This window comes from Zosterops lateralis (assembly GCF_965231275.1).
Source record: "Zosterops lateralis genome assembly, chromosome: 2".
In the NCBI taxonomy this organism is placed as follows: domain Eukaryota; kingdom Metazoa; phylum Chordata; class Aves; order Passeriformes; family Zosteropidae; genus Zosterops; species Zosterops lateralis.
The window spans coordinates 69,373,395-69,445,483 of record NC_139763.1 but is presented as its reverse complement, the minus strand read 5'-3'; the positions used below and the strand labels follow the sequence as shown (position 1 = coordinate 69,445,483).

Below are 72,089 nucleotides of genomic sequence, written 5' to 3'. Positions count from 1 at the left end.
TCTGTGAGCTCATTATTGCACGGGGACAACTTCTACCCCAAGCCACTCAGTGCTAACAAAATCTTAGTAATACCTTTTTCATTAACACACACACAAACTTGTACTCTAAATCTATTTAGCTTAGTACTTTCTTAACTAGAGGCCATTTGGCTTTCTATTCAGTTCTTACTCACCTTTACTTCTTTTCCACGAGTTTTAGAGGACTGTAAGTCTCTTGCATTACTTTAAATCTCATTTCTTCATAATTTACCATATTTCCATGAACCTTCATTTTGCTGAAACAAATGAAGACCCTTGTGGAATATTCCCCAAATTTCCCAGAGGGAATGCTGCCACAATGGAAAGACACATCTTATCAAAGTCAAAACTCAAGTCAGTTTGGACAGAAAGTCATTGTGGTGACCTCAAAGTTTTGTCAGAGACAACATTAGACAAACTTGCATTAAACTAATGCGCAGCACCGAGAATTTAAACAGTCTGAAGTTGAATTTAATGAAAATCTGATGGTTTCGAGGAGGGATAAGTGTGGGGCTGGGAGTGCAGATTCAATTCAGATGCTTATATGCATGATATGCATGAAAATCATTGGGTAAGCTGAGATGTTTTGACCAGACAGGCATCTGATTAGTCTCCTTCATGTAAATTTAACTTTTCCTAAAGTATGGATGCAAATCAAAATAAATAGCCACCCCTTTGAAAAGAAATACCGAAGCAGTAAAACTTTCAAGAGCCTCTACGAACCTTGGAATTTTGATTGTTCAAACTTTTATGAGACTTAATAGTGACAACTTTTATAACAAAAGGAGTTTTTAATACTATGTTATTTCTTCTATTTCTGTGATAACAGATCACATAACTGTTCTCAAGTTTCCAAATATAAGCAAGTGGCTACTTATAGGATTAAATGGATGTAAGGGATACGTATATTCACATCCACTTACAGTCTCTATTTCCAGTGACCCACAACAGTGTGTTAATAACAAGCATTTTTCATTCAATCCTACAAAATTTCTGCAAGTATGTATTACTATGCTAAACACAGCAGTTAAGTTTTGATGTATTGTTGTTGATTTACAATTAAAATTATTTTTATTTTCACTTCTAGCTCCTTTAAAACCTTAACATAAATACTTTTGGCATGCCTCCTGCACACCCGCTCTTGCTGATTTGTGGATCACTTTAAAACGTTTTAATATTTTTAAAATCATCCATCCTTTTCTGTCCTCTAATAACTACACTCAGATGTGTAGACATAGGCATATTAGGTAAGGGTTTTTTTATCTGACTTTGCAATAACATTAATTTCTAACCATACTAACACAAGAGAAACTAGAGAAATAATTTTATGTCTGTGTATGTGACTTGTAACACAGTTTTATGGACAGAAAAGAGCCACAAAAATCATCCAGGAATGTGAAAAAAATAACGAGAACCCTAAAAAGCTCAATCTGTTTAGCTTTTTCTTAAAACAAACAAACAAAAACAAAAAATGTAACATTGAGAAGTAACTTGATTACAGGGTAAAAGCACCTTCCTGGGGAGAAAATAGTGAGTCCTAAAAAGCTCTTTAATCCATCAGACGAGGCATAACAAGAATCAATGACTGGAAACTGAAGGCAAACAAATGCAAATTAAATAAGGTAGAAATTTTTTAACAGCAGGCATGATTATTACTTGTATTATCCTAGTACCTGGAAGCCAAATCATGGAACAAGGCTCCGTTAGGTGCTGGTAAAAAAAAAACCCAACCCCAAACCAAAAGAAGACACCCAAAACACAGAACAAAACATTGATCCCTGCCAAAAAGTTACAAAAAGCACATAAGATGAAGTAACATAATAAATCAGTGATAATGTTATCTGATATGACAGGCAGCAGTTTCAGGCCGTGGTTTCACAATACAAATTGTTGAGTTGAGATACAGACTTAAGGTGATTCTGTTTATCAAGACTATTTTGTCCCATTCCCACCATTTCTCTACAGCTATGAAATGTTGAAGACTGATCCATATTTTAAAACAAAATCAGTACTAAAATCAGGGTTTTCATATTTATTTTGCAACAAAATGCCAGTGAATACTTTTGCAATTTCAGTGAATGGGTTGACCAAATTTTCCCTAACAGTATCGCCACCAGTTCTTTTTACAGGAACTTGCTGCACTACTTGTGAGAAAAGACTGCATATCCCAGAGAAAAACATGCAAAAGCAAAGCTTGAGATTGTTTTGTTTTTCTCATAGAAAATCACTGGGCTTGGTGACCTAATCTCAAGCACTGTCCATAAAGTAGACATTAACCAAAACTGAAACTCAGATTGGCCATGGTCTGGCAAGATTTCTCTGAAAAAATCTAAATATGCTACCAAATTCTATCATAAAAGATAACAAGATGAGCTTGTGTTCCCAACACAATTGCTCTGGCATTGGAGCCTACACACCCATCCTTGGTAGCTTACAAACACATTAGGCCACTACAACTTGACCAGGAAGCAGATTAAAGGTGTAAACCACAAGCAGCATTTTCTATTATTAAAGTTTTTGCCAACTATTTGTGAGATCAAGGATCAGAAGGATAGCCCCTGAAATTCATTGTGGAGAGAACAGGGAGCATCTCCTCTTACTTTTCAACAGGAAAACGGAGGAGAAAACCCCACCTTTGATTTCTGTTTCTTTATTTAAATTAGTAGCAGACTACAGCAACACCCTCAATGTCTATTGCACTGAGAAGCTCTGAAGAGCTAATTTTTGGGGGTGGTAATGCTGAAGAGAAAACAAAAGCTAAAGAGCTGGGGTCAACACTTCACAAATAGTCCCCAAGACTTGGAAGCAAATTGGATATACCCACAGTGTTACGCAGCCATCCTTCTTCTTTCCCTTCCTCCCCGGAGGTGGCCAGCCTCCCCCCATCGGCTGATGTTCTGTGTATCCCAAGCTGGATATTCACATTCATGTGCTAGAAGGGAATCAGTTACAACCAGTTCTGAAAGCTTTCATTTTTCTTTTGTTCCTTGTTAAAAATACTTTGAGCTGTAGCTATAATAAGTGACATTAAAAGAACTCTGCTTCTTCTTTAAACACTTAAGAGCCTTACTCTGTTGTGCACTGTGCTGAATTTTTCCACAGGACTGCAGCCACTCCATGTGTGCAGGACACAGCTCAGGAAGTGAATCAGGGCTGTGCATCAAATTAGATTATTTATTGGTTGGTATACATGTTGTCTTTAGGAGTTAAGCCAAGAACAAGACAGAGAACTACAGGAAGACAGCAGTGGGCATGTGGTTAAGGCAGTTGAATGCCACACAGAACACTCAGTTCTGCCTCTACCTTCACCAGCAGCCCCTGTGAGCAAGGAGCGAGTCAGACCTCACAACCTGGCAGATGGCCAACCAACCTTGTCTTCCTCATTTTCTGGGAGTCCAAACAAGAACACCTTGGGCCTTTCATGTAGAATTGCAAAGCAATGACAACAATGGAAGGTTTTGGTCTTGAGGGAAAAATGGATCTGGAGGCACAAGGTTAAAAGGCAGGAGAATCCATTTAATATCATTGACTTTACTACTGACTAAACAAGTGGCGCAGTTTTCTCCCTGGTCTAACAGGACAATGGTGCTTTTCTATTCTGGGAATATGCAAAAATTCATCCAATACCATGAAGCTCCTGAATATCACTGTAATAGGCCTACAAAAACAAAACAAGTTTTCCTGATTCCCTATATAGAAAGGAAGTTTTGGATCTTTTAATATCTTAATTATTGTATACTGCTACATACTTGTTTTCAAAATATATACAATACTAACATATATAGAGATAGAACACATCTATATTTCCTCTCGCTCTATTTGTGATTTTTCAAAGTCCTTTCCGTAGCTTCTATGAGGGCTATAACTTTAGAATCCAGTGAAACTGCAACATGGAATAGGATGGGAAACAGCATTCACTGTCAACAAAAGGTATTCACTGGACTAAAAAAAAAATAAAAATCTTCGCTCTCAGTTGCAAATTGTGTAACCACAGCCATAGGAATAGAAAAGCAACAGCAGAGCTAGTTAAAGGTAATGTCTTTTCCTACTTATTTTATTACCTCAGAGTATCATTACATTGAAAGCTGGCAGTAATACTGGGCTACCAAGTTTGCAAAATATTTTACTTTGCGTTCAGCAAGAAATAAACAAATCTACCTACATCTTTAAAAATAACCTCAATCATTTCAACAGTTACTCTGACTTAAAAATCTGAGTTAGAGAAATACCACAACGATTGAAAACACAGGTGATTATCTCCTCTATTTTAGGTAGAAAGCCACTAAATGTAAAAATCTAACACAGTAATCTGAGCAATCATTAGGTTTAGGCACACAACAGAACAGAAATATTTTAACAATGTCTGACAACATCCCAAGCACACAGTGTCAGGATACTACTAAAGTGGATGTGCATGAGACTCAAAGACAACAACACTTTAAAGATAATTTTCATCATTTAAGAAGCAAATAGAAGGAGAATGAAATAGAAATTTAGGTTCAGGCCTACAATCAGATCTTCAGAGTGAGAACTTGCAGAGTCCCATGAATTTCATCAGGCCCTCAGGCTATAGAGGTCCATTTGAACGAATCCAGTGGCAGGACTAGGACCTAAATATGTAAAGAGAAGAAGAATAAAATTAGGTAACACAGCACACAGATCTAATTAAAGAGACACCAAACTAATCACAGAAAAATAATCTGAGTGCCTAGACCATGACAAGATCTCTATTTTTACCCTAAAATGCTGCAGCTACAGCAAAGACAACAGCGATATCTTACACTAAGAGATTTATAGAGCATTAATTGATCACAGCACATTCCCCTTCAGGCAAACACAAGTACCTGCAGTGTTTGCTCACCTCCTGTGTGCTGATGCTTTTTTGTTGTTATATATAATTTGTTTTATTATTTTTAATAAAAGAGAGTGGTCTAAAATCAATAAAGGTGATGTATTTATCTTCATCAGCTCTTCATGAAGATTTTCAGCCTCTTAGTAACACAATGGCCAAAACTAAAATGAGATAATCTCCCCATATTTTTAAACACTGTAAAACTGACAGAAAGTAAATAATATTTTTATAAGAAGTGTCATTGTTCTACCTATCTGAAGGTTGTGAGAAGTTCTACCTTGGCAGTGTGTCTTCCTAAGGTTTCAGTGAAACCCCATGGTAGCAGGCACCTAGTATCATACAACTTCTAATGAGAAAAGAGACTGTAACAAAAAAATGCCTATCTCATAATGAAGTTTGCCCACTGAAATATAGATTTGAACACAATAGGAGTGTGTGACAGAAGCAGTGAAGACACTCCAGGAATATCAGATTTGTGGTGGCACAAGCATGTGGAATCACAGATACACTGTGGAGAGCTGTGCCATCCAAACTTTCACACCAGCATTTACCATCCACCCCAGGAAGGGGCCCATGCTTCCTCTCTACATAAGGTTCTCTCTCAGCTTGGGAGGTCATAATGGCCAATTCACTATGCCTGTAAATGTCAGCACTGCACCTTGTACCTTCACTAGCATGAGCTCTTTGAGACACTCAGACCAAAGACAGAATAAATTGTCTGCATTATACCATTCTTCCTATTACTAGAGCAGAGTTATACCTTCAGAGATCAGCATGTAACCAGACAAATCAATATAAATTTACCTTCTACAAAAAAAAAAAAAAAATGTTCAAGACAGTTATCAATCTCTGATTACTTTTGTATCTCCTACAGGATGGCTTAAGATGTACCAAGATCCTTTACATAAAAAAATTAGTATGTTTATAAAGTAACTCAAGATACATGAGGACATGAACATCTTAGATTTACTGAGACATTAATTTGCCTATAGCACTCATGGAGAGATGAGAAGTCAAACAGCTATTATTTCTAGATAGGAAAAAAGAATATTATAAACAAAGTTTTCCATGCACATGGACATTAAGAAGCCTTTTTTTCCAGGATGACACACTGACTTAGACCACTCATACATAAGGAAACTCATAGATATGCAAGGGAGATGAGATTTCCAAAATCTGTGAAGAAAGGAAATGTGTTTGTCTTTTTAGAACTGGTATTAGCTCAGGACAGATACCAAAATCTTTACTCCCATTTTAATATTGAATACCCAGTTATATCCCACGTGTATGTCTGAAACCGGCATGTGGCAAAGAATCTACAACACTAGACTTCAAATATAGTGTCAGATTTTGGTTATTTTATCTCCAGAGAGTTACAGCCTCAAACCTGGGGTCACTCTGTAGGCACATGGGGACTTGGGGGGAAGATGCCCTATGCAGGCAGAGGTCCCAGTGTGCCTGTGGGGTATGTTTGCCCAATGAATTTATGATTTCACAAATTTTTAGCAAGCAGAGAGTAATTTACTGCCTCATCTGGCTATCACTGCTATTTCTCTGAACAACCTGAAACTACTGAGAGGCCATTAATATCAAATTCCTTGCCAGAGTGACATTTCCAAAGAAAGGCGAGTTTTAATTTCTTTTCCTGAAGCTTTATCTTTTTAATCTGGACATCTAACTACTCCACACCTAAGACAACCTTCCTCCTTGCTCTTGCAAACATACATTGACAGTTTAGATTTCCACATGTGGCAGTACTTTATTGAAAAACAACAACAACAGCAGCAAAGCTGTTTGTATTTTTTCTTCAGGTTATGCCTCCTTGATACTAAAGCTGCCTCATCTCTAGTTTAAGTCAGAAAAGTACAGAAACAATTCTAATTCACACCTCTTTGCTACCATGTCCATACAACTACACACAACTGGAAAGTTAGCCAGGTGCAGATGTATTTCCTCTGTCCTTTCTCAACCTGTGAGTTCTGGTACATGCTGAAGGAGAAGGAAAAGATGACTGTGGCTGGTATGAGACCTGGCTATAAAATTCTCAAGCAAACTGAAAGCTTCCTCCTCCTGGGGGAAATTCTTATATCACCAGGAAGAACCAGAATAAGGACCAGAATCAATTAATTATTACTGAAATACTAGGGAGTATTGTTATTAGAAGACTTGACTTCATAATTTAATTGTAAGGAAATTACTGTATCTGTGTTCACCAAATGAAAAGATCAGTGCCTTCCCAGCAAATGCAAAATACATCTTTTCATGCTAGGCACCCCACTGTGACATTACAAATCAAACTCAACAATTAATGTCCAGTCCTTTGTGGCAGGTGGAGAAATATTCTAAGCAATATTATGTGGGAAGCAGTTGTAGGAGTGAAGAATGTCAAATAATAAATAATACAATTATATTTGAGGACACATCTTTACAGTTTTTCCTATGAATGACTTAACTGTTGGTGACACACACAAAGCTGCACAGCTACATCATCATCTTGCCTGCCTATTTCTCAGACATGTAACTCTAGAATCACCTTACATCCCCAAGATGCTCCCAATTCCAAGATTGATATTCATAATTTGCAGATACTTTCAAAGCAACATTTCCAAGATGGTGTTTTTCTTAATCCTCCCAATCAGCTAAAGTATTCAATCAGGTTAATCATCATCATCATCATGATGTTTTGATTCAGCAAGATTTTGCTCTATGCTTTTTGATTTAGCAACATTTTTTCTCTCTGCTTTTGACAAACACAGCCTAATATCACACACATTCACTCAGAACTGCTGCAAAGACCCTTTTTCTAGTCAATCACTTGGAGAACACATCGATATCTCCACAGCTCTCCCTGGCTACTTCTGCAACATCTACTACTTGTCTTCACTTTCAAAGTCCATCCTTGCTTATCACCACCACATCTATTGCTCCTTAATCCTTGTCAGGAAGACAGCTGTAGTTTGCTCATGTTTGAAACCAGGCCAATTTTCATAAAACATAAAGCTGAAAAGACCATTAGATCATACTGTCTAATTTGATTATTATGTTGTGTTTGGCTAAAACATTTTTAAAAACCTCCAATTTTTACTAATAGAAAAATAAAATTCAGGGATGCTTCTTGTATCTCTTCCCTTGCTATTTCCCACCTGCCATTCAGTGTCAGGAGTCCAGTTTCCAGCTCCTCTCACACCCACATGGTGTATTTTCAAACAAATCTCTTGTGCCTTTTTCTGTCTTACACCTTACACTTTATGGAAACTCCCTTAAATATCTGAAAACACACTGCATTACTGTTATTCAAAGCTTTCTCTGAAATTCAGCTTACTAACATGCCCCTACAGCCCCTATGAGCAAAATATGTGATAAGTAGTTATATACACATCACCTGTTTTCAAATGTCTAAAGTAAGCAAGAGTGGGATGTAGGAGACAGATCCTATCCTACAGTAAATAGAGAGAGGCTCCCTGAGAGAGATTTGGTTGAAGGAACTCTTGCAACACTGCAAAATGTCCTGTGAAGGAGTGTGCATATGCTGTGGAAATGGCCTAAGGAAATCAGTCTTTTGATTTAGTTACATGAATTGGATCCCTAAAGTACGAATGTTCCCATTGACTACTAGCATTTCCCTTCTCCTCTGTGTATATTTTCTACTTTCAACTGTATTATATTTACACTGCTAAGATTTAAAATTGCAGATATTCTCTCCAGCACGTCTGCGTGATGCAAAGCATCATAGGAATGAGTTATTTTACAATTATACAAAAAACAATCTTACAATGCTATACAGTATTTTATTAAACAGATCCTGCAATTATCATAGCATTACACACATACGCCTGGTGATGCACAGTTCTGTGCACTAACTTCAACTCTGGTACTTACTAAATTCCTCAATCCTATAATAAAGACCTGGAATGTGTTCATGGCTGGCATCAGCTTTTTCCTCCCCGCTGTGAATAATGGGTAAATCCTCAAGACAAATCAACATAGCTAAAAAAGCAGAGAAGGGAGAATAGGAATATTAGGAAGAGTTAGGATAACAAGAAGAATTTATTTACATAAAGGGTGATTAGACATTAGAATGGGTGGCATAGACAATAATCAAAAGTCATACCAGGCACTATGTAAAAAAGAAAATAGAACAGAACAACTACTACTGGAGATAATCTAGTTCTTGCTCCAGATAACAGAAAGTAAGTTTTCAAAGCCCAAAGTAAGAGAAAAATGCCTCCTGAAGCAAACAAACAAACAAAAAAAAAAAGAGAACACTGTCAGTCACAAATCCAAATCTGATCAAAATCTGACTAGGGAAAATAGTGAATTAAATTATTTGATTTCATTACAATATAAGTCATTAATAGCAAAGAGTTAACCACAAAATGCTGAAAAGGATGTATTTGGCCCCGTATTATGCTACAGTTGTTAATAATTCAGAAACTGGGGCAAGTATCATGGCATAAAATCTGCAGTTATTTCAATTACTCAGAAACAAGGAAAATTATTAATCTAACCAAAATTAGTAAGTGAACCCCAGAAACACTAAATCAAGTTTAAATTATGATAGATAGATAACAGACACATATTAAAATAAACCCATAAAAAAAAGTCTGTGCTTTATGAGGTTTCAAATTAAAGACCACTGTAAGGAACTTGGTGAAATAAAACTTAATGTATTAGGCACAGAGAGGGTAACAGTTACCTACAAAATCTCCAGATAAATTGATGTTACTAACATTTAGTCTCTTATAGATATAATTTACTCACAGTCTTATGTTCACTTACTCACAAGCACTGACACTTATGTGTTTAAAGGTCTGGCCAAGATAATTTACATGAAAAACAAAAGACAAGGACCATCAGCTATGAAGTCCTTGCCCCATTTCCGGAGTTGTTTTAATTATCAATATCAATTAGACAAGTCATAGAATCATAAAATGGTTTGGTTTAGAGGGGACCTTAAAGATCAACCAGTTCCAACCCCCCTTCTCCCCCCCGGCCATGGTTAAGAACACCTTTCACTGGACCAGATGCTCAAAGATCCATCCAACCTGGCCTTGGCCACCTCAGGACAGGGAATCCACAACTTCTCTGGGAAGCTTCTTCCAATTCCTCACCACACTCCCAGTAAAGAATCCTAACATCTAATCTAACTCTATCTCCTTTCAGTTTGAAGCCATTAACCCTTGTCCCATCACTACATGCCAACATCAAGTGCAAGGGGGTGGTAGGATTGCATCTGTTTAATGGAAGTCAATCATTAGATCAGTTATCCCATAATGGGAAAAACACACCAGTTGCTTTGGCCTCAGGAAGGAACTAGGGGCCACTTCAGCAGTTTAGTGAAAAATCTCTGCTCAACACACCACTACATTAAAAAAACAAAACAAAACAAAACAAATAAAAATAAAAATAAAAATAAAAATAAAATTAAAAAAAAAAAAAAAAAACACCAAAACAACAACAACAAAAACCAGACAGCTTAAACAATGCAAGACAATTAGAAGAAAACTAGCGTAACAGGATTATAAAAATAAGTGCTGTGGCCTTACCAGAAAAAAAACCAAAAACATATGAGGTACAGATCACTCTTTCTCCAAAAGGATACTGAAGATATGGACAGGGTTCAAGTGTGAATAGTAAAAAACACAGAAAATATCCTATGAAGAGGAATTAGAAAGTTTCAAATCAAGAATATTATGCATGGACATGTAAAGTAATTGCTCTAGAGAGGTCAGATCAGACATCTCCATGCTTGCTATCTTACAACACAAGAAAAAATACAAAGAAACACTAAGCGTGGAAAATTTAAAACTGAGCAGAAGAAATGTTTTTTTCATAACATATATAATCCATTCATCCTGATTATCATGGAAGTTCAGTTATTGGTCTAAATACAATGTCCCTATCAATGACAGTATAAATTAAACCAGTTACTACATAGAGAAGTCAGGAAGCAACTTACTTGTAGTTAACACCAACTGAAGCATTAGGAGGTATTTACTAATGAAATGGGAAAGTGTATTATGGTTTAAGCAAATCCGATAATCCCTATGTAAAAATATAAATTTAAAAAAGAAATAGCAACTTGATTTCATTATCAAAATTTTATCACAATCTCACAGTAACTCTTCCTACAGTTTGCATTAAATACTATTAATAGCTCATTGACAACAGTTGTCTTTAGAAGGCCTTGAAACAACTAAAGTTTGGACATGTTAAGCTTTTATGTGAGCAATAAAGGCAAGTACCTGAAAAATTAAAACCAGCATGATTATGAACTTGTTTACTCCATCACTGCAGATTCTATCTAAAACATATTTTCCCTCATTTCCAATCACAGACAGTTTCTTAGAAGCTTGTCTGTTTTTTAAAGACTTGATACTGAGCAGTGTCCCCTTCATCACTTGTAAAAAGAAGTATTTTAACATGGATTCTTATCACAAATCTTGCTAACAAGCACCCAAGAACTGACTAATTACCATTCACCCACATACAAGGGAGCTAGAATTAGCTTAAGCACTGAATCCTTAGCATGCCACAACTCTACTGCTTGGTTATCATCCTGCATTAATTGAAATGCACATTGTCACTGCACATACTAAGACCCACACTGCCCTGTTGTATTAGCAATTACAAAGACCATATATATAACATTACAACCTATATAAAACATCTATAACAAATTTCCATCAAAGAGCAGAGTCTTAATTTTATTAGGATAGGCATGGTAAAAACGAAAGGGAGCATAAGGATGTGGCTTCATATATTTCAGTTGATTTTTTTACATCATATCTGGGAAGGTAAAGAGAATAGTATATTGTCTGGAGGTGGGGGAGAAGGAGAGGCTGCCAGCACTGTCAATGCAAAGTTGGGCTTAGTCCGGGGCTGGGTCAGGTAAACAGGGCAGAAGTTAAAGGATGAAGCATCACACAGTACAACAGACAGTAAAAGTGAAGACTCATACATCAATAATATAGACAGCACAAAGAACCTGCATAGGCAGAAAGATTGCCGGGGAACTCTTTCTTGGATAGAGAAAATACAGCTTGTACTAGGACACAAGAAACTGAAAGATTTAAAGAGCTATGTGAACTTTATGTGATGATACTTGAGTGTAGGCTCTGGTAGAGAAGGGAATTCCAGTCCACGGGCAGCTGCGGGTCTGAGAAGACCTTACTGCCAGCAATGACAAGAAAGCTGTCTGGAATAAAAGCATTGCAACAAGTTGTGAAAAGGCTGTATAAAATTTCTGAACCCAAAAGGCAACATCATCTGTGTTCTGAAAGCGGCAGACCATTCACCACCCGGATACTATGAACATAAAAATTATTCTCTTTGGGTAACTTACTCTGTTTTGCTGTTTTCATGAGCTGTGTATTTGAGTGCAAGAACTGTCACTTGGCAGATGCACCTTTCAGTTGTAACAGTTTCTACCTGTGATCATTTTAATAACACATCCCATTAACAAATACTGCCACTTTCTAAAATAAAAGGGACATTTTGCTTTTCCAAAGCTATTATATGCTTGATAGTATGTTCTGAATGTACATAACTTGAAATATACCTCATCGCACATTTACCTGCAAAGTTGTCTCATGCTTTTTTTCCTTTTAAGTAGAAGGTGGGCAAGACCAATAAACTAAACTCATGGGAGAAAAGGTGTAAACTTACTTCATTTAGATGTAAAGGAATTTCTTGTTAAGGACACTTCTTTGCTCATTCCAACAGTACCAAAGCTACTTATTTGGTAATAGGAGTTTCTGGACTGAAGCAGACATTTCTGAACTTGTTGATGATTAATGCACAGTTTAAGAGAGCCATTACTCTGTGACAGGCACTACAGAAGCCAAATGTCAGATAATACATCAACTTCTGCTCCACTCTAATTTAATGGTTAGATCTCTTATTCTTACGGTCTTGTTTCAAATATTATACTACAAAGAGTTCAGCAGGATACACAGGTAAGTCTTGTAGTGCGAATATCATGCAGGCATTAAATTCGACGTATTTTAGCATTAGCCAAAGCACGTTTTTGAATGCGAACACGTGCCACAATCCCCTGCACAACCACTGAAGGAAGAGCTGAGTTTCTGCTATAAATGAGCAGAAGAAACCTGACCTGAAGGCAGCGTGCAGCGGCTGGGCCGGCGGGCAAAGGTCCCTCCAGCCGCTGCCGCTCCCAGCAGAGCGGGGCGAGGGGAAGGCACGACCCGCCGGGTCCCAACGCCGCCGAGCCCGGGAAGAAGCCTCTCGCCTCCCGCCCCCCGCCCCCGAGGGCTGAAGGCACCGAGGCGACGCCCGGACCATCCCAATGGCGAAACTCCTGGCCGCGCTGACTCGGTCCGTGCGCCGGTAACCGGCAGAGCTGAGCACTGCCACGGGGGAAACCACCTCCCCTCCCCGAGAGAAAAGCGGAGAAGGATTCCACGGGAAAAGAAAGAGGACGGTGCTAGATTTGTAACAAACCCTGATTTGCTCGTCAAAACTCAGCCCCTGAGCTTTACCTGGGAGCGGCTCATCTTCATCACACAGTACAGGAGCAGAAAAACGCTCTGGAACAGGTGGGAAAGCGAGAGAGAAAGCAGGACTAAAACTGTACATGCTGCAGCAGACACGAGCACGATTCCAGGATGTCTCCAGGCAAACAAAGAAAGGTTCTTGACATGACAAAAACTAGGAAGAGAGGAGACTGCAAGAAGTCCAGCGAGGCAGCTTTTACACCTGTAGGTGTGGAATACACCAGAATGTATGTCCAGTTTCTGGCTTGCTGTTGTTACTATGGTGTATTTTAAAAGCAAATGCAGCTGTACAAGATTACCTCCTCTGCACCTTCACACCATTCTTTTAAACACATCAGCCCAACCAGAGCAGTAATTTCTGATGTATTTTCACTTTGCTACCTCCTTCTTGCCTATACATCAACACCACTTGAAGATTAAACAGCAGAATTGTTATAACTTTATATGTTTTAACACCATTTTAATGACATATCCTTAAGTGACCTGAGATGACTTGGTCTGGGAGTGCTAGAACGGCAAACAGGATTGAGACAGTTGCTTTTATTACCTTCCAGTGTTTCCTGTAGAATTCCGATCAATTTTGTTAGCAGTTGCACATAGTTTTCATTAATGTGCCTGGTCTTGCTGCCAAAGCTGACAAGGGACAGGACAGACAAGCTCACCATCAGTCAAAGTAGAGTTAGGTGAGCAGTGACAACCTCCTCATGAAAACAAGCAGGAACACAAACAGAAAAAGTTGCACCGAATGTACAGCCATGAGTAATGCTGAGTGAAAAATTCATATTAAAGAGTGGTCTTCCCATAAATGTATCTGTTCGCTTTGGCATAAACTCCTCCACTACATACTATGCATGACAGAACATGACCATTATTTAAAAGCCAAAATACCTGACTTGTGATATGTTTTATCTATCCTGTCACAGCAATCTTTCTTACTCCTATCAAAACCACAAAACAAAACCACAGAACAAAAATTCTGGAGTCATACACTCACTTTCACTATATAAATCAATGCAGGCTTAGAGTTAACACCACTATAGAGCACATGAAAAAAGCCCAAACGTCCTAAAGACTCAAAACAATATCAAAAAAGTTTTACTTCATATACTTTTCAAAGCCTTTCTTCTCACTGCTGTGAGTGCACATCTCTCCCCATTACAGATACTAAACGCGCTCCTAGCAACATTCTGATGTGAAGCTTCTGTAATGTAAGTGATAATTTGTGTGACTTCATCAATTGGTAAATCTGTTTTATGCATCTTTCGCATTCTGATTAAACAATGAAAAATCAAATGGGTAAGAAAGCCAAAATTCAAGGAGAGCTAAGGTAATCAGGTCCATCTGGGTCAATCTAACGCTAATTAGCGTTTTCACAATGTGGAGAGCATTAGATCTGTGCTATCAACTTCCCATATAAAACAATTTCTGAATCTGTCGAAATACTTTAAAAAATGCACAGGTGGCAATGCAAATTAGACACTTCTGTAGTCTCTCATCAAATAGTCCAGAAATGAATACAATGAAACTGTACCACCTTGTTAAAAGAAAAAAAAAGACAACTAAAAATTACTATTTCTCAGTTCCAACTTGGGCTCACAAGACAGATGTAGCTTACAAACTCAGCAAATCAACAGTGTGAAAAAGAGCAATCAGATATGGTAAAACACAGCTTTTTGAAAGAACACACATTGAGTAATTGCTAGCACACGCGTCCGAAGTGCACGGAACTTCCCAAGGATTAAAACGGATATGAGCATCTTCCACATTTTTATGTGCAATGGCATCAAGTTTCACTGTGGGCTGCAGTAGCGAGGGCATGCCTTGAGGCTGGCACATTCATTTAACATATGAGTCATTCAGTGTGGAAACAACATAACAGAAATATCCACAAACCAATGAATTGTGAAAGAACTGTAACATTTTCCCCCTCAGGCCTGCACCTACTAAAGTGTCACAAATAAAGTTAATATCACAGAAATGATTCAGCAAAAGAGGAATTAAGCAGCTAATGACAGTCAACTCTTTTACAAGTCAATAACTTGACTGTTTTGATTTGAAACCATACCAGTAAGTACAGTCATCTTAGAAAAGATCAACAAAAAAGACACTCCAGACTTGACTCTTACAATTACTGCAACTACAGATAAGATACCTCTAAGACATGGAAATTGCAAACTAGATTTTTCTTCACTGATATTCTTCAGAATCTGAGGGAATTTAAAACTAAGAACTTAATCATCACTCCCTTAGACTCCTCTCCCCGATCCCTTCCCCAAAAAAAGTTGGTTTAAAATATAAATGAGATAAAATAATTAACCAAACACTTGACATGCAATGAACCTGAGTGAAAGATTAGCCTGGCAAGAAAAAAATTGTAAGCAGCCTAGCTTCCTCTCCATTAGCTTCTTACTACATTAGCCCAGAGAATCACAGCAGTCAAAAAAATGTGTAAGCACAAAGCAGGCAGCTAAGTTTACATTCATATATCGAACATGCATATTTGTTCAAGTGCAGTTAAGGGAACCTTGTATGCTCCTAAATTGAAGTTCCTGATTTGTGTTTCATATTTTGGCACTGAAATGAGTGCATAGTGCTTTGAGGGCCAGATTTTTTCTCCCTCCCACCTCGAAAGTAAAAACGAAAAACTGAGTGTTACTGAAAGGGATATTAAATAGTCACTCTTAGTCACCTTCCTTGCCAATCTAATTTCAAATAAAGAGACTGCTTACATTTCTCTTTTTAGGTCTAACTCATGCACTTATATCAGACATTTGGAGTGTGGCCATGGACCTCTCAGGAGCTCACCCACCAGGCATTCTCTGTCCTTCCTCCCCTACTACCCTAGTGAGGCTGCTCTGTTTCAATTAATGCTGCCCTAGGTACCTGTTATGTGTACATCTATGCCGCGCAATGGAGTCCAGAGCAGCTGGGTTCTGTCAGCTTGGCTGGTGCTCAGCCTCATGAGAATACAGCCCTGTTTTCCTGCTCTCACTGTGTGTCCATGGGAAGTATCTGTTTTAGCACAAGGATGTGTCTGAGCTCCTTATCCTTGCCTCTCAGCAGGGCTCAGGCCTGTGACAGGCCCGCTGTTTCCACTCAGACATGAACCACCACCCCTCTGACCAACACAGTCTATCCGATTAGCGCCTAATCTGCCTGTGAATCAGCTCCTGAGCCGCCGCTGCTTCCTGCAGACCATGACAAAATTACAAGTTCCTGAGGTGTGTCTAAACCCCAATTTCACTGGAAGTAGCACACTCTGGAACAGCTATCTCAGCTATGAAACTGGTTCATCAAAAGAATGCACAGTGTCTGTGCTGCTCTTTACTACAGAGCACACGCACATCCAGCACTTCAAAATTGCCTTACCAAGAAGCTCTAAGAACTGTCAGCTGCCACCAGAACAGTTCCACTTCAATATAAACCACCAGTGGGATTCAAAGAGGATGAAGAAAAAGAGGAATAAATTCTTTGTTAATTTCAAGAAGTCAGTATATACACAGATAAGAATATACTTGGCTTTGATGAAAACAAGAATTTTTGTGTAGGGAACTGTTGGCCTAAGTAATTTCAAATACTAAACTTAAAGGAATCACTTCTACTACACTGCAGTTACAGTAAAGCTTTCTCTGGTGTTTTTACTTGCACTTTCTAATTGGGTACATTATTTAAATGGTGTGAAACTTGCAACAAAGTAGTACCAGTACAGTAACTTAGCATGCTGCCATATTTTTTAAACCAATACGAGGATTAAATGTTTCCAGCTCTGATTAGTTTGTCAATAATTACCTGTTTTGTATCTCCTGCAATGCTAGATGCAATGCCTGTTAGAACATTCTCATGTGTAGTGGTGAAATATGGCATGAGAGATTATACTCTGAGTGAAAAAAAAAGTCTTTTTTTTTTTAAATGACAGTTCAAAAATATTCAGTTCTAAATATTCAGAGAAACAGGCTCACAAACAGTGAGCCATAAATGGCCACTAACTCCCTCTCTAAAATAACTTACTTTTCTAAAAAGATGCTTTCCCTATTTTTATATGCAAGAAGTCAATGCTAAGTAAAGTTATTGTACAATGCTTCAGAATTTAAAATACTTCATGATATAGAGCAATCCTCCTACTTTTCACATTTTAGAAGGAAATTTCATCAGACAAATCCTCAGAGAGACACAAACACATTTTATTGAGAACTATCACGTAGCGTTTAATAAATTACATGCAAATCCTTACCAGAATGCCACTGCTTTTGAAGATGCCATATCCATTGTTATCCTCAAGATATCCATTCTTATTCATCATTAGTATCCTGCTTCCTTTGCACTCAAGCTTCAGAACGGATTTCTGACAAGCAACCCACACCTACCAAAATGGTTTCTAGAAAGCAAATTATATAGCTGTAAGACATGGAAAACAAACCAGCAATTTGCAAACCACTGCAAGTGCAATGCAAACACAGCAAATAGAAAATTCATTCTGAAACGTTCATCCCATTATGCTGGACACTAATATAACCACAGCTGTAATATTATATTTTTAAATCACTGGTTCACCTATAGAAAAACTGCAAGAGCAAAATTCCTTTTTATCCCATGGGATCTCATATATTTCATCTCATTAAGGGTGGTCATTTGCTCATGAACAATTTTTATAGAAGAACAGGATAAAGGAACATTATTCTAAACTATACTTAAGATCCTCTAAGGACTTATAAAAATTTAAGTTCCATTTATGCTGGATAGAGCAAATACACAGAACAGTAAAAAGTCCCCAACCACATTAAAAAAACAAGTCTAAACAGGTAAGACAGCACAGGGGAAAAGTCCACACACAGCACAAACAGCAGGACTGCAGTAAATGTAACCGTAGTTCTAGTTTGCAGGTGGCTTTTGCTTGCAAACAACATAGAAGGAGGTACAGGGTAAGGAGGGCACACTGGGTGGGAGGAAGCATATGTAGTATGCAGGAACGAAGCAGAAGTGAAGAGGCAAAATGGACAGAAAGAGGTGGAAGAAACAGACAGCAAGCACAGAACAGAGATCAGCTAATTAAAGGTAGTGAATGTTCTCTGAATGGTCAAAGGTCCCTGGGCTTTTGGCTCTTTCTGTTCCTGCAAGTTAGTCTCTGGCAAGGTCCTTTCTTTACTGCTCAGGCTTCGAGCAGTATACTTAGACTTATTTTATACTTATTTTCAGTTCTTTTCATCATCACAATCCCCTCCCCACATTTTAAGATGGGATCAAAGATCTCTCCCTCACTTGCAGCTTTTAACCAGAGATGATCTGAATCTACTCAACAATATCTGTATACAACAAGCACGTGCAGATTAGCCATATTTGCAAGTGATCCAAGTTCTGATATTCTGAGTTCAGCCTTCCTAATTCTTTCTTAGGTAACACATACTGGATAGCAGAAAAGTGAGGCAAGACACTGATCTGTAAAACAGTAGTTGAAAGTTGATAAGAGTACATAAAACATTGTAGTCCATGCTGAGTAACAGAGTTGTTAGGATTTGGGATAGAGACAGCTGCTCTATAGGCTCTGGTGCACACAGCCAGAAGGAAATATTCTAACCTTCATAGTAAACTGTACTTGTTCTAGTGTTAACTGAATAGATTAGGCCTGTATCAGAATAGGAGATGTATTTTCATCGTCAAAACACTCACTGTTTATATCCTTTAGCATAAATGGAGATAAGTCAGTGTAAAGAGCAACTCTGCCTACAAAGGCAAATCAAACCTGTGAAACTGAAGGGCTGTAATTTTTATGGGGCTGTACCGATAAGGGCAAATAAACTAGATTGAAGTCACTTTCATCTGGTGCAAGATCTCCAACACAAAAGTTTATACAGGCATAGCAACTGCTATATAATTAAAAACAATTTCTGGAATTGGGCCAGGGCTCCTAGGTTGTTTCGTTCTATGCAAAATAAGCTACCAATAGATAGAGTTTTATATTGATATAGCTCTATTCACACTGGGGAAAGGTGGCTGATACTTTAATTATGCCAGTACAGATAAAGTAGAGAAACGTCTGATAGAAAAATGAGTGTCACAGATATAGTCCTTTTACCTACTGCAAGATAGCAGCAATGTTCCTAGTGCAGGAAACACTTTAGAGTACTAATTCTTAGTTTAAAAAATAATCCCTCCTGTGTCATTCCCAGAACATCATCAACCTTTGAAATGCAAATGGAATTACTAGAGACAAACCAGACTTTGAATTTCTGTCAGATTCTGTCAGGAGTTCATCTGACAAAAGTTCTCTGTGCCACTCAGGTGTCACTATTCTCTTCATATCTCCTTTTCTGTTGAAATGAACTTTTTTTTTTTTTTTAGCAACAGTGTTGTGGTAATTTTCAATCTTTGTAAAAACACTGGCAAAAGTAAAGTGCTTGTATTGGCTTGAAAAATACACATAAAAGCAATTATTACTCCTCTGCCAGACTACAGCTTTGGAAATTACCTGCAACTTGCCAATGACAATAACAGGCAAGCAGTTATCCAGCAAAATTCCTTGAGTTCAGCTGCACAATAGTACTTCCACACTACCTGTACTTTACTTGGTTGCTTGAAACAGCATCTGCCAATTCCAGCTGTGCTGTAACAAAAAAAAACAACCAAAAAACCAAAAAAACAAAAACAAAAACAAAACCACAACAAAACGTTTTTGCTTCTAAAGGAACAAGGTTTAATTATTTATCCAAGTATTATTTAAAGGACAAAACATATGAGGAAAAAACAAAGTTTTAACCACTGTGTTGCCCCTGGGACATTATGAATGGTAACTCCCAGACAACTAAGTTGAGACATCAGAATCACCTGATAAAACAAGAATGCATTTTCTTCTTTACTTGTGACTTCTTTATAACAGCTTCTGAACAGACTCAAGAGAAATGCATTGGTTTTGTCTCCCTATCTCTGCCTCCCCCTAAAATAAGACCTCTGCTCTCAGAAATTTTTGGATAAAGTGAAATATCTACAATTGTAACTTACTTATCAAAGGCACTACATGTGCCTTACTAAGAATAAGAACTGCAGCCACCATAACCTAGCACATGTACTGATAGGTACATTAGTTATTGAAAAAATAGTAAAATATTTACTTTTAATAGGATCAATATTCTCATCTCAGGGATTAAGCTGTGTTGAAAAGTGAGGTGCTTAAAAATAGGGAGTTTTTGTTTTCTAGTTGATAAACCTCAGTAAGAATAAAAAACCTGAAAATAAAACTTAACACTACAATTCTTGTATACCATGCTATCATAAATAAAGGGGAAGGGCATACTTATATAGAAAATCTTGTTAAACAAACATGATATCTCTATTTAGAAAAATTATCTCATTGCAAATAGTTAACAGAGCACTTTAAAGACCTGCCAGCAAATGCAGTCCATTAAATACAGAAATTATAATTTCTCAATACTCTGAAATTCTGTAAGAATTAATCAAAAATATTTTTAACTTACAGAAATCATCTTGAAGGATGCAAAACTTAAATCTACTCCTTATAAATCAACTTCACTGCTCTTTCTGATGGTATTCCATAACATATACAATTACCATTCCACAGCACGATAATGAAGTTAATCTTCAAAGCACTACATAGGATTCATCACCTCTTTTTGGTGAGCATGTCAGGAATGAGATATCCTCTCTTGGAAGACCCTGAAACTCCCATAGCTGTATTGCAGATAAGGCAACAGACTCTCCTCCTTCAAAAATATAACCAACTAGTTCAATATGACAATAATAACAGACTGAGCCCCAAGAGGAGAGCATTTAAGCTGGATGTTCATGACCAGGATAACAAATTCCTGGGCCTGCACTCAAAAAAATGTCATGATGTTGGGACCCAAAATCAGTGTAGTATGTTGGGTGGTACCCAGTCCTGACATTGTTGGTATGCCCTAAGGTAAGCTACACATCAGCCCCCACAAGAGCCCTCTCCTAGACATTCTTGGAATACAAGTCTCAAGAACAAGTTAAGATACATCTTTCTGAGCAGGCAGGAAGCTGTGTTCCTAAGAACAGTGGAACAAAGATATTCCATAAAACAAATACATCAATGGGTTACCCACAGAGAGAGAGATACATACACAGCTTATTGCTCAGATATTGTGTATTGCTCAGATAACTTCTGTTTTAAAGTGCTAATGGCACAAACTTACCTGCAGTGGTATGAACTGGCTATTAAAATACGTCACTACTCTAAGATTGAATGTGCTGTGGGCTACATGATTGTTTTTTAATTATAAAGAACCTTTAGTAACTGTTGCTCAGATCTTGTATAACTTCAGGAATTCAAGAGGTACAGGAATTTGCCCCCAGTTGTTTAGTATATTCTGTGGTAAGAATTACAGAGATTACTCATTTCTATAAGGGAAAAAAAAAACCCCAAACATTTTATTCTTCACCGCTTAGGAACATGCAACTTATTACAAGCATGTGATACTCCTTCTACTTAAATGAATCAGGAAGCTACTATAAAACCACTTGTATTTTAATAGGTTTTTTTACCAATTGCTTGGCAGGAATAGTTGCTCATTTTCTTAAGCAGATGATCTATTTCAGATACAGCTGTTTCTCCCACATTCTATATTGCCTACAGAACTGAACACAGAAAATCCTAAATAGATCTCATTGATGTTAACAGTCCATTGAAGTTAAAAATCTTAAAAGGTAATAGGCATATTTCTTTGATTTGTTGTAATCTTTTATCTTAAAATGCTCTCAATTTTTATTCTTGATTTTGATCTCAAAATACTGATCCTTTTATATTATCTTTCTCGTTTTGAAGGTGGCAAGGAAGTAAGTCTATAGCTGAAATTGGGTAAGTCTTAAAAACAAATACCCAAATCTGTAACATTTTCTCTTTGAAACACTACAACAAAAGAAAAATCTTTTGTTAACAAGGAAAACTTACTGCTTTCTTCTAACAATTAAGGAACTATTTTCCACTTTTTCCTCCCCATGCCCCCATAGAAAGCAGGGCAAAAGAGGACCCTGGATGATGAACTAGGACAAGCTACTGGAGATGGCCATAACAGCTCCTGCTGTCATTGCACACCATTGCTCTCCAAGTTTCCTGCCTCCAGTACTGAGGCAGCAGCACCTGCTACACCACTGTACTTTCCAAGAGCAGAAATAAAGTACAGTAGTACCAGTTCTGGGTGACTTTAAGACTCTCTATTACAAACTATATTGGTCTGTCACAACACAAACTAAGCTACCCTGTCCTTGGAGAAAGTGGGGACTAGCTGAAGCAGGAAACAAACCAAGTTAGTCCCACGACCTGAACAGAGCCCGTATCACTTACTCTAATAGGGAAGCTGTTAGTTCTAAATTATACATTCAATACCAAAAGACATCTCTGTCTTTGTGAAATGGAAACCACATTAACCGGACCAACTACACACAAGTTCATGTTGGAAAATCGGATTAGAACTATACATTCATGTTCTGTATCAGCATAGAAGTCCTCTTTAGAAAGAGTACTGCTTAAATGTTAGATAATTATATAAGGCTCAAACTGCAACTAACAAATCCTCTCACAAATATAGACATGTCTATTTTAAATTAAATGTTAAGTGGGAAATATTTATAGTTTAAGTTGCACACTTTGCTACTTAATTATCATAATTTTAAAAAGAAGACACCTTTAATTTCCTCCTCCTAAGAAGTTATTTACCTTATCTGTAGCTTGGGAGTCCCCAGTAGTCAGTTCTGAGATTCTCATCCCACTGAATGTCAAGGACCTAGCATTTGAAGGATGAGATTTCAACATCAGTTATTGACAACTTAACTTTGCCTCACCAAAGATAAACCAACCTTCATTCCCACTCAGGTCAGTTCATTGATTTCACAGAAAACACATTTAGAAAGAAGAGCTGAATGCTTTCAGAAATTCCACCCATGAGATAAAAAGGGGGAAAAAAAACCCAACCAGCAAAAAAGAGCTAATATAAAATGTTTGAGACTCCTTGATGCATGATGAATCAAGTATTTTTATATATTTGTGTGTAAAGTAAGAAGTGACTGAAATTACTGTTAACTGCTTGCTGAAATTATATAATCTCAAATATTTTACCTTCTTACTCTTCAGATACAGGACTCTGTTCCTTGATAAAAACCCAACTTTATCCTTGTACCAGAGGTTGTATTAGGAAAATAACAGTTCTGCTGTAAGAGTCTGGAAAAAAAAAATATCCACTTGCTGCTCTCAATACCCATATTATTGACAACATAAGCATTATTATGAATAATACTGAACTCAGTTTCTGTTTTACTCTTGTCCTACTTTGGGTTCAATGGAACTGTGTTCCATTAAAGTTTGACTTCATGTGCAGCTGAAATAGATTCTCACCAACAGGTCTTATTAAGTTTAAGAATAAATATTGTTCTTCAACTACATTAAAATAATTTTGAAAACACCAAAGTCCTCAGGTTTTATAATTTTGTATCATTAAAAACAACAACAAAAAAGTAAAATTTTATCTGGTAAACACTATTCATAGCATTTATTCTGGAAAACAGAATGGACCAGAAAATATAAGCACTACCTCCAGAATTAATTCTGATTTGTGATGATTTTATTGACATGCATTTCAAATTTTAGAAGTACACTAAAGCAACAGCCTCCTTTTCACTACTGCTGTTCCTAGTTGGAGCACACTAACAGTTCAAAAGGTTTTTTTAACTGGTTTCTGACTTTTAATTATCCATTACGTCTATAAAGCATTTAAATAAAACAATATATTCATGTTTCTGACAATTATGAGGTGACTAAACTAAAGGCTTGCACTTGAAAAAAAAGTGACGCTCTTTCTATGTCACCAAAGTTCTCAGCATCAGCACTCTACCAGGAAGGCACAGTTAGGAAGTTAAATGCACATGAAAACACAGAGAACAAGAGCCTCTGTTTCCAGACCCAAAAGATACTACAGTAATATAGTTGAAAATTTTGAAATCCATTTAATTCTGCAAGATTTTAAGCAAGACAAATGATATTGTTAAGGCTTCTCAGATCATATATGCATCTAGAAAGATGCAAGTGATCCAGTAATTTCACCAATAATTTGGCTAACAAAGTAGACAGATATTATTAAAAGTGTCTTGATTTGTGTACCAGTGAAAAGGCTGAAAACTGCACACTACCTGATAAGAAGCATTTGGCTGTTGTTTTTTTTTTTTCCCCAAATTATCATTTATTTAGCTGCTGGTTGGAACACCAAACCCATTGCCAGTTAGAGAACCTCAAAATTTGCACCAAGAACACAAGAAATGCAAGTGCCTTTTTAAATATTCACAATTATTTTCTTAATTTACTGATAATAGTTCTTATTGAATGTACATTGCATACAGCTTCCATACAGAATGTGACTAGAAACCAACTTGTGCTGTGAAGTCATTATTAAGTTCTAAAAATAATTAGATGTCCCGAAAAAAACCAAACACTACATACGGAAACCATTAGTCTAAAATTAAATCCTAGTCTGGTGTTACAATGCCAAGATTTAAGGACATATTTTAGAAAAAAAAATTAAAATAAACTTTTTAAAATTTATCCAAAGCAGATTTTTTTTTAAAGTAAAAAATTTTCGAAGTTGTGACAACCTAACTGTGACTTCCTTTTTACTGCCTCTGAATGACTTGAGACTTAATAACAAACATTTTGATACAAAACAACAACTCGGGCTTGGCAAAATATTGACTATATATAATAAACACATACAAAAATTCTGAAAAAGCAGCAAAAGGGAATTGTGTCATTAAGATCCTAACCCCATTGACACCTACTCCAGAGATAATAGATGGTGATAGAATTATTTTCCAGACTATTTCCCTCCATTCATCTCATAAGTATGTGTGCTCCTACATGTGCCTTTTAATTTCAACATACTTTATGTGTCAAATGACCAACACAAAGGCTCTGATAGGACACAACATATGTGCCAATGTAAATGAAATGCCAGCATACCAAACCCAAGTAAGTTTTCTTAAATTAAACTTACCTGAACTTGAAAAACCACCTTTGAGCTGCATCAGTGCTAATTCCCAAATGAAGACTCTTCCTTGCAAATAAGTGAGCTTTCTTCAGATCATTATTCTGTGGCACAGGCTCCTCCAAATGGCAGAATGAATGTATTGCCATTATTGAAAATTTACAGATCATCTGAAGAAATTGAACTGAAAGCAAGAAATACAGCAACTTTATTTTGTGTAAAGTGACTGAAAATACTTTACTTAGTTTTCAAGAACTTGTTACTTAACAATAGCATTTAAAGCACATAAAGGATATGTATATGCAGTGATTGATAAAGTATAAATTAATTCATTCAACCAGATGGACAGTTCATCTAAGCAGAGATGCCCAGATAAGGAACTTCCATTTAATGCTACTGCAGACCACCATTTCAATACATTCTAGGGATGTTTCTTATACATTATATATTTCTTCTCTTCAAAGAAGCTTTCACCTGGCTATCTATAACAATACATGTATTTTTACAGAACATTTGCTTGTAATATAGAATTATCTTGAAGTAGTTCAAGTTACTCCTCCCAGCATGAATTATTTTGTAGCTAGAAACACCAAATGTCATTTACCACCATCATGCTAATACAGGCAGCTTTAGAAGAACTGCCTTCAAGTTTCTCAAAACTTTCTCTGATTTTACAAAATGTATGCAGAATTTTACTTGGGATGCTTACTTGAGGGCAAGATGAGTCACAGATTCTCGAGGCATAATCTGATAAGCATCTATTCTGGTAAAATGCCAGTTCAAAGAGAGAGGACCCTGCTGCTGCTTGTTCTGATCCATTGGGTCATGATCCCATCTCCTGATGGAGTCACCCACTAGACCAGAGTGAGGAACTAGCTTGGGTTAGAAATTGCTGCTTGCTACAGACCCCTCTCGAAGTCAGGATCGATTTTCTGATTCAAGCCACTGCATGATGGCACAAATCACTGTGCTAATACAACAGGAGGGAAAGTGAGGGAACAAGACCACACAGCTAATTGCACCTACAAATATCAGCCCTTAAGAAACTGCTGTTGTCACCTGAGTGTAAATTCCAAGGTAAAGTACAGCTCTGCCGCTGAAAGCAGCACAGCATACTACTGGATTGCTTTAACTTTCAGTTCCACTTCTGTATCACTGATCATCCTCCCCACAATGGCATAAAAAATGAAGACTTGTAGAACCTCACCAAAATTGCCTGGGGTACAATTTCCTGCCAAAGACTGCAAGTTTAAGGTGGGATGAACTAAACAGGACGGTCAGCAAATTCCAGCTCTGCTCTGTGTGTTCAGTTTAAAAGTAAAGTATGTACAGCACTTGACAGCTTCCGGTCTTCTGGCACAGCATCTCATCCTAACGAGATGCATTCTTCTTAGCAGATCAGCGACTTCATCCTTTAGAACCACTAAATGAATGAATAGCATCAAGTCCTTGTGACTTAGGAGTCTTTAGCACTTCATTCTAGCATTCAGTCTTTTGCTTCTCTAATCCCATAATCAGATAACATCCAATCAACATTATTTGAAAAGAATAAAATGCCCACAACATCCTTGTGGTGAAGAGCAGCATAAAGAAATAACTCCACTCCTTCCTAGCACCTCTTATTCCTTTTAATTGCTTTCTATACTCCTTAAAAGCCCAAGAGACTTGCCAGGTCCTTAACACATTACTTGCGATGTTACCATACTCCTTGTACTTTTAAATAAAAGCATACAACCACATGTTTTCCTGAAATACACTGCTACCGATAAAACATGACAACTATAGTCTGTTACTGAGATTAATTCAAACATTGGGAGGCTTAAAATGTTATATAAAAACATTTCTAATTGCATGCAAGTGAAAGTGATTGGCCTTTTACAGGCAGCAGTTTCCTCTCTTATCACCAACTTCTTGCTTAAAAGTAAGCAATTAACAATACTAAATGAGAACAGTTATAGAAGTATCAATGGGTTCAAATTTTATCCAGACACAGGAAGAAAATCCATATGATTCCCTGCACATGAGGAGGATTATTGTTTATTAAACTCAACCAGCTGTGTCTCAATATCTACATATTCAGATTACACATAGTATATTCTAATAGTGGGAGGGTTTGTTGGGGTGGTAGCGGGTTTGGTATTTTCTTTCAAATATAAGAATGTTCTCTCACATTCTGACTCCTTGCTTTGAAAGTTTTTAGGGTCTCAGGCATTTCTTAGGCTGCTAACCTGCACTGATGCCTTTGTTATAAGCTTAAATCCATTCACACATCTCAATTGCACATAAAGCATCAAATTTTCATGGACTGTACTCTGGACTAATTCTAGAACAAGCCAACTGTATGCTAGGAAAGAATTTGTATACAAGGAATTCAATCTGACATAAAACTGTACACAAAGAAGTTGAAGCAACACACAAAAAAGGCACAATTGTATTCCTCTCACTGTTTAAAATCTTAAATTTGGGTCAAATTTGCAACTCCATGCTACAACATGATGCAATTAGGTAAAATAACAGTAGTGGAGTTCAGCTTATTCAACTAATGGATTATCTTATAAAGGAAGTATCTATTTGCATAATACAAGTGTGATAATCAAAAATCATTCTAGTTAGAACAGGCCTCAGGTCATCTAGTTCAATCTCTGCTCAAAGCAGCATTAATATGTGAATTCTCATTAATGATACAAGTTGTACTCTTAACCTTGCAGACCACTAATCATATGTAATCCCTAATCAAATGCACTCAACTGCCTTTGATAGGATTACTTATCTGCAGAAGGGTTTGTGGGACCAGTCACTTGCCACACATTATTCCTAAGCATGGAACATTACAGCACTTCCAGCTGTAGTCAGAACCAGCACCACCCTTGCATTTCACTTTGAATGTCTTCTAATCAGGTACTGTTATGAGAGCAGTTTTCCAAGAGAATCTGCTGTACAGGGGCAGATTTTGATAGATGACAAAAGGATGGAGTGATAAGGGGGTGATGAACCCCTAAGCAAGGTAGAAGCACAGGGCTGTGTCCTGGTTTCAGGCAGTTCACAGGATGATGAATGTAGGAGAGAGGTCCTGCTCTGAGAGATACTTGTAACACCTATAAACCTAAAAAATTCCTATAAAGAGAAATTAACACCACTGGCACCAACAGCCCTTTAGCTATCATTTGAACATTTAACATCTGCTATTGTAAGTAACTTCAAATATTAATACTGTGGACAGTACTGTAAACAATATAGGCACTATTTAAGTGGTAACAACAGCAACAAGAAATAAATAGCAGAATATGTAGAAAAAAAGGAATTTACTTTAGCAGCTTTGTTAACCTTGGTCTTAGGACCATTCAAAAGGCATTTTAAAACACTGGGTTCTGGGGTATTTTTAAATACACTGAAAACCTTTTAAATTCTACAGTTCCAGACATTATTTACATGCCTTCCTCAAGCAGTCATTAGTAGCCGCTGCTGTTTGCTGGGTTGCATAGAAGGCCTGTCCCTATCTGACCTCTCTCATTTAGACTACAGGATTATCTAAGAATTTTCTCTTACATATCCACAAAAAGAGTTAAATTTCCCACCAGTGTTTAAGTGGCAGAAGTTAGGTCCCAGGATGGTGCACCCACATCAACCACAAAGTCATGAAAGAAAGGGACATGGTTCAAAGATGCAGGTACAATGCAGCAAGGGACAACAATCAAGCCAGCAATTCTAAGGCCAAAAACGAGAGGTCAGTCAGTCTCAAACTGACAGAGCATCTTCACCACCAAAGTTCCACCTTAGATATCTTTATTTTATACTTGCATTAAGAAACTTCAATATTTTTTCTGATTTATACAGGTGATTGACTCTACTAAATATTTAAGTTCCCTTTTAACAACAAACTATATTGGTTTTGTGTTTTAGAAAGAATAAAAATACTTCAGAATAGTTGTTTGCAACAAAACTAACTGCATTCCCACATTTGCAACCTTTTATAAGAGTGTTGTGTTTGGCATTCTCGTTGAGAAAGGAAGGTCAATTCCTGACTACCAACCAACAAGTTCCTGTCTGGGCACCCTGTCTAGGGGAAGATAGAACAAACTGCAAGGAGATGCTCTGTGGTATGTTGCCAACACAGGTATGCCCACACCTCACTAGGTGCTGCTGCCTTGTAAAAAGTAGATGATTGGTTTTGAATTCTGGCCAAGGTGCAAAATTACTTTACTGAAAACTTTAAGTGGGAAAAAATAAAAAATAAAAAATATATATATATATATATATAAAGGAAGAGTGAGTTGTGCCAATTATACCGTGTTGTGTGCAGAGAATGATATCAGCACACCTCAAAACTTCTGCACTAGCACACCACAGGTTATATAAAAATTACTAAAAATTGTGGCTAGTTAATAACATTTCTGATATAAGGAAAAAGCACTATCAGACTGAAAAGGACAATTACAGCCATTCTCTCCTGTTCTAAAGGCAAAGGTAGGAATGGTGCTTTTTACAGAACTACCATGGCTTTATATAACACTACCATGGCTTTGGAATATATCTCTAATTTTCAAGTACAAAGAAAGGTTGAGAGACTGACAGGGAAGAGGACATACAATTAGATGCATTTAACAGGTCAATGGTTTGCAACACTTGAGAATGAGAGGGGTGCTAAATTTACATCAGCAAATCAGAACTCAGCAATATTTCGTTTCAGCTAGAAGTTGAACTACTGATATTTTAGGCTAGAGGGGAAAAGGTAATTGTTTTGTAATTGTTTTTGGCCACCACCATGATCCACTCATCCACTCCCCACAATCCCTGCCAACAAAGGGTCCAAGAATTACAGAAAAAAAAAAAAAAAAAAAACCCTCTAAAACAGTTTGGAGATTTAAACCAATAATCTATTTAGAAAAGGATAGTGGTCTCCAGGCCCAAAATGTCTCTTTTTGAGGGTAAAGAGCTACATGCATTCTTATAGCAACTAGCATGATAACAAAATCATGATGTGGTGATTTAGCACCACCAGCAAATAAAAACTGTCATATGAAAACATCTATGTCCTACACCTTAATAAAGACTTTATCATTATTATTATTATTATTATTATTAGCCCTACCTAAGGAATGACTTCATATACAAATACATTTTTCAGACATTAAAAAAACCAAACAGAAATGTCACAGGATAATTCAGAGACAGGAAAGATTTTGCAAGGGATTTAAGCTCACACAGAATCAGTCCTACCAACTTCAACAAACTCTTTAGGCTCATGCAACTCCGAAAAATCAGGGAAGTATGCAATATACTGGCAATTGCAGAGAGAGGAGACAGGACAGGCATTTTCATCTCTTTAGAATATGCATCAGTCTTTCTTTGCATTTACACAGCACTTACTTGAAAGAGATGCCAGAAGCTGGAGCCTCTGTTCACACATAGTGTAAAGTGGCTGTAACAATACCAGCATCCTTGTTTAACCAAATGGGACTGCAGAAAGCAAAATGCTCCAAGATTAAATAAGAAAAGACTCACAAGATAATGGTGATAAAATGTAGCTCAAGTGCTTCAGGTACCAGAGGGGAACATCTCTAATGGACAAGTATACTGCTATGTCAGTATAAGATTAAATAGGCAAGGAAGAATGGCTAATCGGTCACTTTTAAACTTCACAAAATGGATCACTGCTCTTTTTTCCTTTGTCAATACCAATTGATATCTTACAAACTTAGAATAAGTCTACTTGAAAAGACTCCTTCCTTCTGTACCGGAAGACATGAAAAATATCTTGAAGAACATTATGGAGTGTAAAAAGAACTGCCAATTTCTTGGACAGTGAGTGTGTTACTTAATATTCTTCACTCTGCTAACATAAGAACTGGATTCTGCGGGCAAGATATTTAGAATTTTTTCTTCCAAGATTCACAAGGGTTCAACTTTAACGAATATCTTTGATTATCAGTTCTGTTTTCAAGAAAACAAAACAGCTTTAAAGTTACTTTGAAGACAGAATGAAACAACTAAGATTCTTTTTAGAAGTGTCATTATATCAATTATTGTTTACCTGCATAGACATAATTTGGTATTCATTTCTGTTTTATAAACACACACAAAAGAGTGACAGCACCTTTTACACCATCCCAGTTTTCCTAAATTCCTGTATGACACTGTGTTTAGCGGCTATTGATGAAAAACACTATTCTCAAAATGAACAAAACCTTACTGAAAATACTTCTTGGAATTCTGCTATAAGTCAATCAGTTAAACCTAAAACCACTTTAGAAATTGCAGACTTTCATATATACTGTCTGGTCCAGTGTAAAGATCAAACAAAAAGGAGACATATATATATCTCAGATATATATATGTCAAATATAACCTGCCTAAAAAGAGCAATTAATGTATGAACCAAAAACCAGCATATCCCATCTGGGCAAGTATTAACTATTTGTTCATTTAATTTCAAAACACTTGGCCTGCTGTAATCCTCCTTACTTTGTAAGTCTCTTAACCAATGCAACTCCAAACTTTCACATGAGTTTTTCAAGTCCTTAACATTAAGCTAGCCAATATTTTTGCCACTACAGAAACATGAATTTTGTTTGACTGTTGTTATATTACCTCATGCTGAGTCCCACTCAAACTCCCTTCCATCAACATTAAGCTGTATTTTCTATTTTTGCTAACTTTCACAAGAGTAGCAATGTAACGCCACAATGCCACAGAAACCTAACTACTGGAAAAGAGTCCAAAGGACAAAAATGCACAACATAAACACCATGATCAGATCAGATACCATCCAGCTTTCCACATGTTTCAGAAACATTTCATCATTGACATTTTCCCACTAGAAATATTTCTGAAAATACAAGACATACTAAGTTAACTCTTGGCTATTGTTCCCTACTAGAATGGGGTCAGAAGCCTATGGGCTGTAGGAAATGGAGGTAAAATAACTTTAAGAATAGTATGAAAATTAAGAAAGTATTTTTGAAGGCCAGCAGCGATTCCCAAATGGAAAATTTTGCAGTGGTTCCTGAGAGCATTGCATCAGGTGTCAAGTGTTCAGCTTCTCTCTACACAGCAAAAAATGCACTCCTGTTAAGGATGACAAAATAAGAGGCACTCTTATAAGATCCAAGAAGAAAAAAGAAGTGTACCTTTACCTCAGAGCAATATATAGATTTCTCCTGTTCTGTCAAGGCTACAGGCACTGTAGTAGGGAAAAAAAAATGCAGCATTTCTTTTTTTCCTGTACTTTTGAAAATGAGTCATAAAATATGAGGTCTTTACTCCAGAAAAATAAAGGGTTTAAAGAGGCAGCAGTTGACAAAAAGCCCTTATTTTAGGGGCTAAAATCTAGTGATTTTAGAATCTCTGTCTTAAAAAATATCTCCCTCCCTTTGGTTAACATATGGCAATGCAATAGCCAAAGGATACTACATATACACATCAAAATCAGTAATGTTACTAATTTGTGGACTTAAAAATAGTTGAGGAATGCAAGAAAGTTTACAATCACAGTCGCCTTGACTTCATATACAAAGCAAAATTATCTAAGTGAGACAATGGCTTTCTTGTGGTCTGTACTTGAAATATATATATATATTTATGCACTAAACAGAGAAAAGGGGTACATATATAACTAGTTACTTTATTATTCTTACATTAAAATTTAAACTTGCAAAGTGCCATTTTGGAAATGTTATGTTAGGTTTTGGAAAAAGGAGGAAAGTCAAGCAAAAGTAAAATCCAAGAAACAAAACCTTCAGAGCAAAACTTTTCAGCTGGTACTTCCCACTCCATTCTCAGTTTCCCAGGGACCATCATGCAGCAACAACATGGTTAGAACCGAGCAGCCAGCGGGTGTGTAATTTGCATGTGAAAATATTTTTAGAAGACACACATGAATAGCATATGCTCTCAGCCTGAGTACAATTTTCTAAATATATGCCCTTAATATTGTTTCCCCGACATTCTTAACTATGTTCTAGATAATGGTTCCTTGCACAGATTTGTCACTCTTTGAAAGCACCATCTATCTATCCATCTATATGATGCCTTAAACAACACTCATTTCAAGAGTTCACCTTGGGGTCTGGGAAGAGACTCTGAGTCTTCACTGTGTCCGTGTAACCACAAAGTTGGCTAATTACGCTTGAACAGAGCGCAACAAGAGGATGATTCCCTGATTCAGGAACTTAAATCAAACACGAATGTTCATTCATTTGCCTGAACCAAAGGAGCTTCAAAAATTGTATCTTAAAACCCTCCTATGTTATGAAAAAAGTTTCAAAAGGTAGATAAAAATTGATAAAACAAGCAATAAGCCATGTGCTCATGCACAGTTAGTTAAATCAAAACCAAATCTAGTCTAATCAACACAAGATGCAAGACAAAACTCCATTTGAGCAAACAGCATCTAACTAGACCCCAAAGTCATTACCAGTCCACATCTGGAACACTCAAATCAATTCCTGGTTACTGTGGAGTTGGCATCATGTAGTTATTACTATAGGACTGTTTTGTACAGGACAAAAGAAGTTCTGCGGTAAAATGCGATGAAAAATGTCAGCTTCTTTTCTTTGCCAACACACAAATTCTATTCCTCAAGCATATGGAAAAACTCAGGTCCTGGATTCTGTCTTTGGCATAAGCTTTCTTTTAATCTACTTGAATGTCAGGGAGGAAAAAAGAAAGGACACCAGTAAATCCTACTGTGGTACTTGGGAGTATATAAAAAAATACCTGAAATCACAGAATAATTTGGGTTGGAAGGGACCTTTGAAGCTCATCTAGTCCAACCTGATCCAATGAGCATGGATATCTACAAGACCAGGTTGCTCAGAGCCCTGACCAAAATGACCTTGAATGTTTTCATGGATGAGGCATCTACCACCTCTCTGGCAACCTGATTGTTTTTCACCACCCTCATAGTAAAGTATTTCTTCCTAGACCCTGCTAAAATGCCTGTCCTCAAATATAGGTTAATACACCAAAAAAGTTGGTGGGGGAGAGGGAGGGAGGCATTAGGTAGCTTAAAAAATCTTAATATTGAGTCATGGATTCTAGCTTACCAGAGAACTAGGATCTAGTACTAGAGCTTTTTCAAAATCAGCCCACACTAACAAGCAAGAAAAACACCTTTTTAATCTTTTTGATGCCTTGAGGAGCTACCTGGAACAGAGGCTAGACAGTGGTAAAGGAATAAAGTAGGTATTTATTAAAAAGGCCTTCAAAGGATACACCTTGGGCAGTACAAGAGCCTGGCCAAGGCTACACCCAAGATGGACAACAGGTCACACACATTTTCACACTTTATAAGTTTTGATCTGTTTACATTTTGGGGTTAATGATTCAATCACAGCTTCAGGTTATGAAGTCCCATCCTCCCAGTTGCCCCTCCTCAACTCACTGTTGTTTACACTTTTTGGGCCTGAAGCTGCAATGGTGTCCTTGGTTCTCAGGCTGGAAAAGGATTGTTTTGTCTAACTACCCTGTGTAAGTTATTAATGCTTTATATGAAGTTCAGAATCTGGAGAATATGGAAGTTAAAACTTAAGGCATCACTTTCAGAGCACAAACAGGTAAACACCTTTTACCACATTGTCTCTTAGGCTGTACACACTTGAAACAAAAGTTTGTGGAAGGACAAAACAAAACGGCAGACTCTAGTCACCCCTGGGAAAAGGTAAAACTTACACTGCAATGAGAATCTAAAAATTTGTAATTGAAATTAAAGAACAGAACTTACATTTATTTTCGTACATCCACAGTATTTTAAGCATAAGTAGGTATTACTAGGGTTAAAACCACAATACTCTGAGAGCCCCAAAATGCCAGGAAAAAAATCACTGCATATGTACAACTACCTAAGGAAACTACTACATGATATTATTAGGTAGACTGCATTATTTGATCAGTTTTAGCAGTTAAACAGAGCCACTGGAAAAGAGATTAAATACTTATCAAATGCACTGCGTGTATGTAGGAACACCCATCTCAATGGCCGTAGAGCAACTGAGTTTCTTCTCCTACTCAACATACCCAAAAGTGCTTTACACGCCTTATGAATGTACACAGAATAAAAAACATTCTCCACAATCAGTGCACTAATGAAGCAAACCTCAACATGAATCTAAAAATAAGTACTTGTGACATAATTCTTCGCGAATTTGATTGCAATATTTCTCCAGTCAGGCATAAAGCTTCTGCCAACAGAACAAAATACTCTCAAACATAAATTCAACCTTCACCACATTGCTACACAAATTAAAGGAGCAACTACAGCAGAAAATTAGGTTATGGATGTTACGACGGACCCGTTAGAGTAACACATCATTTCACAATGCAAATCATGCAGTGCTAAGCGCTGTTTAAAAACGCAACCAGGAGCAGCGAGCCAGGAAAGCAGAGGCAGGCACAGGAGAGAAGGTGTTTTCTGCGCTATCGCTGGAACAATCTCCTGACTCACTCCCTCCCTCCCGCAGCCCCGGGGAGCAGGAGCCTGGGGCCGCACTGACAGCTCTCCTGACGCAAGAGAAGCGGAGCACTGACCTAAATGCCGCGGCTGCTGAGCTCCTTGCGGCTCAGCCCCAGGAAAAGGGGCCGGCGTGGATTCAAGCGCCAGCCACAACCACCCGGGCTGCTGCAGCCCGAGCCTGCTGGTGCAGAGACGCTCGCCGAGACCCCCACATCACCTCCACCTCTTGAGCCTCCAAAAACGACTACGAGGCGAGCTCTAGGCTGGGATTTAGAGCAGAGATTTTCACCAGGGAGCTGCGCATCCCCGCAGCGCTTCGGCGGCGGCGGCAGCAGAGCCGGCCGCCCCAGGGTCTCGGGCAGAGAGCCACACGGGAGGCACCGAGCCTCGGACAAGGTTAAACCCCACCTGGGCGCGACTTTAGGCAGGTATTCAATGGCCCGCGGGTTAATCATCAACTCCCTGCCCGGGGCACGGCGCCCAGCGGCGGCGCGGCCCCTCCCGGCCCTGGGCCGCGGGGGAGCAGCTGCGGGCCCCGCCCTGCCCGTGCGGCCCGGGGAGGCCCGGCCCCCGCCGCCGTCCCTCCCCCCGAGCCGCCTGAGTGACGGGGCGCGGCGGAAGGGCGCGGGGGAGAGAGGAGGGAGCGGGGGAGAGAGGAGGGAGCGGGAAGTGCCTCCGGCACGGCCCAGGGCCCGCCCGGCGCTGGCCCCGCCCCCGCTGGCTCCGGAGCGGGCGGCGCGCGCGGGGCGGCGGGAGCGCGCCGGAAGCTGCGCAGAGGCGGCGGCGGCGGCCCCGGGTACGCGCGGCGGGGGCCGGGACAGAGCCGGGAGCGGCCGCAGGTGAGAGCGGGGCCGCCGAGCAGCGGGGCAGGGATCGGCCCGAACCGGTCCCTTCGGTGCGGCGGAGAGCGGGGCGGGTCCGGCGGGTGCCGAAATGCCGACTGAGTATTTCATGTCAGTAGCGCCGCGGGGAGGGAAGGGCCTTCCGCCCCCCGCCCGTAAGAGCTGCGCCGGGGGAGGTACCGAGTGCCCGCCCGCAGCCGCCCCCGATTGACTCTCTGAACGCCTTTTTTCTTCCGCAGTCCTTCCGTAGCGCGTGGACCGCTCTGGAGGTGGAATAAGAGCTCAGGAGGCAGTTTACGCATAGGTTTATCTGAAAAAGCCGAGCACGTTTCGTGTGGGAGGGAGGGAGGGCAGCACTAGCGGGCCTGTCCTGACGGCTGGGTGAGGGGCCTCCGCCCCCCCGCGCCTCTCCTTTCCACTGCCCTGGGACACAGATCGCCTGCCCTCCTGAAATCTTCCCTCTTAGCTGCAGCTGTAATAAAGTGCGCTAGTCTAGGCTGCGTTTTTCCTCCACTCGCATTGTTATTATCAGAAGGACTGAAAGGTGCCAGCAGAACGTAGTTCCCCAGCCCTTGTCACACACCCATGAAAGCGTTTAATGTGTGGAGGTCTCAGAGAAATCTGCCTGTAGATGAAACTCTTAGAACAGTGGAGTAATGATGTTGCACGCTGGTTCGTTTTGCAGTGTCATCAGCTTTATCTTTATTTGCTTAGTCTATGTTAGGCTGTTTTCAGAAGAGGAATTCATGTTTGCTCCCACACCATGGAGCCTTGCAGTGCTGCCCAGTACTTGCAGGCTGTGCTGGAGAGAGAGTTGTTTTCTGACCGGAACGATGTTACTGTAGCATGTAACAAAATACATTTTGTAGCCAAAAGTGTCAGTTTTTGAGAGATGGGCTGAGATTTGGATATTTGTAGTTATGACATCTGATTTTTTATTGTGTAAAGAATGGAAAGGTAACTAACAACACTTTTTTTCTTCACATTTGTTTCTTTTAATCTTTTCAATATCCCCTTGATGAAGGAAACTACTTGTAAGGTGATTTACAAAAAGGTTAGTTTTAAATGTCCTTTTAGCCTTTAAACAAGGATGTGTTCTCTTCACTGTAGTGTAATCACTGTTGTTGCCTGCTTTTTGCAGTTTGTGACTGATTTTAGTTCATAAGGTAGTGTTTCACAAGATACAGTTATTGTCAAAAAGGCCCAGGTCCCTTTTTCTATAGAATTGTTTGATGTGATGGTTTGGGCTGGAAGGGACCTTTAAAGATGGTTTAGTTCCAACCCCCCTGTTGTGGGCAGGGACACCTTCCACTAGACCACATTCTTCTAAGCTCTGTCCCACCCGACCTTGAACATTTCCAATGATGAGACATCCGCAGCTTCCTTGAGCAACCTCTCCCAGTGTCTCACCATCCTGATTGTAGAAAATTTCTTCCTTTAATCCAATCTAAATCTGCCCTCTTTAAATCTAAAACCACTGCACATGGTACTGTCACTATAGATCCCAGTAAAAGTCTGTATCCCTTCCTCATAAGCCTTTTTTAAGTACTGAAAGGCTGCAGTAAGAGAGAGCTCTTCTCTCTGGAACCTGCTCTTCTCCGGGCTGAACAATCCCAGCTCTTGCAGCCTTTCTTCATAGGAGAGGCACTCTGAACTCGCTCCAGCCGGTCCACATCATTACTCAGTTCCCAGCACTGCAGGTGGGATGTCACCACAGCAGACTGGAGGGGCAGAATCCAGATCCCGTAGTCTGTGTCTCTTTGCTGAAGATAATAAACAATATTGGCCCCAATATGGGCCCTTGAGGGACACCACTGCGCTTGATACATTGAGCTGAAGCTCTTTGGATGTGGCCATCCAGCCAGTTCCTGAGGCATTTAACAGTTCTTTTTCAAGCCCATATGTCTCTAATCCTTCAGCTTCTCCTTATTTTCTATTTGCTGCCTTCCCTAGGTCATTGGAGTTTTCATAGGCCAATTTAATTCCCTGGAATAGCAGAAAAACTGATGCCTTACTAAGTTTTATGCTGCTTTGTGAGTTCATTTAGTTCATAAAAAGTCTGATGGGGACATGAGTTATCAGGGAAAGTGGGGGGAAGGGAAATAAAAGAGAAAAGTGATGCCCCTGTTCTGCAGCAAGTTGTTAGATCAACTCATCTACTCAAGGAAGTGTAGCCACAGCATAATGATAATTAAGTCACATCCACAGCATATTTTGCATTACATTTCTCAATATGCAGAGTTAAAGAAAGAAAGTGGCATTAATTGTTTAGATCATGACCCAGTAAGGTTGAGTGTGTGTTCTTGTGTACTTTCCCATCTGTAATGCAGTTATTGCACGTGGCTACAGTGCAGCAGTTCAGTTCTTGCAGTACTTGGTGCAGCAGACTTTTACTTGGCTGTTTTTCTTGGCTCTGTTGATCTCATGCCCAGTGTTTGTACATTGTGCAAAGATCACCCATACCTTCCTGTAATGTTAAAAACTTTGAGGAGTACAGGAGGCCTCTTGGTACCACTCTGCATATCTTAGTACTGGCAGACCCATTTTATTTGCTCATTGTGTTTGTATTTGAACTAAAAGGATGATTTTTTTTAAAATGTTATTGTATTTGTAAGAGAAATAAAAGTCTTTATTTCAATATTGTGGTACAATTGCCTGGGTGATTATAGCTGGGGGAGGTGGTGTACATCTCAGAACATCTTATATATCTCAGTATTTAAGCTTTAAAAAGAACAGAAGTAACAGAAACTGAACACAACCAGAAAAAAGAACAAAACTTGCTTTCCTTTTGAGAGAGCTGTTAGTGTAAACAGGGCCTTGCAAAGAAGTAAATGTTTTATAACACCAAAGGGTGTGCTTAAAATGTAATAACCTGCAGGTTCTTAATGTTAATAACCTTTTGAGTGTGTGTTGAATTTTTGTGGTGAGAAATTTCTCAGGAGCTTTTGTCACATGATCTTGTTTTTTATTTACACCTGAGCACTGAGACTGCTTCCTGCCAAGGAATTGACAAAAAGTCCCTTGAAAAATAAAGTTACGCATTTTAGTATGATATAGCCTATGGTAAAGGTTGTTATCTGTACAACTTGTATTAAACAAGTCACCTTCCTGACTAGACTAAATACATGATAACAGAGTTGAGATGCAGTGTGATAGTGCTGCTGCCGCTATGTGAAAAGTCAGGGTGCTTGTCTTTGCTTTATTCTCCATCAAGCTTGTATACCTTGAGCTAATTCATTTAATTTTCACCTTGCATGAGCCCTGGATTGTGCAGTTTCTTGTGCACCCTACAACATTACTTCGAAAGCTAAACATGCTCTAAGGCACATGGATTGATACTTTTATGTTCTTGCCTTCTATTACAACCATTAGTTTCATCAGTCAGGGAGTAATACCATCTCTACATGGTGCAGCCTGATAATTCTGAAAAGTGCTGCTGGACACACTGAAAGTATCAATAGGATATCACCTCATTTTGACCCACTCTTAAGTTGCTGGGGGGGGGTCTGATTTGAAATCTGAGTGGTTGTGTTTTTCTGTTGTGCTTTTTAAATTCATGCTCTGTTGGTTTTTAGCATTCCATGCAGTTCTGTAGGGTCTCTCCTTGCCAAATATTTTAAGTAAGTTTAGGTTGGACTAGTAGTTACACTGGTCTCAAGAATGCCTGGAGAATTTTTTTTTTGTAAGGAGTTATTGCTATGCTGTATAAAAGGGTTGAAAGGACATCATGGCGTGGGAGAGAATGTTTTTCAGTGAAGTAATGAAAGGGGGACGGTTGTGGCTGAAGGAAAGATACTACATTGATTACAATTCAACAACTTCCTTGTGCATATTTAAAGTTTTGAGTTCACAGTCTGCAATAGAACAAAAAAAAAAAGTATTTTCAGTTTAGGAAATACTCTTCTGAATTAATTTCCACAAATTATGCAAGCTGCATTGTTGTTGGTAATTGTTTTTTCCCCCAAACTTCAGTCTAACTTTTCTTTTATTGTTTTATTCACTTCTTATTTTTCAGGAGTCTTTGAAAAATCCTTAGTGGTCATGACATTGTTACAAGTGACATAAATTAGCCAGTGGCTCAGAATGATGGATACCCAGAAGACTACAAATGGTTTGCAAGTGATTGGAGAAGGGACTGGTATAGGGAATTCGGCACTCCACATGGTGGGGTATTTGGGAAAAGTCAGTTGACACTTGTTTTACATATGTGCAAAGTTCATATTTTTCTCTGTTTTGAGAGATCTGATTTTTAATTGGTCATAATTTACAAAAAAAAAAATCTCAAAATTATTTTCCACGGAAATCTATAACAATGGCGAAAGATTATTCTAAGTAAATATGTGCCTATGATTTTTTTTTTGGCACTATTTTTATAACTGTTTGCATTCCTCTGAGAATTGATTTGTCTTTCAAAGATCTGAGTTTGTGTTCCCTGGCAATAAGGGTCCTGTGGTTCAGTTCAAGTAGAATAAAATGTGCATATTTGTGTTGTTAAAGACACCTTGTTTGAATATGTAAATAAAAATATAAATTTATTTAAATCATGCTATCATACAAATATATTGAAAATAATAAAAAAGAAACCAATGTAGTTTGCTTTTTTATATTGTATTGTATTATATCCAGGAGTTGAACAATGATTTTGTATCTTGATAAGTATGTCTTACTTTGGGATAATGTGTGAAAGGCATAAATTTATGCTGCTTTATCTTTCTTCGTTTGTTTTTATTTTAGAACGGTAATCCTGCGGAAACAACCGCACATGAGCATTGTCCAGTCTGCAAAGCGAAGGGTCAGATCCAAGGTTTACGGACTTACCGCCTTAATTTTGAAGAGTCCATTTTCCTTTGTGAAAATCCTCAGGTATTACACTAATAATAAAGAGTTTTATTTGGCCCTGCAGAGGCCTTTACCTTCAGCAGTTACACCTCTCTAAGTCCATGATTTTGTTGGTGGAAAGCAGACTATTGAAATAGGATGCCTCTGCATCTGTGCGCTGCAGGATATTTGCTTGCAAATAGGGAAAAACAGAACTAACCTGTGTATATGCAGTGTTTGGGCACTAAAGTAGCTACCCTAAAGGATTTAAAAGCATAAATTAAAATGAAATAAAGGAGGCTTCTTCTCATGTAACAAGGGATCACAAGTGGTACTAAATAAAGTTTTGTACAAATCAGAGTAGAAGGTGAATATTTGATGATCATGCAACTAGTGCGTAAGTCTAGCAGATCTGAGTCTCCCATTTCCCTTCTTTAAGTTTGGGTAATGCAAATAGATTTATAATTGTAATGACAATGTTTTTCTTTCTTTTTTCCTCCCTTTTTAATTTTAACCTTAGCTGGATTTCTGCGCTGCTTAATATTTGAGTTCTGATTTTGCTACTTCTCCCTTCACTGCTTTGTGTATGTGGGGAGGGTATAGCAATCCCAAACAGACTGGTGCCCTTAAATTAGTAGAAACTAGACTAGATATGGGTCTCAGAGTTGGTTTTTCCATTCTTTCCTGCTTTTAACTAATTACAGTAGAGTTCTGGAGCTTGGTAATAGGGATTTGTCTATATTCTGGTTGCCACCTGGTCATTGAGCTAGCCTGAAAGACACTCTGCCAGTTTGGGCACCAGTAGTCTCTCAGGCATGGGAAAATAATGTCAAATCTGTACCCTAAAGGAATGGATTTAGCAGAAGAAGACAAGAGGACTTTCCTTAGCAAAATTAAGTTGTTTGCAGAGGTTGGAAGAATTTACTGGAAAAGTAGTGTTGAAATGTCACTACTGATATATTTATTTCACAGTTGTTTATAAGACAGTGGTGGGATAACTCAGCCTTCCTGTCATACCTATGTTGAATATATGTACTGATTTAATTAAAATACCACTTTACAGAAGTCCCTATGGCTGGGTTGGATAGGGGTCTAAGCAACTCGGTCCAGTAGAAGGTGTCCCTGCCCATGGCAGGGGGTTTGGAACTAGATGCTCTGTAAGGTCCTTCCCAAACCAAGCCATTTAATTATTCTGATTCAACTGCATTTTAAAAGTATGTTTTTTACTTTCTTTAGCTCTTGTTCACCTGAAATTGCTTTGTAGATTTCACTGTAACCTTCTTTCTTTCCTTTAGTGTATCTACCCACTTGGTTATAAACCATTAAACAGCATAATTACTTCTACTCGTTCAGAAAATCATCAGGTTCCATCTACTCACGAGAAAAGGAAGTTGGGCGATACCAGTGACTTTCCTGCTGTTGAATCAGATCAAAAAAGAGCAAGAACTAACAATGTGCTCAATGTTGAGCACACCATTAATGCAGACTCCATTGCAAAAGGCTGCCAGAATAGTTTGTGTATTCCCAAGGCAAGCCTACATGATGTATTACAAAATGACCAGCAAAACCCTGGCAACCAGGAGCGGTCCTGCATGCAGAAGGTGGATTCTGAAACAACCACCAAGACCAACAACTACCAAGAAAGTCCACCAAAGACTTCTAGTCCCAAAACAAAAGTGTTGCCAAATTCTGAGCTTTTATCAACAGCGACTGAAATTTCACTCAAAGAGAGTAAAGATTCCAATAATAACAGAGATTTATGTCTTCAGTGGAGACACATACGTAATCTCTGTTGGTTAGATTGTATTTTGTCAGCACTGGTACACTTAGAAACATTAAAATCTGCTCTAGCAGAGGAATATAACAATGGAAAATGTTTACTCCAGAAACTCATAACAAAGTATAATCAAGCATCTGTTCTTCTGAATACCTGTAAAAGGAGTAAAGTAAAAGGTGAGTCAATTTAGTTGCTGTTTCCTCATAGTCAGACTGATTTGCTGCAAATATGTGGAAGTTAGTGCAGCACACTTATATATGCCTCCTTTCTATTTCAAGATCACGAAAAATACAACTATTACCGTGAATTTGCAGAATAGTGTGCTTTATCTAGCAAAATCCTGGTAACATCTGAAGTTGTTTTTCTTGGGGCAAACATGCACTCTTTAAAAACATGTTTTCCCCAAGAAAACACCAACTGCTGGTGTAGCCTTCGGTGATTTTCTGTTCTGTGGATTCTGTTTTAAGACTCCTAAACTAAGATCATGGGGTTTTTATTTCTCTTGAACTGGACCATTGGTGTCGTAAGTCCAAACATGTAAGACATGATCTGTTAGAGAAGGAATAAAGCTCTCTGGTTAGCCAGTACCTCTCCTGAATTTCAGTGGACATTCTGTTGGAATATGTGTATTTGAATATATAAACCACAGTCACAGAACAGCCCTAGGTAACTTGAATAAGGTCCTACCTTTCCTGGGAAAAATAATGTATATCAAAATAATGTGTATTAAAAGTGGTATAATCAATGTTACAAAGCAGGGAGAAAACCCCAAAATATTCTGAATGAGTTCATGTAGTGTGCTTGGCAGAGGTCAGGCTGCTTGAGTTTAGGTGTTCAGCTGTTACTGGGAAGCCTTCTGCCATCCTAGAACCTGTCTGAGATTTTTTTTTTTTTTTTTTTTTTGTTGGGCTGTGTTTGCAAAGGAGCTCTGGTGTGCAGTAACCCTTAAATGGGAATGTTAGGTGTTGGAATACAGTGTTATTTTGGAAGAATTTAAACATTTTCATTTCAATTGCTGCAAAAAAAATAGTTTATTTGGATGACAGTGGAGAGGGGATTGGATGAAAAGTATTTTTGTGGAGAATAGGTGTAGAATTCATTATGCTCTTCTTTGTAATGTTACAGTATCTTTTGCATACAGCTATTTTAAAAACAAAAGCAGTATATTGGCAAGAAACTTAGTCTTTTTTTCTATACTGCTTATATGTAATAAGCAATTTCAACAATATTCTAAATATTTCCTTTAATTTCTGCAGGTTATGATCATGATTGTATAGTAGAAGTTACGTTCTTGCTTGTGTTTAAAGTATGTACTTGTGCTTAAAGAACATGGAAAATTAAAATACTAAGACATATAAAGTAAAAAGTTATTTTTAAATTTAAAATTATTTTTACTATTTTAAAGGCTCACTTGGGAAATTGGTATTTAATCTGAAACAATACATTTAAATGTTTTATTATTTAAACTGTATAACCTTACAAAGCATGTAAGCAAATTTTTGTGCTTTTCATCTTAGTGTTTAAGTTTTAAAGTTTTCTTTAAATCTCTGAATCTTCAGGATTTTTAATGTGTGGTCACACTATCCTTAAACAAAGCTGTTGGCGCAGGCTCTTAGTCATAATTTAAGTCAGAGCAAGTAGTTTTTAGTCAGCAGACAGCAGTAAACTGCAGTAACTTGTGTAAATTCTTCTCTAATTTTCAAATGGATTAATACCAAGAATTGGCTGTTCTCCCAACAAGCCTTAGGCAAGTGTGGGTCAATATGAGAGGCACTGGTTTGCAGAGAGGAAGTGCATGCTATCTGTATATGTGTGAAAAGGTGTGGAGCCTGTTACACATGACTACGTTAAGACACACGTATTTTTTTCTTCAGATGTTCTTCCAAAAGCAGAATCTCAGCTCAATGAAATCAGAAACGTAATGTTTACAGAACTTCAGCCTCAGCTGAGGTGTGAATTGGGTAAGTAATTAGTGCAGCATCTCAGTAATTACTTTCAGGAAACCCTTGATGTAAAGCCTTTTATACATAAAAGTATGTGTTTATGTATGCATACAAGATGGTTTGGAAATACATTTGTTTCTGTTGGTGACTTGCACATACTTTACAGTATTATCAGCTGATTTGTCCTTTGCCCATTTTGACTTTTTAGAGAGCATATCATCTTTGTAATTATGCTGTAGTTGTGAAATTGTCACTGATAACAACCTAATAACATGGATCAGTCCCTTTACTGTGAGAATTACAAATAGAGCCTTGAAATAATAACTGAAATTTAAATCATAGTAATAAGCTTATCTTCCTTTTTGAGGTACTGAAAGGTGGTTTTAGATATTTAGTGACCATTTTTTTCTGCCCCATCTTTGAAGGTAATATGGAGAATCCAGTGTTTGCACTTCAGCAACTCTTACAAGTGGATCAACAAGCTGAGAAACTATTCTTGCATTCATTCTCATGGAAGTTTGAATGTGCAAATTGTGGCCACAAATATCAGGACCGGTGAGATTTTTATATAGCTATTCTATTTTACCTACCTTTTAAAATCTGTATATGTATATATGTATACATATATATGTATATGTTGGTTTTCTTCAGATTTCCAGGTTTAAGCTTGTTGTTAAAGTTTTACATGATCTGCTTTTTCATTTCCAAATAGTTTACTGCCATTCCATGTCTTAAGCAACCATTATCAATTAGTTAAGAAAGAAACAGTAGGTAACCATGTGAGTCTCTGGACATGCTCACTCTGATTTTTGCTGAGAGTATAAAAATTGTTGTGGTTCTAAAGAATGTATGCCTAGTACACTTCTGCTATTGAGAAATACCTGGAATATTCACTTGGGTTACAAAGAATCAGAGATTCTCTAACACAGGTTATCTATTTTAAAATAGCATTAGAGGGGATTAATTTCTTGAGAATTGATTTAGTTCTGTATAGCCACAGGTACAAGCTTGTAATTTAGGCTCCCTTTAGAGTCAGCAGGAAAAGAAAGACACCTTCAGAAGACAGCTCATTTTTTTTGAAAAACATCTGTTTTCTCTCCACTGCCTTAGGTTTATATAATGACATTTCAGATCCCAAAGTGAAATAATATTAATTCTGTTACTCTGGGAAGTTAATATGTAGCCCTGGTTAATACTACATCTTCAAGAGCCCTTTGTTACATTCAGTGCTTTTTTATAAGTTTAAAACTAGTTTTGGTTGAATATAGAGGAAGTCCTTTCTGTGGCTAATGAATTAATAAACTATGTTGCTTCACTGTAATATCCCGGACATTGTATTTTTGTACAACAATGTAACCTCTGTGTAATCTCTGCTATGAATGTATTGGTTTTTAAAAACATGACCTTGTATGACATGGATTCTCAGGTAATTTGTTGCTGCTTTCTTCTCTTCTTGAGATTCTGTATTGGTAGTAAATTATGCAGATTCTGGTACAAGCTCTGTCATACATAGGAAAGGAAACCGAGATAACATTAAAAGGGAGAAAAAGCAAATAATGTGAAACTAAAGGCCACAGGGCTGCTGACAACAAATGGTGACTGATGCTGTTTGGCAGAACTGAATTCAGGGCTGATTTGGATGTGATGCTGTCACAGTGAATTCCACACAAATGACATGAACATAAATAGAATTTGGGTTTGCCATAATGTTTTTGTAGCTTGTTTCCTTGTAAAGTATGTATATTTATTGTTTTCTGATCACCAACTCAGCTTACTCTTTTAATGTGTGTGTGTCCAGATTGAAGAAAACACTAACAACATTTACAAATGTAATCCCTGATTGGCATCCACTTAACGCTGTTTATATTGGACCGTGTAATAACTGTGGTAATACATCTCAAAGGCGACAGATGATCTTGGAAAAGTAAGTTTGAATATGTGAACTTAAAAGTAACATACATAAAGTTCTGAGACTTCATTTATTGAACCTATGACTTTTGAAACCAAACTATTACTGTGGGTTCTGCAGAGATTCTAAATCTTAAGCTCTGATCAGTACTCACTTTTAAAGATTTTAGATCATTCTTAAAAGTTGAAATAGCAAAAAGTGTTTACTAAACATGTCACAGAGCAGTGTTTACCATGCTGATCAGCACACGTGTTGAGCTAGGTCATAAATACTTAACTATCAAGTAGTAAATACAGACAACTGATATCCAGTGTCACTGGCCTTTTCACAGCCTCTGCTGTGGATGTAAGTTGTTTGATCATTTGTTTACTTATTTGACTTGGGAACAATGTCCCTTGCTACTGTGTTTATGGCACAGGGTTGTTTTTCTTCAACTTTTCCTCACTCCACAAATCCCTTATTTGGTGTTGGCTTTTTTTCCCTAATCTATAATTAAATGGAATATCCAGTTGGGATATTCTTCTCCCTTTGCACTTCCTGTGCAATCTGAAGAGTCTGTGAGGAAGTAAAATAGTAAGGGCAGAACCACATACTCTTAGAGATGTCTTACTTTTTCATTAGGAACTTCTGCCACTGTTTTATTGTAATAAACTGGTTCTTTATTGTTTCTTTGTCAGACTACCCTCAATATTAACGTTACATTTTGTGGAAGGCTTGCCACATAACAACCTGGAGGAATATTCGTTTCAATTTGAGGAAGACACCTACCAAATAACATCTCTTGTTCAGTACAAAACAGATAAGAAGCACTTCATAAGCTGGTCTTTGAATCCTGATGGTAAGAATCATAGAATGGGTCAGGTTGGAAGGGACGACACGGGGTCATACAACTTTCCTGCTCAAGCAGGGTCATCCCAAAGAACAAGGCACAGGATGGCATCCAGATGGTTCTTGAATATCTCCTGTGAGGGAAATTCAGCAACCTCTCTGGGCAGTCTGTTCCAGTGTGTGGTCACTGCACAATAAAGAAGTTCTTCCTCATGTTCAGGTGGAACTTCCTGTCCATCGGTTTCTGCCTGTTGTCTTCTGCCCTATTGCTGAGCAGAGCCTGGATCTGTCCTCTCACACCTCCCTCTGGATACTTACAGACACTGCTGAGGTCCCCTCTCAGTTGTCTTTTCTTAAGGCTGAACAGGCCCAGCTGCCTCAGTCTTTCCTCATAAAAGAGAGAGATAAGATAGAGTTATTGTTCTTATCTACCATAATATTTCATGAGTCTACGTGTGACGTTTTATGGGTTACTGCAATAGTCTCAACCGTTGATAAATAATTACAAAGATTTCTTTTGTCTGCATTCTAACCTTCATTTTAAAATGCTGTGAATAACTGGGAAGACTTGTTTCTCAGAGTGAAGATTATCAGTTGGTTTAACTGCACTGTGCTGTCTTACAGTGCATTTACTAGAAAAAGTAATTTGGCTATAGAGTTTTTTTTTCCCTTCATAACTTCGTAAAAGTTAAAAAATGCAGTCTGACCATGACTGTGGAATAAACAGTACTGTTTATTTTTAAACCAGTGATTCATCCTTTCTTGGCTGAAAGCAAGGTAACCTATGGTACTATGAGCAATTAATGAAGTTATTTTTTTATATCTGAACTTTATGGCACCTCAGGGGTGGGAGGCACAAATCCATGCTAGAAACATGACTAATGGTAAGATGGTTGTACCACTGGTGGAAGATCCATAGTCAGAGAAGGTGAAAAGGTGATATTTTGATAATCATTCCCCTGTAGAGACCAGGGGGTGCAGTCTTATGAAGTATTGTGACAGCATGAAAATTGTGTAAATCATACTGCCAGAGATAAAAAGAAAAAATTGTAAGAGGAAACAGCTGGGAAATGCCTAGTTAAGAACCTCCTATATGTTATATATATCTGTTCTAAAATTCTTGAAGCTGTAAAATACCCTTTCATGATCCATGAACAGTTTGCAGGTGATGAGACAAGAGTATTAAAATGAGCAGTGCCTCCTACCCAGGCAATGAAAAGGTCTACAGAGAAACTTAATTTGAGAGGTGGTTCTTACCTCAGATTTGTGAGGGTATTTTCAGACAAAATGTTTCAGGCAAAAAACACCCTTAGCTAGCTTTGTTTTATGGTTGACCTACTCTGACCTGTAATAATATTGCTGCAAGTTCTTCTTGTATTTGATCTTTTTACAGAGGAAATCTCCCAGTTTTCTCTGGAGAAAAAAACAACTGTATTTTCTGCTTGTCAGGGGAATGGGTTAATAAAAATACTTGACAAGTGTGAGGATAGTGACTTCAATTTTAAGTCTCTGAGTCTCTGCACTGGTTGCTATTTTTCAGGAACTTGGCTTGAATGTGATGATTTAAAGGGTCCATACTGCAAGAGACATAAAAGATTTGAAGTTCCTCCTTCAGAGATTCATATTGTTATCTGGGAAAAGAAAGCATCCTGTCTGCCAGAAGAGCTGAATTCACAGTCCCAAAGTAAAAACAGTGAAGATTTTCCTCTTAATAATGTACATTCAAATTCCACAGTGTTGCATTGTGGTTTTGATAACACTGTCGGCAAAACACCTGCAGAACACCACAAAGAGGATTCTGTGAGGACTCCAGAGAAGAAACAGCAGCAAGTAGCTGAGGAGCAAAGTGTTGTTCATCATGGTTTAGAAAATCTGGCAGATGGTGATCTTGTAAGACTGATGCTTGAAGAAGTTCTAGTTGACTCGGAAGATAAACCACTGACGGTGGGAAATAACCTTCTTGATGGATGGGGCACACCACAACAGCAGGAACCAGCTTTTTCACTTAGCACTCCATGTACAGGAGAGTTTGCTGAAACTAGTCTAGCTATGAACAATATATCCATGTTACATGAAAATTCCAGTATTTGCTTACCTCTAGAAGAGTTGAACCCAGTAAATATTACTCCTCTCATGCCCAAGAAATGTGACCCTGATTCATATGACTCATCGCCTTCTCAATTAAATGACAGAACTGATTTAGCTAACAGAGAACATGGATTAAAGTCAGAACTACTGCTAAACAATAAGTTTTTAGCAGTAGAAAATACTATACAAAAATCACCTGACTTGAAAGAAGCAAGCAAAACTGTAGTTGATTCTAAAGTTGGCAGTTCTTCTTGTGTCACTAATTCAGTTCAGCCCTCACAAAAATACCGGAAAGGAGGATTTGTAGGAAGCTGGGTAAAGAAATTATTAATCAAGAATACTTCTTTTATGCCTTCAAGTGCCTCAGCTCTCAAGAATGAGAGAAGTTGTAAAACTCCCTCCATGCAAAAAATTCATGAAGTTCGGTTGCCAATTAAGGGTGCAAGTAACTTTGGTGGATTTCAAAGCAGAGGTACAAAGACAACAACTGAGACCCCAAAGTTACTGGCTCCTCAGAGTAATAACACTCGTCCTTTATCAAATTTCAAAGGATTTTCTCAAAGCACTTGTCTTCCAACAAATCATACCACTATTGTAGGTCCAACTTGGACTAACTCAGGAAGTATGTTAAGTACCTCAGGTAGAGTGGCTCAGTTCCCTTTACCTGGGTATAACTCTGGTAAGGCAGAAGAGTCAGACAGTGACAAAACAAAAAAACTTCGCCTGAAATTGTTAAAAAAACTGAATGCTAAAAAGAAGAAGTTGGCTTCACTGGATAAATTAGTGGAGCAGATGAAACAGGAAAAACCTGTGAGTGGAAACATAAGCACCCCATCACAGACTGAATCTCAAAATGACAGTGAATTATTTCAGAGCTTTTTAAGGGAGCTGCAGTATCAGATTGATGTCACAGGTAAGGAATCTGAATTTAATGCAAACTCTGTGGCAGAGTGCACAGGCCGTAATAATGCTGATGAAATATTGGCGGAATTACTGTCCCCTGCTTGTCCTGTCACTTCCTTGGAGGCTCCAAAGAGCGAAGATGAGTGCACGTACATGGAGATGGTGCACAGCAGTGTGGCTACGACCGTGCCCGATGGGAACCCCAGTGTGCCACAGGCAGCAGTGACAAGTGAGGATCACAATTACTACAGTCCTGTAAAGGACACTAATTCAGAGCTTGATGCAATAAACAAACAGTGTGTGAAAAAACTTCCTTTTGAAAGTCCTACGAGAAATGATATCCTCGAAGACCTGTTCTCAATTTCAGCACCAAGCTCAATGGCAGCTGACATAGATTTACCTCATTTTGATGAAACCCTGTTTGAAACTTGGTAAATACTGAGTTTCTTGGTTTTTTTTTTTTCAGTATTATGTATATTTTGAAACAAAGCACTAATAAATTATATTTTATAACTAGTTTAATTGCACACTGGCTGTACTTGAACAATTTACATGTGAGGGTTTTTTTTTTAATGTAACAAGCAAATCAGGGTTTAATGAATTTTATTTTTCTGAAAAGCAGTTATTTTAGCTGTCAGGTATGATGATGATTTTTAATTAAAAGCTCCTATGAGTCTTAAATTTTCCTGCTTTTAATATGAAAAACTTCCATACTCTAGTGAATTTTAAAAGTAATTAAGTTCTGTAGTCTTGATAATATAACAAATACTACTTACATAGTAGTGATTTTACAGGACCACTCAACTCCTGAAGTTATTTTGTCCAACATTTTTAAAAAACTACCTTCTGTAATCAGGGAATTTTGTATCCTCTGATATGAAGATCATTTGTAACATAAACTTGAGGCTGGCATTCTGCTAGGCTGGCATTCAACTCCTTACAGAATTACTGTTCTACAAGCTCATGCTGATGTATACACACCCCTTGGATCCAAGAAAAGATGGATACATGGTAGAATTTTTCCTATTTAAAGTTATAGCACCTACTGAGTGTTCATCCTGGGCAACTGCAAATACAACATGGTAGAATATCTTCTGAGCCAGGTTATTTTTTAAGTAGAATTAGTAAGATTTGGTCCAGCGTTTGCATCACTAAGAAGGAATACCAGATGTACGCATTAGTTTTTCATAGCTGCAAAAACATTTAATAAAATAAAGGTTTCTTAGAAATAATTTAACTGTAAGTTAATGCATATAACTGTTGTCACTTGGAGTTTTTCATGACTCAGGCAGCGCACCCCCAACCATATGTGAGATGCCAAGGAGAGGCAAGGTCAGTAGGAAGAAAGTAATGGAAAAATGTGGCAAGACAGCAGTGAGTAAGCAGAGGGATTCACACCTTGGTATTTCTGGATTTGTATAGCTTTCATTTTGCTAGATTGGAGTCTTTTTAAAATGCGTAGACACAAAGCTGAGGGTATTCTATGCCAAATTTTATTAGCTGTATGTTATTCTTGGAAATGAGAAGGATTTTATCAGCAGGTCTTTATATCAAACATTTTTAGAGTTCTGCATTTTTTCATTGTTTTAGATCCCAAGTTCAAAACACTAAATGCTCAGTCTTACTTTTCCAGTAGATGCAGATGAACATAATGCTATTACAAGGCATGGCTACAGATTGTAATTGTTTTGGATTGTTTGAACTAGGTTTAAAAAGTGTTTGAAAAACTATCAGTGGCCCTGAACTTGCAATGTCAAACTTACTTCTGCTGCAATTGGGTACATTGTTATCAAACCGGTACTTTCATCAGCGAGTGTTTTCATTTTTTAAATTTAAGTTATTGTGAAGAGCTTGAGCTTCTCCTTTGTTTTAAATACTGTGGTAATATTACAATAGAAAACAAATGAATGGATTCTGAATGTTAAGGGCTGGTGTACTGCATATGAAATGTTTGCCCATTTCTGAATTCCCTAATTAAAAAAAAAAAAAAAAAAAAAAAAAAAAAAAAAAAAAAAAAGCAACTGACCAAAATGAGAGTTTGATTGTTTGATTTATCTATGAATGGGTTGCAATGACCTGCAGCTGTGACATGGGGGCTTCCTTCACCACAGGCTTGGGACACAGCACACACCCAGGGGTGAGTGGGTGAGTAAAGCAGTGAGCCAGGGTCGGTGGTGCAGAATGCACAGGGCAACAGGAGGAAGAGACCCTGCTAGAGGATGAGGAGGTCCTGCTGGAGAGGTCTATAATGAGGTTCATGGCAGAGGAGGGAGGCTGTGGGGGCACACCTGCTGTGCAGATATACCTAGACAAAAGCAAGGACCTCTGGTCACCACTGGCACCCCCTCCACAAACTGAAGTTGGGAGAGTTTGGTCTGCAGCTGTGTGGGATTTACTGTGGGTACAGGTATATATAGAAGCTCCAAGAGCAAACAAATAGCACTTGAGATTAAAGTAGGTATGAAAATAAATCTGTTGGTGCTGCATGTTCCTGGCTGCCTTTTTTCCTGAAAAAGAAAACTAAAGATGATGCAGTGCAGATTTGTTTGTTTCCATAAATGTTTTACTGCCTCTGATCCTGTGCAAGTGAGAATTTAGCTGAGATTGAATGAAAACCCCATGACCAAAGAAACTGGTTGGAATTTGAAATGTTACTGGATGTTTTATATTAAGAGTAGTTTTTAAATGCAGCTCTTAATTTGCCATGAAGAGAATATAAAATATTGTAGTAGTTTTCCGTCAAGTGGAAATATACCAGGTGGGCATATAGCAAGTACAGGTAGAGAAGCTGGCCACTGTATTATGGAGGTTTTATCAGTGTTCTAGGGTAGATTTCCCAAAGTATAATGGCTTTGACCACTGCCATCTTCACCACTAAACCATGTCCCCAAATGCCACATCTACATTTTTGAACACTTCTAGGAATGGTGACTCTACCACTTCCCTGAGCAGTCTCTTCGAATTTCTAACCATCCTTTCAGGAGAACTTTTCCTAACATTCAATCTAACCTCCCATGGCACAACTTGAAACCATTTCCTCTCATCCTGTCTCCTATTACCTAGGAGAAAAGGCCCCCACCTGGCTACACTCTCTTTTCAAGTAGTTTTGGAGAGAGAGCAATAAGGTCCCCCCTGAGCCTCCTTTTCTCCAGGCTAAACACCTTCAGCTGCTCCTCATCAGATTTGCACTGCAGACCCTTCCCCAGCTCCTTTGCCCTTCTCTGGTCATGCTCCAGCCCCTCAATGTCCCTATAGGGAGGGGCCCAGAATTGAACACAGATTTTGAGGTATGACCTCACCAGTGCCAAGTACAGGGGGACAATCCCTGCCTTAGTCCTGCTGCCACATCATTGCTGATCCAGGCCAGGATGCTATTGGTCTTCTTGGCCACCTGGGCACAGCTGGCTCATGTTCAGCTGTCACTGACCACTACTCCCAGGTCCTTTTCCACTGGGCAGCTTTCCAGCTGCTGCCTCCAGCCTGCAGCACTGCCTGGAGTTGTTGTGATCCAAAGGCAGGACCCAGCGCTTGGCCTTGTTGCACCTCACAGAACTGGCCTCAGCCCTTCAATCCAGCCTGTCCAGATCCCTCTGTAGTCTTGTTAGTCTGTGCTTTCTGATTTGGGAAAAGCATAAAATCGTGGCACTCAAGAGTTTGGAATTGGCTCTGCAGAGATGTTGCTGTGATTCAGATCTTACTACTTGATGATACATTCAAACACTTCTTATAACACAGTAAAGGGTGAAAAACAGGGCTGCCTTCTTGCATCCTGCCTACAATAAACCAACACATCTGCAAAGGAGCTGCCTGGATAGATTTCTAGCTGTATAGCTGCTAGAGCACTGTTCAAGAAATCTACTGTGGTGCTGATTACAAATCTGATTTTGATCTTGATGTTTTCATGGCTGGGTATTGCCATTTATTCTTCCATCACTGTTTTTTGCTTTAAATAATTATTCCCTTCATGACCATATATCAGTGAGAGCCATTGTGTCTTGTCTGTGTTCCTTTAGCAAAGCTAAGCAGCTGCTCTTGATGTGAGCCCTTCGTGCTCAGAGCAAAGAATTGCCCTTCGAGCAGCTCATGCTCGAAAGTGCGTGCTGTGCTTTGAAGTCCACCAGGATTCAGTCTCAGAATGGAAGAACTTCCAGTCTAAGTATGGATCTAAGACAGCGTGCAGACAGAGCAAGAGAGAAGAGAAGGTTAGTGGGATAACAAGGCTGATGGAGTTTGAGGCATTTTTAGTTTTACACTGCTGTGTACAAACACGGTGTGGTTGTTTGCAAGGGAGATGCTGAAGCTGCACAGCCCAGGAGAACACGGTGGAGCCACAGGGCTCACAAAGGAGAGGAGATGCTGGGAAAGAAGTGTAAGGAAGTAGGGGCCGGGAGTCTCCAGCATATGTTTTCGAGAAAGAGGCCAAAGACACCCTCAGGAGATGCTACTTTCTAAGTTAATATCTAAAGGGGCTTCTCTAATGCCCACGGAAAGTGGTTGCAAATTTTGTCCCAGGTTTTCTGATGACGTTCAGACGGTTTCAGCTGAGGCTCCTTTCCCCTCCTGTGGGCGATCTTTCCAGGGAAAAACGCCTATGCCAAGACGTTCGTGCACGGGACTGAAGCAGAGCCACGGCACAGCCCCCAGCCCTGCCCCTGCTCCTCCCTCCCGGCCCCGCTGCACTCCAGGGACCCGCCCGGGCGGGAGATGTGCCCCACGCGGCCGCCGGCGCCTTCCGAAGAAGGAACCAGAAACACGTCCGCGGTGACACGGGAAGGAGAAAAAAAACATGGTGTTTCCGCCCGGTTTCGAACCGGGGACCTTTCGCGTGTTAGGCGAACGTGATAACCACTACACTACGGAAACTGCCCTTAGATGGGAGTTTTCTGCAGTCCCCCTTGAGCGATCAGACGGAGCACCCGGAACCCCCAGTGAGCGAACGCTGAGGGTGAAATTCCTCTCGGCGGGGCAGGAAGAGCGAGGTCCCGGAGCCAAAAGCGAGTCTCGGGCAGTTCCCACCGGTATCAAGGCGGCGCGGGCCGGTTACAGCCGCCGCCTCTTGCAGGACGGAAGGAAAAAACGCACGGCGCAGCACAAAAGGATTGCGCCCCGTCCCTGGGTGGGCTCGAACCACCAACCTTTCGGTTAACAGCCGAACGCGCTAACCGATTGCGCCACAGAGACGCGCTGCGACCCAACCTCGCCGAGCCGCAGCAGATTCCCGTGGCGGGTGGGGCGGGTTTTGTGTTCCTTTGTGCTCTTGCTGTTCCCCGCTCCTCCTGCGGGCCTCGTGGTCCGGGGTTTTTAATCGCCAGCGTTGGGGCCTGATTGCTGTTTCAATTTTTTTTTTTTTTTTTTTCCTGTGGCCTTTTCTGTTTGTTTTCCTGAGGGATTGGGAGTGGACAAGCAGAAAAATGTAGTGGTTGAAGTTCTGCCTGTTGGTGCAAATGGAAGCCTGAAAGCTGCTCTCCGAGTCAGCTCAGCTGGCAAGAAGCAGCTTTGACAGTATGTGCCAAGGATGAGGAAGGCAAAAATTAGCATTTCCCTGTTATTGAGGTGGTCAAGGGATTCAACATCTTTCCTTCTAATAATTACAGTACCAAAAGGAGTAGTTGTGACCAGAAACTTGAAGAACAGAAGACAAAATTCACCCCGCAGTGACTTTTGATTCAAAGACGTTTGATAATTATTTGCAAGAGCTAATGGAAAGCGGGAACACTGACAGATACATGACAGGGAGAAAACAGACTTCTCAAAGCAGAGTGGAGAGAAAGATCTGTGACTCTGCTCCCCAGGTAGCCTCACCTCAGCTCTAAACAGTCTATGTAATGAATTATTAATCAAATTTAGCCACCTAAAAGGTAATAAGGTGATAATGGCAGTAAATATGAGCTACAAAAACCAAATCAGCAAGGAAAATATATCCTAGATGGATGAGGGCCAAGTCTGGGAACACTTAAGCCACCTGCATGTACCTAAGTCCATTGGCCCTGGTGGGATATACTCACAGGTGCTGAGAGAGGTGGCAGATCCACTGCAATCTCCATCAGCTTTATCAGTCATGGCAATGAGGGGAAGTGCCCAAGGATGGGAATAAAGCAACATTACCTCCATCTTCCAGAAGGGCAAGGATGACTGGGGAAACTACAGGCTGGTCAGCTTCACCACAATCCCTGGGAAGGTGATGGATGAGCTAATCCTGGAAACCATCTTGAGGCACATCAAAGACAGTGAAATCACCAGCAGTTGTTCAGTATGGCTCAGACAAGGGGAAGTCATGTTTGACAATTTGCTGCACTCCCATGGTGAAGAGATTGGCCTGGTAGAAGAGAGGAGGGCAGTGAGGATTGTCTGCCTGAACTTCAGTGAAGCCTTTGACACTGTGTCCCATGAGATCCTTGCAGAGAAACTGTTGATATGTGGGTTGGATAAGCAGACAGTGAGGTGGATTGAAAAGTAGCCAAACTGTTGTTGTCCAGAGCGTGGTGATCAGTGGCATGATGTAGTTGGATGCTGGTAACTAACAGTGTACCCCAGGGATTAGTACTGCCCAACATTCCATTAATGATCTGGATGATGGGCCAGCGTTTACCCTCAGCAAGTTTGCAGACAGCACCAGACTCACAGGAGTGGCAGACAGAGCACAGGGGGATGCTGCTATGCAGAGAAACCCTGACAGGTTGGACAAATGGGCTGATGGGTACCTCATGAAGTTCAACAAGGAGAAGTGCAAAGTCCTGCAGCTGTAGACAAAAAACCCATCATGCACCAGGACATGCTGGGGGCACCCATCTAGAATTCAACCTGGCAGAAAGGAATATGGGTGTCCTGGTGGACAGCAGGTTGAACACAAGCCAGCATGGGCCTTTGTGGCCAAGAAGGTGAATGGTACCCTGTGTCACATTAGACAAAGCATTGCCAGCAAATCAAGAAAAGTGATTCTGCTCCTCTGCTCAGCTCTGGCGAAACCACATCTGAAATACTGTGGGTAGAGTTAATTTTCTTGGTAGCTGGAATGTGGCTCTGTTTTGAATTGGTGCTGGAAAAACTGCTGATCACAAAGGGATATTTTAGTCACTGCTGAGCAGGACTTATGCAAAGTCTTGGCCTTTTCTGCCTCTCACATCACCCCACCAGCGAGTGGACTGGGGGTGCACAAGAGTTGAGATGGGACAGAACAGGGACAGCTGACCCCAGCAGATCCAAAGATTACCCCACACCATATGGCATCATGCTCAGCATATAAAGCTGGGGGAAGAAGGAGAAAGGAGAGAACATTTGGAGTGATTGCATTGTCTTCCACAGTCATCATTATGTGCCATGGAGCCTGGCTTTCCTGGAAATGGCTAACACCTGTGGAAGTGGTGAATGCATTTATTGTTCTTATTTGCTTGCTTGTGTGGATTTTCCTAGCTCTTTTCTCAGTTTTATCCTTCTGATTCTCTTCCTCATCTCACTGGTGGGGAGCGAGCAAGTGCCTGTGTGGGGCTGAGTTGCTGGCTGGGGTTGAACCGTGACAATGGGACACCAAGGGGTGAGGAGGAGGAGGCTGTGCCAGGGGACCTGGAGGGACTACAGCTTCTTTCTTCCAGCTCTGTTTTGAGCTGAATTTGTACCAATGGAATATGAAGACAGTAAGTGAAAGGAAGAAGCCTGTGAAATGTGGAGAAGGAGGGGTTTTTGAGGCGGTGCTCTGTCGGCTCATTCTCTTGGCTGTGCAGAATGAAGGCAGCATTTTAAAAACTGCAGCATTGCCCTTTTCTTCATGCTGCACTTCACTATTTCCAGCTCTGTTCATGTGCTCCACTGGGGTTTTGTCAGGGTTCAGCAAGGATGTGATGCTGAGGCAGGCTGACGTGACAGCAGGTAGTCACTACATTTGATGGGGCTGTGCTGCTTCAAGTTTACAAAGCACAGTGCTAATATTAACCAGCCAGTCCAAGGGACTTGTGTCCCCTTGCATTTATGACAAAACATGGCAGCTGGGTGTCACCTGGCATTCATATGTGGGAGCTTCACATGGGCAGCCTTTATTTTATCAAGAGACACACTTTCCTTGGAGTCCTTTCTGCTGAGCTCTGATCAGAGTGCACGAGAGGAGAGATGAACATCCCAAAAGATATTTATAGATCTGTGTTCCCAGTCCTTTTCTCTTCACCATGAAAGCAATTCTACAAAGGGATTATTTTGACTGGCTGTTCAAGATTCCACAGGAAGAGATTAATGTGCAGGAAGCCTCGCAGCACAACTGGAAAAGCTCGCTGGCTCTGCACATTTTCGTGAGCTTCATGGCTCACTGTGTCAAGGTTATCTTCCTCAAATAGGACGATGTGGATGTCACACAGCCACGCAGCAAGCAGAGGGGCTGGGGTCTGACAGCAGCTGCTGAAATGCTGAATTGCCTGTGCCTGAAGAGGTCTGACCACAGATGGGGGCTGCAGAAGGTGCAGGCACTGTTCCCCAAGGTGTGTATGTATCCCTCCCCCCACGCCCTCTCTTATTTTCTTGTCTGCTCAGGAAAATCCCTTATTTCAAATAGCCAAGTGAGCTATGATGGAGGTATTTTGCACTGATCTTTCTCCCAGGTAGGATGGGATTTTCCAGTGTTGCCAACTTTGTCTTATCCAGACAGTGATCCTGTGTGTGTTTAGGTCCCAAGGAGAGGGAACCATTTAATGTCTAGATATAGAAAAAACTGTTTGCAGAGTCATTTTAGCCCTCCCTTCCCAAGGCAATTTCCCAAATTGCAAAAATATTGCTCAAATCTCCTTCTACCTTGCAGCTATTCCAGTGCCAAGGGGTATGAAAAGGTAACATTCCTCCCCACAAAGGAGGGCTATAAAACAGTGTTGCCTTGCCATGGTAAAGGGACTTCTTCCATGTCTCACGTACTATCTTGATTTCCTTGTTTTACCTCAGAGCCCTCAGAGTGATGCTGCACTTAAAAAACCAACCAAACAACAAAAAAACCCAACAAAACAAACCCCTGCAGTTCCTTTCTTAAGACAGCCATACCAAAGAGGTTCTTGCTGGCAAAGCTTTTTTTTCCCTGCACACCAAGAAATCATTTTAACAAGCCCTGGAGTTGATGTCATGTGTTTTTTTAACTGCAGGGAGGAGTGTGAAACCCTGCTTTCCTCCACGCATACATGTGGGATGGCTTTGGAGCAAACCTGGGTAAGATGAGGGAACAGGCTGGATTTCCAGAAAAGCACTGGGGATGTCAAGTGCCAAAATGCCAAAGCAGTGCCAGAGGACAGGGGGAAATCAGAAGGGGCAGAGCAGAAAAGTGAAGTGGGGATGAATGTGTGGTGAGAGGCATTGAGCGGCAGCAAAGCAGAGAGCTGGAAAACAGAGAGCAGGACAAGGAGAAAGCAAAGGCATCAAAAGCTCATCTCTCATGATGTGGCCAGCACACAGGGAGAGGGATGGGAACTTGGGTCAGCCAGCTGGAAAGCCTGCTGGCATAAACTCCTGGTGTGTTGTGGGGTTTTTTGCATTATGGCAACTTCACACCTCAGCAGCCTGATTCCTGCCCTCTTTTATACGAGAGTTCTGCTGAACAGAAGTCACCTCTGGGAAGTCTTTGATAGTGGGGAAGCGTGTGTGTTTTCTTGGCAAGTTGGAGCAGGCTCATGTGCTTGTACTGCCACTTGTAAATCAAAAGCAAGCTGCAGGCTGCCTGGTGGGTTTGCACAGGCACAAAACAGGTAGCAGAAGGAGAAGGCTCAATGCCTGCTGCAGGAGTATGACTGGGAATCCTCCTACCACAGATTCCCCGAGGACCTGCACTGTCCCCTTCGTCCTCTCCTGTCAGCAGCTCCCTCCTGCTTGCCCATGCACATGCACAGCTCTTCTCTCTACAGTCATAACACTGATCTCTGCTTAGACAATATTCTTGTTTTGACTTAATTCAATAATGGCTTTTCAGTGATGGGTTTTTCTTCTCAGAAGATTAGTAGGTGCTTAGCATTAAATACCATCCCTATATACAGTCCTGTGCTCAATAGACCACAAAACATAAACATGGATGTTCAAGGAGGAAAATATCATATTCTGGGGGAAAAGAGAACTTTAGCCTGAATAAAAATATTCTCAAAGAGCTGTTGTGCTTCTCTTTTTTTTTTCTTGGATTTCGGTTGTTTTACAAAGCAAACCTGGCAAAAGTTAAAAATCCAAAGAAAAAATCACAGGCCAGATCTAAACCTTGATATTCTTTATGGCCTTACTTCTCACACACTTTTTATGGCCTTACTTCTTCACACGTTTCTCGTATCTGTATAGACTGTAGGGAAGACATCCCAGGAATACAGCCTTTTCCTATTCTGATAACTATATCATAGCTCACAGTGGTAATCACATACCTCTCAGGCAGTTCATTTCTGTGTATTTGTTTATAACCAAAGTATATGAGAGTTTTCCATATGTAAGACTATGGATTATAAAAATTTGCATGATAGAGAGACTGAGTAAAAGCACCATTGTAAGCAAATGTATCCCCATTGAAAAATATGGGGTTTTCAGGTTGGCTCTTGCTGGGAACTCCTACCTGTCTGTGTCCCACCCAGAGACAGGTCTGATTTGCCTGTGACAGTAACTGCTGAGTGATCTTTCCCTGCCCTTATCTCAACCCCTTAGCCTTTTGTTGTATTTTCTCTTTCCTGTCCAGCAGAGGAGGGGAGAGATAGAGTGACTTGGGTGGGCACATGATGTTCAGCCAAAGTTAACCCACCACTCTGTCCAACATTGCAGGCAGAGCTTCTATGCCAGCTTCATCAAGGGGTTGGATCGAAATGGTGAACATGCTGCAGCAATTGTGCTCAGCTATACTGGACTTCAAGCACTAAAACTGGGGCACAATTGTGAAGTCTGAGCCTGTAAAATGCTGAATGCTTGTAGCTGTCACTGTCTTCCAAGGAGTTATTCGTAGGGGGAAGGATGCAGGATCCATGCCTGGTAACAAAAGACGTATTTCTGTGCTCTCCAGCAATGTTCACAGCACTGGTGCACTGCCCATTCCGATATGGCAGGGGGTTCAGGAGCTCTGGCTTGTGACGTGCAGGTCTGTGGTCTCCTCACTGGTGAGGCTGATGGAGAGGTGACCAGGAAGAGCATCTGCATGAGAGCAACACTGTTACTGAGACTTGTCAATGTTATTTCTTCTCCCAGCTGCTTGTGGAGTGGTCAGGCACTTGATGACAATGCCATGGGAGCCTGACTGGTTTCTTCCAGCCTTCTGCTGTTCCGCACAGCTGGCCAAATGCTCGGACATGCTTTAGATATCCAGGTTTTGCTTGTGTGTAGGAAGGGCAATAGGTATCTTTCCCCATTATATATCCTCTTAGATCACAGATATGTAATCTATTTTTCCCCTGGGCTTCATTTGTACATGATGAGTGAGCGAGCCTGCGGTTATTGGTCTCACAGGCTCAAGAGCAGAGGGTGCTGCCACTCTCCTGTGATGCCATAGGAAGTGTTTCATGATTCAAGATAAGACCTTCACTTCCTCGTTCTGTGCTCTGTGCACTGAGCTGCCACCGAGGCTGCACGGTCCACCCAGACAGCCCACTCGCAAAATGGACCAGGAGACCCTGGGAAGCATTGTCCTGCTTGTCATCGTCACCCTGATCAGTGTTGTCCAGAATGGTAAGGCAAAAATAAACATTTATTTAAGGGGTAGCAGGGAGCTGAGGAAAGTTCAAGATGACATATGCTGAGCTGATCTTTGGATAGATAATCTTTGGTTATAAGTGCATGCATGCTTAGGCATGGCTTTGGCTTTAGAAACAGCCTTCTAAGGACAGTATTTTGTGTGACATTGTAGCAGTATCCTGACAGTCACATGGTCTTACTCTTTGACATTCTAGAGTGAATTTGTAAACATTTCAGCTAATGTAAGGACTAATATGCTGGGATACCCTGTGGCAATATGCATTTTGATTTGATGACTAAGACCTCCTTTCCTGACCCAGGTCCCTACTATGGTCAGCCAGGGCTGCTCTCAAGCTGGAGCCCTCCTGCCATGGGCAGGGATGGAGTCTCTGGGGGGCTGCAATGGGTCAGACCTTTGCATAGAGCTGGGGGAAGAGGACAGAATTGGAGGAGTCTGTGTGGGCTATTTGTGGGCAGGCAACTCTCCTGCTTTCCTGCATCTCCAAGTCCTGCAGTATAACTTATCTCAAAAACACTGTGCTCCCAAAAACACTGTACATTCCCTGCAATGGTGAAGTTTCCTTCTCCAGCTCTTATTCAGACCTTGTATAGTCCCTTATGTAGTCTTCAAGATATTTTAAATAAAACAAGTATCTTTCCTGTGCAAATTTGATTTTAACTTCTTCATTCTCTCTTACAAATACTTGTTTTAGCAGGAAGTTCTGCCCAGAATACAATGAAAGGATTGAGTTTTGCCTCAGCTAAACTAAGTTTGCCCAGGTTCAAAGAGATTCAGCAGGGGGATGGGGGCTGGTGAAAATTCCAGAAATCTTTAATGAAGGCTTCTTATTACAAATGGAGATTCCCACTGAACACAAAGTCCTCGGAAATGGGCTATTCTTGGGCTGCTGCAGAGAGGGGGAAGTGGTGGGAGCCTAGCTGCCAAGGAGCAAAAAAAAAAAAAGAGATGCAGACTGGTTTAGTTTCAACATCGGCACTAAATGCCACATCATTTAACCCAATGCTATTCTCTGGTACGTGCACAGTGTGTGACATCACCAGAATATGGCACATTAAGTAAGACCAGAGCACATACCATAATTAAGAAAATGTTTTAAATATACATTTCTTGCTATGTAATCATACGACTTCATATACAGGTTTTTTTTTCTCTCACTCACACGTGTCAGACTTCCATCCATGTGCTTTTACATGTCTGTGAGATTATTGACCCAACAGCTACAAAGGGGAAGTAGGATGCTTAGCAGAGTCTGCTAAGCACGTGAGGCAGACAGCACTAAACCATGATTTCAAGCTTTGCACCATCTGATTTCCTCTTCCCAAATTTTCTGTCTAGAAAGACCAGGCCTGATATGCAGTCTTGCAGAGAATGCAATTATGAAGGCAGTAGAAATGTTTGTCAAGGGGTATCAGGTGTACTGAACTCTTGCTGTGGCTCTCATTCAGCAAAGCACTTGAGCCTTTGCTTGACTATCTCTAAGCACATGAAGTCAGTACCACGTAAATTTGTGATTAAATGCTTCTCTGCATAGGGTGCAGGACTAGAAAACAGCTTGAATGCTGTTATGCCTGAAGATGGAGGTGGGCTACGGTGCTGCCCCAGTCTGGTGTCCATTTACTGTCACCTTGTTCGTGACGGAATCTCCACGTCCTACGGAATGACTCATGTGGCCGCATACCGCTGAGTGACGCATGCAGCCTGAAGTTTTGTTCTTTTACCAGAGAAATGTTGCAATCCAGCAGCTTTCAGGGCAAATCAGTGGTCATTGCTGAGCAGATCAGGACAGAGGAAGCAAAGTGGAGAGAAATAAGGGCCACTTATGCAAGCATTGGCTATGTGAGATCATCAGTTCCCAGTTTCTGTTGTCATGGACTTGTGAAACAACCAGGCTTACACTGAACTCCTGCACATTACCTTGATCAGAGTGAGACTGCCATTGTTCAGGCTCTGGGCAGTCTGTGCAGCCTTGGAGCCTCAGGGTATTATCTCCTGGAACAGCTGAGGTGAATTAAACCCCTCCACTCCAGCCTTGCTCTGCTCACTCCTCTCATGATGGTCTGTGAAAGCACTCTCCTGCCTCCCAGCATTGTGGAGCCTCTCTGCAGCAGCAAGCTGCTATTTGGGAAGTGGCAGCACCTGCAGCAGTGGAGAGGGAGATAAATAGCTTACTTGGCTTTCTCAGAAGCTGTGGTATTTTCTAGAGATTTCCCATGCATGATAAAAGAATGGGAGGAGGTATGCTACCAGTGAATCCATGTGGTCCCAGACCTGCAGGAAGTGGTTTCCCATTGCTGCAGCTCAGCATGGACAAAAACGTGCTGTTCAACTCTGTCCTTTTCAATTAGATCCTCTTAGTCGCTGTGGGCAGGGTAACCTGTTGCCAAGGGCTGTACTGGTGTGCAGGTGGAGGTGTTGAGAACTCTGTGACAGCAGATGGTGTCTGGTCTGGGCTCCCCACGAGCTGGCCAGTGCACTGTGCTGGTGGCAGTGGGAGGGTCTGCAGCCTGGCTCAGAGTAGGGGTGCTGGCTTAAAGCACTGTGGGTTTTTCTGCAGAAGGGCTGTATGTACACAGGGGATCCCACAATACTGGGAACAGATAAACTCAGTAGTTTTTATTAAAGACAATGGAAGTACAAAGGAGGCAACTCTTCAGATTGCAGGGATGAAAACCTGCAGCCTATCCAGTTAAAATTTATTGTTATAATAATGTATTTCCTGATGGGATATCTTTTATGTGTATATATTAGGTTAATATTCCAAGCCATAGAGTGATTTGGATGCACTTGAGATGGGATGCACGACAACAGAAGGCTTGCAGCTTGTAGCCTGCCAGAGCTCTCTCTGGTGTATTTAGACGTATGATTGATGGTCTCTGGTTTAGTGTCATCAGATAAAACGTGTTTGTCAAGAACATGATACATTATCTTGAGGTGCTGCATTTTTGCAGCAGCTAACACTCTGACACGACTCTGTGGCTTAGAAGGAGGATACACACAGATCAGCCATTAAGACCAGGCTTTCTTTAGGCCTTTCTGGGAAAAGAACCAGCCCTGCAGATGTCCTTGGTTTGGCAAGTGGGTTTCACTGAAAGAGAATAGACTCCCTTGTCTCCCTGCTCTGTTGGAGAGCAAGATTTGGGGTTGGCAGCTCTGACTTGGAAGCTCTTTTCCCACTGGGAGCTCAAAGGACCAGGTCAGGGCAGTGCTTCTGCAGCAGAGATGCAGAGACTGCCCAAAGTGCAATGTTGGGATGAAGCAGGGATTGGAGGTGAGAGCCTGCTACAGTCACACACAGACTTGTGAGGAGGCATGGAGGGTTTGGTTAAATCTGGGTGAGAGAGAGAGCACACTGGCCACATCCTTCACCCTCACACACCTGTGTCTTCTCCTGCCATCTTTCCAGCATGGATGCTCATGGGAACAGCTGAGCCCACAAAGCCCAGCTTCTGCAATATCTTCAGATGACATCTCAGACTGAATACTCTGTGTTTTTTAAACAGCTTTTTTTGCTAACAAAGTGGAGCATGAAAGCAGACACTGCAATGGGAAGGGGTTGCAGCGGCAGGGATCCTCCTCCTTCGACCGTGTCTACACTGCCAAGTGAGTAGACAAGAACTGAGGAGTTGGGGAGGGCAAAGTGGGATTCATATGCTCTGCATAAAAATTAAATCCAAACCTTTTGGGGGGGCAGGGGTGGATTCCAAATTCCCTCAGATGAAGGCTTTGTACATAATCCCTAGCTGTGTTCAGACATTAGGGTTTTGGATATATTTGCTGGCTGAATCCAGCACCCTTCTTGCCACCATGTACTGCATCTATATAGGTCTTACAGCCATCACAAGTACTGTGTCCCTTCATTTGGGAACCAGTTCACTCTTCCCTGCTGGAAGTGTGGCACAGGCACAGCCAGAGTCCCAAGGACTCAAAAGGAAAGAGCCAGCAGAGACGTCAGCCTGCTGAGGAGCAGGTAGGTGGCAGAGCTTGTACAAATCCCTTGCTCTCTGGCACCTCCCTTGGCACACAGCTCTCCACTTCTCCACTTCTTTGCCACATAAAATCACTTTCACCTTCTTCACTTCTCCCCCTCAGAAAGCATTCACACCTAAAGGAGGCAGCTGGAAACCATTCCTGTTCCCCTGCAAAGACACGTGTTAACTCTGTGAGACACTCTTATTTGTGATGCAATTCTACATTTGTTGATTTCATCCAATAGCTTTATTAATATGACTCAATTAAAAGGACTTTAAGGTAATAAACCTCACAACATCACATGATCAAACAGATTAAGGAAAAAAGTGGCTTTCACAGGTGCTATACAGGCAGAGGATGGTTTCTTTTCCTCATTAGGCAGCACAAAGGCATCCATTATCTGAGTGAGAAAACAGGGAAGCAGATGCGGGTGAGGAGCCCAGCCCTTGGGAGGTCAGGGGCCTCCCACTGCTCTGCTGGTAAAAGTTTATTCTCAAGGGCACTAGTGCAGCCCAAATTCACCTGCCGCCATTCTCTGCTGGTGAAACATACTGACTTTTTTTTTTTCTGTTTGCCTGCATTCTGATTTCTCTCCTGTAAATTCCATTCTAGCCAGAACTGTGGACATGCATACCCTACGTTTCTCGCTGTGCTGTGGTGTGCTGGCCTTCTCTGCAGCCAAGGTAACAGTCTTTTGTTTGTTTGTTTTTTCCCCTTCAACCTGGGACCACATTCAGCAAAGGATGGTGAATGCAGAAGTTACACTTTCAGGAATTCCTGCAGCAGGGGAACCTGTCTTAGCCTCCTGTCCTGGAGTTAAGCATGCTGCTTGCATAGCAGCACGCTCATGGCATGGCTTGGCTTTTGTCAACAGATGTGTTCCCAGACTTGATTCAAGGTAGCCCAGGCCAGGGATATTTCCTGTCTGGCATTATGGATGAGTTGCCTTTGTTTTGGGTAATGGGTTTAGTACTTGGTTGCTAGATTATTTCTACATTATTCAGTCCTGGGACATGAAATGGGCTTAATTTATTAAATTGCCAGAACAGCCAACTCTCCCACATGCTGAGGGTAACTCAGGACTACTGACCTGCATTTCTAATTGTGATGCCCTTCAAAGCAATGTGAGTTTATCTAACATTAAGGTGAGTGCTTACCTGGGGTACATGTCTATTCTTTCTGGGGAAAAAAGAAGTTTCCCGACCAGGAGGAGAAGTGGTTTTGTCTGCAGTTGTGGGAAAAGATAAAATTATGGGGGAAAGCCCCTTTTTATATGCTTAGAAGTTAGTATTGGACTATAGTGTAACCTCCACCTGCTCCTAGTGAAGTACACCTACCAATAGCCTTCTGTTTCTGATGAGGACAATGCCTGAGCTGGCACTTTCTTTCCTGAGCCTGGTACAACCCACACTGGATTTCACCAACTCATAGAATTGTTTGGGTTGGAAAAGATCTCAAAGATCATCTCATTCCAGCTCCCTTGCCAGGCACAGGGACACCTTCGACCAGGTTTCTTGAAGCCCCATCCAGCCTGACATTGAACACTTCCAGGGATGGGGCATCCCCAACTTTCTGAAACCTGTGCCAGTGTCTCATCACTCTCACAGTGAATAACTTCTTCCTTAAATATAATGTAAACCTGCTCTCTTTCAGGTTAAAGCCCTTCTTCCCTTGTCTTATGAGTTCATGTCCTTGTAAAAAGTCCCTCTCCAACTTTCTTGTAGGCTCCCTTTAGGTACTGGCAGGACGGTGGTGAGTGTGTGCTCTGCAGTGGGCACAGTTGTGGGCAGGATTACACCCACAAAGTCTTCAGAAAAGCTGGAGTGAGGGCAAGGCAAGTGCTCTTTCCCATGCAGAAGTCTCCATCCCAGTTGCAGTGCTTGTCCCATAACCTAAGACTGCAGATTTCTGTTTCTATTCCAGCCCAGGCAGCAGATGGGGACAGTGCATACAGGGAGACCTGGGTTAGTGTTTTTATTGCCTTGTTTTATTCTTTTCCCAGCTCCTGCTGCCTTTGCTGGCCTGATGTACTTGTTTGTGAGGCAGAAGTACTTTGTGGGCTACCTCGGGGAGAGGACTCAGAGGTAAGGACTTGCAGAGCCTCTTTACAAAATCCAGAATGTCGTAGGAGCACAGCTGGATGCTGCCACTTCCATGTGTTCAATTGCTGGCTTATGCTGCCTGCAAGAGCTGCTGCATTGGGTAGTGCAGGAAAGCCCCTCTCTTTTGGATGAATGGGGATAGCTGTGGGAGATGTAGGATGTGCAGCAGTACTGGGGTCAGGGGACCTGCAGCTCCTGCTCACAGAACTCTCTGCAAACACAGGTTTGCATGTTTGTGCACCTATTTGCACAAGATTGTCCTTTTATATTAATGCTTATATTTTATTTATATTAATAAAGCAAATTACATGCATGTGCAACAGAGTTGTCCCACAGCCTGTAATGGGTGAGAACACATTCAAGTCCCTCTGAACAGGTGCTTTTGTAAGCAGCAGCCTGCACTGAGAACAGAAAGCCAAATCCAGACCCAAATGGATCTTGAAAATTACATTTCAGTTCTCTCAACTGCCCAGCAAGACAGAAAAGAAATTTGCCCCCTCTCTCTCAGCCTTTGAGATCTTTCAGTTGGTCTCAAGAGCTGAGTCCAGATTCTGAGGCCTCTCGTGTGAGATGATACACATTAACAAATTGCTCTCTCCCATTTCTGTCTCCTCAGCACTCCTGGTTACTTGTTTGGAAAGCGCATAATTTTGTTCCTGTTCCTCATGTCTGTGGCTGGAATTCTCAACTACTATCTCGTCTTCTTTTTCGGGAGTGACTTTGAAATACACATTAAGACGATAACCAGCGCGATCTCTCCACTGCTGCTCATACCCTAACTCCCCACAGCACCGAGGGGGTCAGCACGCTTCATATATCGATGCCCAGAAGCTGCTATAATTCAACTGTTTCAGAAGTGAACCCATAACCCAGTGAAATTTCTGTAAATCTCATGCTTGACAAGCTCTGTAGTTTGATTTAGCCTTGCTTTTTTCTTCAGGAAAAAGATTTATCATGAGCACTTGGCACACCCAAGGAATGGGAACAACTTTCAGTTCATTCTTTAGAATTTTTTTTTCCCTAAAGTGCATCTTGCAAGCTGATTGCATGACTGGAAGGGGCATTGCATGCTTGCTTCATAACTGTGTTGTACTCAGCTTTTGTCCCAAACCCCAGGATCCTCCCAGTGTCGTTCCTGACTGGCGGCTCCCCCAGTCACCCTCAGAGGCAAGAACAGCCTTTCACCAGCATTCCACACACCCCTGCCCGCACAAAGGCAGGGACCGGCCTCTTCACATACCCTTTCCCTCCGACTTGTTGATGACCAAGCTCATGCTGTTGCAGGAGGGTGGCAAATTGGCCCCTCTCTGGTCTCACTCGATGAATATGCATATGCATAACACTCGCCACGCTGATCTCATTTACACTTCAGCCTCTTTGTTCTCCCAGAGCTGGGAAAAGGAGTGGTGTGTAAATGAGGAGCTGGTGTGTCGCCGGTGGGGCTGGGTTTGTTTTGATTGGCTTTGTTTAATAAAACAGTCTAAAAGCGATGAAATGTGTCTGCTGCCACCTTCTTTGCCCGGTGCCTGATCCCGGAGCTCCCTGGCTCAGCTGGGGGCCGGAGAGCGGAGCAGAGGCAGGAGCGCTTTGTGCCCGCTGCTGATCGCCCTGGGCACGGCAGGACCGAGCTGAGCATCTCCCCCTCCCTGAGCACGTTCGGTGCTCTGCTCCCAGCTCTGACAGTGTGCCCCGCAAGTCCACGCTGAGGAGAGCTCTGATTAGTGGTGCAGACCGAGGCAGGCAAACAGGTCGGTGCAATCTTTTCAAGTATTGCTGCCCTACGAGTGCTTAAGCTCTTAAGCCTGTCTGATTGCTGCGTGCAGGATGGATAAAGCTGTATTTTATGGCTCCTTCGGGAGGGAATGAGACTCCTCGCCATGTGAGAAGAGAGTTTGCAGAGCTGTTCACAAAAGCAGGTGCAGAAAGCCATCTGCCTTTGTACTGCACTAAGGCTGGAGGTTTTGGTGCTGTCTCATGGGGCAAAGGTGCTTGTGCATGGCTGCTCTCCTCTGCAGCTGGCAACTTCACATGCATCTGTTTCCTTTTTTGTGTGTGTGCTCTACAGGAATCTTAGATGTGAAAGACTAGTAATAGACACATTTATTGCATGATGATTATAGATGTTCTCACTGGTTAGAATAGGCAATTTTAAAAAATTAATCTAGTCTTCCAACCTATAGCTGCTGAGACACCTTATTCCCAGGCAGGGCACTCATGTTCCTTCCCTCCCATATAACACTCCAACCTATCAAAGGATGGCAGCACCCCAGGAGGAGAGAGGTAACCCCAGTGGTCTGGAGCTACAGAGTTCCTCTGCATTGCTGGGTTCAGCAAAGGGTCATGCTGTCACCACCTTTAGCCAGTTCAGAGCAGGAGAAGCTTCACCAGCACCAGTCCCTGCTCTACAGACTCCCTGAGGTCTGGGACTTGTTGATGGAAACCATCACTTGTGGGAGATGGCTGTCCCACTCTATATGTCCATCTTGCAGGTCTCCTCAGATGGTTGAGCCTCCCCTGAGGCTTTTTTTGTCCTCTCTATCAAGAAACAGCTCACTTGAACTCCTACTTTCCCCTGTTAGCATAGATTCAGCTCTCCACCAGCCAGCTGTAAAGGGAAGAAGATTCAAGTGTCAATTTTGGGTCAGATACCCTGTCATAGCACTCTATGGGCTCTCCATTAGACTTGATGGTCCTTGTGGGTCCCTTCCAACTCAAGATACTCTGTGATTCTCTGTCAACTGGATGGTTGATTTTTACATAGTCGTGCTTAGATATGATCAGGTGTCATCTTTCTGAGGAACCAAAGCCCATCTTTTGCTGTAATGTTTTAGTTTGCAAGAATATCTCTTACTTGCTTCCTCAAAACCTTTCTGATAACAAAAGAGATTAAAATGTAGGCAAAATCCATTTTCTATCTATCTGTAAATGGAAATAGTGATAGTATCAGACAAACATAAATTGATCACTATGTAAATTCTTGGTGAATATCACATGTGTTTTCCTTATTACAGGCAGGCCTTGTGGTTGCATTTGCCTTTCCACTCTTTCTGTGAAAGGAAGGCAACATCAGTCATGTTTGGGCTTTTCCCACAGTCTTATACAGCTCCAGTTTTTGTTTTCAGTAGCAAAACCACCCTGATCTTGTTGGTACAGTTGCCAGCACTCAGCACACCACCTACTCAGAAAGCTGCACACACAGGCTCTTTGCAAGGGGGTTGGACTCCATGACTTTTAAAGGTCTTTTCCATCTCAAACCAGTCTATGATTTTATGATTCTACAGATAAACATGCAAAAATACAAACAGCACTGTAAAAATGCCTGCTGGGGTCGCATACACAAGAACCTATGAGGACTTACTGAGCTGCACTGGACTTGGGGACGTGGTTGGTGGCAGAAGTGG

General features: G+C 40.4%; 2 protein-coding genes across 4 annotated transcripts; both read left to right on the top strand.

Moving 5' to 3' along the window:
- The first annotated feature begins 36,620 nt into the window (after positions 1–36,620).
- On the top strand, positions 36,621–53,068 carry USPL1 (ubiquitin specific peptidase like 1). Of its 3 annotated transcripts, XM_083854795.1 has the most exons (9): positions 36,621–36,677; positions 40,696–40,862; positions 41,415–41,543; positions 42,794–43,451; positions 45,150–45,236; positions 45,644–45,773; positions 47,017–47,142; positions 47,805–47,965; positions 49,496–53,068. In XM_083854795.1, the coding sequence occupies exons 2-9, from the start codon at positions 40,764–40,766 to the stop codon at positions 51,379–51,381; spliced, it is 3,276 nt and encodes a 1,091-aa protein (XP_083710921.1). In that variant the 5' UTR covers positions 36,621–36,677; positions 40,696–40,763; the 3' UTR covers positions 51,382–53,068. The 3 variants fall into 3 exon arrangements, with proteins under 3 accessions (XP_083710921.1, XP_083710923.1, XP_083710922.1); XM_083854797.1 differs by lacking the exon at positions 36,621–36,677 and having other exon boundaries at positions 36,864–40,791; XM_083854796.1 differs by lacking the exon at positions 36,621–36,677 and having other exon boundaries at positions 36,864–40,862.
- A 9,380-nt stretch (positions 53,069–62,448) lies between these two features.
- On the top strand, positions 62,449–70,144 carry ALOX5AP (arachidonate 5-lipoxygenase activating protein). The gene is made up of 5 exons (XM_083882525.1): positions 62,449–62,589; positions 66,118–66,217; positions 67,199–67,269; positions 68,589–68,670; positions 69,305–70,144. Exons 1-5 carry the CDS (start codon positions 62,520–62,522, stop codon positions 69,465–69,467), a joined length of 486 nt encoding a protein of 161 aa, XP_083738651.1. The 5' UTR covers positions 62,449–62,519; the 3' UTR covers positions 69,468–70,144.
- Positions 70,145–72,089: the final 1,945 nt, after the last annotated feature.

Excerpts from the sequence above, each read along its gene's own strand:
- USPL1 (XM_083854795.1), top strand. The coding sequence starts at position 40,764 with ATGATGGATACCCAGAAGACTACAAATGGTTTGCAAGTGATTGGAGAA. Across the intron at positions 45,237-45,643 it reads TCAGCTGAGGTGTGAATTGG|GTAATATGGAGAATCCAGTG; the intron begins GTAAGTAATTAG and ends CCATCTTTGAAG. Across the intron at positions 47,143-47,804 it reads CGACAGATGATCTTGGAAAA|ACTACCCTCAATATTAACGT; the intron begins GTAAGTTTGAAT and ends TTTCTTTGTCAG.
- ALOX5AP (XM_083882525.1), top strand. The coding sequence starts at position 62,520 with ATGGACCAGGAGACCCTGGGAAGCATTGTCCTGCTTGTCATCGTCACC. Across the intron at positions 66,218-67,198 it reads GACCGTGTCTACACTGCCAA|CCAGAACTGTGGACATGCAT; the intron begins GTGAGTAGACAA and ends ATTCCATTCTAG. Across the intron at positions 67,270-68,588 it reads TGGCCTTCTCTGCAGCCAAG|CTCCTGCTGCCTTTGCTGGC; the intron begins GTAACAGTCTTT and ends TTCTTTTCCCAG.